The 72,089-nt window shown below is 38.8% G+C and overlaps 1 long non-coding RNA gene and 1 pseudogene across 1 annotated transcript; one reads left to right on the top strand and one right to left on the bottom strand.

The window, feature by feature from the left end:
• Window positions 1–41,867: 41,867 nt before the first annotated feature.
• On the bottom strand, window positions 41,868–65,118 carry LOC142169030 (protein trichome birefringence-like 19; annotated as a pseudogene).
• Window positions 43,935–47,286, top strand: LOC142168760 (uncharacterized). Its single transcript, XR_012698733.1, has 2 exons — window positions 43,935–43,982; window positions 46,876–47,286. It is a non-coding gene; the product is annotated as an uncharacterized LOC142168760 (long non-coding RNA).
• Window positions 65,119–72,089: the final 6,971 nt, after the last annotated feature.

Here is a 72,089-nt window from a genome sequence, read left to right as displayed (position 1 = left end):
TGGTTTCAGTAGTGCCTCATCTGGAGGCCAGTCCTACTATAGCAGAGGTTGTTCTTCTAGACCCGTCAGATAGATCGCCATGTTCCTCGTGGTTCTTTAGTTAGCCACAGTTCCTACACTGCACTCCCAGCTCAGTCATCATTCAGTGCGTTGCCAGCACAGAGTTCTTGCCATGCATCATCTGCCTAAGTTTTCACAGGTTATTAAGGTCAGCAGCCTGTCAGGGGGATTACTATGAGTACGTAGACTGGAGTCATCTCAAGAGAGATTTCCCCAGACTATTGAGTCGGGTTCCACAGCAGAGATCTCAGCCTATAATTCTAGCACCAGTAGCTACACCACCTGCACAGCCAGCTCGGGGTGGGGCCCAGTCAGCTCGAGATTGCCCTAGATGAGAAGGTCGATTAGGTGGGGGGCCAGGCCTATTGCTACACCTTTCCAACTAGGCCAGAGGCAGTCGCCTCCGATGCCGTGATCACATGTATTATTTTAATATGTCACATGGATGCTTCGGTATTATTTGATCCTGGTTCTGCTTATTCATATGTATCATCATACTTTGCTTGTTATTTGGATATTCCCCATGATTCCTTAGTTATGTCTGTTCATGTATCAATACCAGTGGGTGATTCTATTATTGTGGACCGTGTGTATGGATCGTGTGTGGTGACTATTAGAGGAATTGAGACGAGAGTTGATCTTTTACTGCTTAGCATGGTTGATTTTGACATGATTTTAGGCATGGATTGGTTGTCACCATGTCACACTGTTATGGATTCTCACGATAAGACTGTGACGTTGGCGATGCCGGGATTTCCTAGGGTTGAGTGGAGAGGTTCTCTGGACTATGATCCTAGTAGAGTGATTTCATATCTGAAGTCCCAACGGATGGTTAGGACGGGATGTTTGGTATATTTGGCCTTAGTGAGGGATTGGTGTTGATACTCCTACCATTGAGTCTGTTTTGGTATTTCCAAGTGTGTTTCATGTAGACCTATTAGCAATGCCACCCTACAGAGACATTGATTTTGGTATTGATCTGGTGCCGGGCACTCAGCCCATCTCTACTCCACCGTATCGTATAGCACCAGTAGAGTTGAAGGAATTGAAAGAACAACTTCAAGAGCTACTTGATAAGGGATTCATTAGGCTTAGTGTGTCACCTTGGGGTGAACCAATTCTATTGGTGAAGAAGAAGGATGGTACTATGCGGATGTGCATTGATTATAGAAAGTTGAACAAAGTTACAATTAAGAACAAGTACCCATTACCGCACATTGATGACTTATTTGACCAGATTCATGGTGCTAGACTGTTATCTAATATTGATTTGAGGTTTGAGTATCACCAGTTGAAGATTCGGCATTCTGTTATTATGAAGACGACATTTAGGACCGCTATGGTCACTACTAATTTCTTGTGATGTCTTTTGGGCTGACCAACGCCCTAGCAGCCTTTATGAATCTGATGAACAATGTATTCCAGTCATATCTTGATTCTTTTGTCATAGTATTAATTGATGATATACTGGTGTACTCACGCCGCCAAGTGGTTCATGAGTAACATATGAGGATTGTACTCCAGACGTTGAGGGAGAGGAAGTTATATGCTATATTCTCCAAGTGTCAGTTTTGGCTCAATTCTGTGGCGTTCTTGGGGCACGTGGTGTACAGTGAAGGGATCAAGGTGGATCCGAAGAAGATTGAGGTAGTTCAGAGTTGGCCTATCAATTACTAAGATTCAGAGTTTTCTCGGTTTGGCCGGATATTATCACCGTATTATAAAGGGTTTCTCGTCCATTGCTGCACCTTTGACTTGATTGATCCAGAAGGGTGCCCCTTTCAGGTGGTCAGATGAGTGTGAGGAGAGCTTTCAGAAGCTCAAGATTGCTTTGACCACAACTCCAGCTGAAACTTTGCCTTCAGCATCAGGTTCTTATACGGTAATCTGTGATGTTTTACGGATTGGTATTGGGTGTGTCTTGATGCAGGAGGGTAGGATGATTTGTTATGCTTCACGCTAGTTGAAGCCCCATAAGAAGAACTACCCCGTTCATGATATAGAGTTGGAAGTCATGGTCCATGCATTTACGATTTGGAGGCATTATCTCTATGGCATGTATTGTGAGGTATTTACAGATCATCAAAGTCTACAACACTTGTTTAAGCAGAAAGATCTGAATTTTAGGCATTAGAGGTGGTTAGAGCTGTTAAAAGACTATGATACCACCATTTTGTATCATCCCGAGAAGGCCAATGTGGTGGCCGATGCCTTGAGTAGAAAGGCGGAGAGTATGGGTAGCCTTGCATATATTCCAGTTGGTGAGAGACCTCTAGCATTGGATGTTCAGGCCTTGGCCAATCAGTTTATGAGGTTAGATGTTTCGGAGCCTAGCCGGGTTGTTGCTTGTGTGGTTTTCGGTCTTCATTGTATGAGCGCATCAAATAGTGTCAGTATGATGACCCCCATTTGCTTTTACTTAAGGAAACGGTGCAACATGGTGATGCCAAGGAGGTTTCTATTGGAGATAATGGGGTATTGTGGATGCGAGGTCGGATTTGTGTGCCCAATATGGATGGGTTACATGAGTTGATTCTTGAGGAGGCCCACAGTTTGCAGTATTCCATTCATCCGGGTGTCTCTTAGATGTATCAATATTTGAGGCCGCACTATTGGTGGAGGAGAATGAAGAAAGATATAGTAGAGTATATGGCTCAGTGCTTGAACTGTCAGTAGGTGAAGCACGAGCATTAGAGGTCGGGCGGGTTACTTCTGAGACTTGAGATTCCCGAGTGGAAAGGGGAGCGGGTTACCATGCATTTTGTTGTTGGGCTCCCATGGACTTTGAAGAAATTTGATGCAGTTTGGGTGATTGTGCACCAGTTGACTAAGTTTGCAAATTTCATTCTGGTGGTGACTACCTATTCTTCAGAGCGGCTAGCTCAAATCTATATCTGTGAGATTGTTCGACTTCATTATGTGCCGGTGTCCATTATTTCTGATCGAGGCACGTAGTTCACATCGCAGTTCTGAAGAGCAGTGCGGCGAGAGTTAGGCTATCACTACCCAAACTGAAGGTCCGCGATAGGCACCCGGTGCCTAACTCAATCGAGTACCACCATAACATATATCTTTTATCATATTATCATGGGTAAATGAGCCGGAAAGATCGTCATAAGATAACCGAAATAAAGCATAAGAGAATACTTGACATAGGATGACCCATGATGGTATACAACCTTATATATGTGACATACGGGCCTATAAGACCAAAATGATCACTTGTATACTCAAAACATAGACTGACAAGGCCATAAAATCATTCATATGCATGACATCTCTCTACAAGCCTCTAAGAGTACATAAATATCATAAAGGTCAGGCTAGGGCCCCGCAATACCAATCGATACATGTCCAAAGCATACTAACCAAATAGGCAACTCCGGAGCAAGTGGAGTGCACCAACACCTTCCGTTGAGCTGATAGCCTACTAGGAGGACTGTCAACCTGTCTATCGGGACATGCGGGCAAGAAATACAGCGTCCCAAGGCAAAAGGAACATCAGTACGAATAAAGTACTGAGTATGTAAGGCATAAAAAAGTAGTATATAAAAGACAAGAAAGAAACATGGAGTAAAGGACTCAACCTGTAAGTGTGAATAGCTCTGTGAATCACGAAACATTTATACTATTATGCATATGCGTATAAATGTCATATCATGCATAGGTATATTCGTACATAACATCATCAAGCCTCTAAGTGCATCCCATCATATCATCTCGGCCTTAGTGGGCGAAATCATCATCGTATACCAACTGATCAGGTAGTGGTGCATATATAATGCCTTAACCTTTCCCTATACCCCATATACATATAATATACGCGGATATAACTTCTGGTCATGGGTTGATGTACATGTATAAATGAATGCAATGCATAAGAAGTAAGTCAATAAGATCTCTCGGGATGTCATAAGATCAATATGCCTTCGGTTAATATCATGAAATAATCTTTATCAACTTACTTATTTTCTGAGACCCACAAACAGACGATATAATAATAGGACACATGGGGAATCAAGAATATAGGCACCCCTAGTACTTCTAAGAATAGAGTCGTTTGTGAAAGTTACGCGTTTGCTCATTTCGTTTGTATCATAGGGATCATGCCAAAAGGAAAGAAGGATAGCCTTAACATACCTTATAGAAATTTGTCAAATAACAATGCTAAACTCAGCTCACTGCGCCTTAATCTACAACAACGACAATGAAGCTATTGTCAAGCTACGAATGACTCTCTCATTTATATAACGAAAGTAACTTAATATGTAATAAAACGAGCAGAATTTTCCCTGATTTTACTTCTTCCTCAAGCCTACTATAGGTGAGACAACAACACAATACAAACAACAACTCAAAAATAAACTAACTACAATTTGGGACCTTTAATTCAAGAAAAGCCCAAATATACCATAACCCATCCAATAAACAAGTTATCAATTAACCTAAAATTGCAACGACGAGCGACCAGCCCACTATTATACCACATGTGGAGTTTCTCCACACTCTTTATCCTTCCAAACTCCATAAATCAGCAGCACAAGAGGCTAACACTAGTGGACTACAAAGTAGTCCACTACAAGTGGAATAAATCGAACTCACAGCTTCCGTTCACCGTCACGTGAGTTCTGACTATTAGAAAACAAATTTATCAACCTTTCTTGATATTTAAAAAGCTTAAATACAGAAATTAGGTATGTTCTTAACCATGAAGTACCTTCCAAAATACAAACTACAAAGAAAAAGAGAGGCGGTATAATGATACTTACGTTGTAGGGATCGTTCTAATGCTATCGCTTCTTGATTTCGTGAAAGGGGTGTTGATCTTGCTTGGAATTTCTTGGAACAGACTTGGACAGCTTGAGAGTGTTTTTGTGTAAGTACTCTCTGTATATTGATGAGATATAAGGGAAAAAGATCACTTATAAGCCCACCGCCTCAATTCTCCAGGCAGGTGGGTAACCTGCATGCTTGGCAGCTTGAGCGGTGAAACATCGGACGCTTATATCTCTCAACTCCGACATCATATTGACAAATGGTTTATAGCTTTGGAAACTAGACACATAGGGCTTAAATTTCGTATAAAGATTTCCCTGTAACTCTCAATATAATGGGAGAAAACTGCCTCGTAACCTGGCCTATAAACCTGCCAGTTTCTCCGAAGTGCGACGACGTGACTTGGCGACCCTACTTTAAAAATTCATATTTCTCTACCCCTATGTCGTATGAATAAATGGTTTGAACCGTTGGAAACTAGGTTCCAAGACCTTCATTGTTATATGAGATAGTCCCAAAATGACATCATAAAAGCTTGCGAATTTAATTTCTCAAAATGGCTCGTTACAAGGGAAATCTTAACTCGATTTTTCCGTAAGTTAAATCCGATTTTTCCCAAACTTTATATTTTATATCCAAATATCATATATAGTCATATGACTATACACTTATTTAATTTATTATTATCAAGTCTCATATTCATTATACGTCACCTTGGGACACACAGGATGTAACAATTATCTCATTTGTTTTTTCCCAAGTCTCATTTATCTTAACTTACTTAAGACTTCAATAAACCTTTCTTATCCTTGTAGAAGCATTTTATCCTTTTTAATCTTACATTATATAATCTTATAATGGCAGTGACGTCTAAAGTACAGGGTGTAACATATGCACACGGTTTGAGTTGAGTACAGAATTCCATCCACAGATGCACGGACAGTCCAAGCACACCATTTAGAATTTGGAGGATATGCTATGCGTTTGTGTTATGGATTTCGGGGGCTCTTGGGATCATTTTCTACCGCTTGTTGAGTTTGACTACAACAACAACTACTAATCGTGTATTCAGATGGCTCCTTATGATGTCTTATATAGGAAGTGGTATCGTTGTCCGGTTGGTTGGTTTAAGCCGGGAGATGTTAGGTTGTTGTGTACTAATATGGTTACAGATGCCTTGGAGAAGATCAAGTTGATTCAGGATCAGCTTTGTACAGCACAGTCTAGATAGAAGAGTTACGCTGATCGGAAGGTTCGTGATGTTGCATATATGGTGGGAGAGCAGGTATTGTTTAGAGTTTATCCCATGAAGGGTGTGATTAGTTTCGGAAAGAAGGGAAAATTGAACCCTCGGTATATTGGCCCTTTTGAGGTGCTTAAGAGGAATGGAGAGGTGGCATACAAGCTTGTAGTGCCACCTAGTCTATCGGGTATACACCCAGTGTTTCATGTTTCTATACTCCAGAAGTATTATGGTGATCCGTCTTAAGTTTAGCTCTTTAGCACAGTACAACTATATGGAGACCTAACTTATGATGTGGAGTCGGTGGCCATTTTGGATCGGCAGGTTCAAAAGTTAAGATCAAAGAATATATCTTCAGTGAAAGTTCTGTGGAGAAGTCAGCCAGTCGAGGAGGCTACTTGGGAGACCGAGTGGGAGATGCAGAGCATATATCCACACTTATTTGAGACTCTAGGTATGATTCTAGACCCATTCGAGGATGAACATTTGTTTAAGAGGGGGAGAATGTGACGGCCCAGCCGGTTGTCTTATGTATTGTAGCCTCGTTCCCCTATTTATTGCTTATCCTATATTTATTTGTGGTTACGTGACTTTTCGGGGTGGTTGGTTTGGTTCCGGAGATGTTTCAGAGTGAATTGGGACACTTAATCTCGAGGTTTGGAAGGTTGAGAAGTTTGACCAAGAGTAGACTTTGTTGATACCGGGCTTGGATTTTGGTACCGGAAGTTGGAGTTGGTCCGTTGTGTTATTTATGACGTGTGTGCAAATTTTGAGGTCAATCGGAGTTGGTGTGGTATGATTCGGCATTAGTTTTAGAAGTTGGAAGTTCATTAGTTCATTAGGCTTGAATTGATGTGTGATTCATGATTTTGATGTTGTTAGATGTTATTTGAGGCTTCAAATAAGTTCGTATCGCCTTTTAGGACCTGTTGGTATGTTTGGGTGGGGCCTCGAGTGTGTTTCAGATCAAGTTCGGACTCATTTTGGACTTGGAGGAGTTTCTGATTTCTGGGCATCTGGTTTCCTCTTTCGCGATAGCGAGGAGAGGGTCGCAATCGTGAAGGGGTAAATTCTAGCTGGTGGGCTTTTGTTCAATGCGTTCATAAGTAGAAGGATGATATCACGGAGCTCTGATTGTTTGTGCAATGCGAACGCGAGTGAGGGGATGCGTTCGCGAAGAAGGAAAGGCAGGTCTTGGAAGTTCATGCGTTTGTTCATCGCGATCGTGTGTGTTGGTCCGCGATCACGTAGGTGTTGGTAACTGGGTACGTGTTCGCGACTTGGTCATTGCATTCGCTTAGAAGGATTTTGATACTGGAGACTTTTGTTCTTCGCGATCGTGAAGGGTAATAACTGGGAAGAAGGTTTAAAATCCCACTTCTAGGGTTAGAGTTATTGTTTCATATTTTGATTTTTAGAGCTCAGTTTTGGGCGATTTTGGGCGAGGATTCTCACGTCTTGGATCAGGGTAAGTGTTTTTGACTCAGATTTATCATTATTTTATGATTCCATTTTTGTTTTATCATTTAATTAGTGAATTAAAAGTGAAGAAATGAGGGATTTTGTGGAAACTTTTCAAAAATGAAAAATAGAGATTTGAAGGTCAAGTTGAGGTCGGAATTGGATGATTTTGGTAATGTTGGACTCGTAATCGAATGGGTGTTCGAAATTTATGAATTTTGTGGGGTTCGGAGGCGCGAGCCCAGGGTTGATTTTTTATTTTGGATAAACATCTTAGCTTTATGATTTGGAAGCAATTCCTATGGCTTTTATTGATAGTATTACGTTATTTTGGCTAGATTCGAGCCTTCCAGAGTTTGATACATGCGGGAAGAATTTGTTAGAGGTGTAATTTTGCTTGTTTGAGGTAAGTATCTTATCTAAACTTGGTTGAGGCACTAGTTTCCTGAATTATTTGTGATAGCTACGTGCTATGGGTGCGCACATGTGCAGGGTTTTCAACCCATGTGCTAACACAGGGGTATTTTTCCATGCTCGGGTTATGCTTAGGCTATGGTATGCCTAAAATTGACTGTTAATCTTTAAACTATGATATTTCTCATATTTGTATCATTGTTGTGAACTATTTGAGCCATGTTTGAGGTTACTTAGAGGTGAAATCACTGAATGAACTTGATAATTGTTATCTCTGTGATGAAATATCCGATTTAAGCTATGATATCACACTATGAACAAGCCTACACTTTAGCATGTCACTTATACCAGTCCAGGAGCATGAGATCTATTATTCATTCATCCTATACATGTATTCTTATATATTTGCTTTTGTGTGATATGATTTGGACTGGATGCATGTGACCACGCCGGGCGGATTGTGTTGTTATGCATGTGAACACGCCGGGCGAAGTATGTTATTATGCTTGTGAACATGCCGGGCGTATTATACTGTTATGCCCATGACCACGCCGGGCGGATTGTGAGATTGAGCTTGTGACCACGCCGGGCTGGTAGCACGTTGAATTGGCCATGATTGCATATGGATATGGTTCCATCCCGCTAGGGTCACCCTGTTATGTTTCTCTCTTGATGGTGTACATGTGGATATTGAGGAAAACTGATCAGTGGTTTGGTACGAATATGGAAAGGTTGAGGAAATCTAGCCAATGTTTTGTTTGGATTTTGTATATCATATTTACTTGTAATTTGTGTGGTTAATTACTTGATTTAACTGCATATCATCTCTATCTGTTGAATATTGATGGAACAGAGTATTTGGGTAACTGTACACATACACACACATGTGATTCTTCCTATTATTCATGACTTGATTTCATTATTGTTCCGTACTTGTTAAAATGATGAGACTGTTGAGGTTATAGCTAGTATCATCTATAATTCGGGCTTCTTTTACCTCCCCAAGGTTAGTTACGATACTTATAAGTATATTGGGTCTGTTGTACTCATACTACAATCTGCACCTAATTGTGTAGATCCAGGTGTGGGGACCAATTATCAGCAGTAGACTTGCTTGTTCGACCAATCATCGAGAGGCGAGGTAGAGCTGCATCCTTGGCCGCGGATTGATTTGTCTTTTTCTTATGTACTGTTGTTTCAGTTCAAATAGTATTATTATTTAGTTTTTTAGACTTGTATTTCGTAGTAGAGCTCGTGACTCTGTATTTACCAATTTTTGGGGGATTTACCTTGTATTAGCAGTACTTTATTACCTTTAGGATTCAGACTTATGTTATTTCTCTAATTTATGTTATTCTGGTTCTTTATTGTTATGTTTCTTCTTGCCTAGCCGGTGTGCTAGGCGCCATCACGACGGGTTGGAATTTTGGTCACAGTCAACGTTCTTGATAAATGACCTGGGATCGGTATTTTGATGATTCTGGTGGGTTTGTATGATATGTTTTGACTTGTACGTATGTTTGGCTGGGGTCCCGGTTGAAAATTGGCGCATTATGTGAAAATTGGCAAAAGTTGAGTTTCAAATTGAAGAATTTGTGTTTTGATGACTGATTCTTGATAATTGATGTTATTTTGATGATTTGAGTTTGCGTGTGAATTTATATGATGTTATTACACTTGTGTGCATGTTCAGATTAAAGCTCGGGGGGCTCGGGTGAGTTTTGAATGTGTTTTGGAAGGATATGAACTGTTGATGTAATATCTGGTGCAGCTGGGCTGCAAGTCTCGCAAATGCGAAGACCTGCTCTCAAATACGATCTTCGCTTTTACGAAGTCAGGCTCGCATTTGCAGAGTTAGATTGGGGATTGAGGACTTCACATTTGCAAAGGAGACATCGCATTTACGACTGGTGGACGCATCGCATTCGCGAAAGAGGGGTTGCATTTGCGACCCTTCAGAATCTGGGGTGTTTCGCTTTTGCAAAGCCTGTATCCGCAATTGCGAACAGGGGTCTTCAAAATGTAAAGAGAATGTCGCATTCTGGACTACTGTATTGCTGGGAAACTGATCGCATTTGCGATCGGTGGTTCACTTTTGCGATGGTCGTAATTGCGAACAAAAGTTTGCAATTGCAACATTTGCAACTAGGTGAAAAGTGGGAAATTTCGGGACTTAGCTCATTTTATACTATTTTTCAACCCTAAACCCCATAGAGGTGATTTGTGAAAAGGAATTTCTTCCCAAATTCATTGGTAAGCATCTATAACTAGTTTTTATTCAATTTCAACTATATTTTCATGAATTTCAACATCAAATCTATGAATTTCAAGGTAAAAATTAGGGGTTTTGGGTAGAATTTAGGAATTTTGTAAAATTTAGATTTAGACATCAAATTGAGGTCGGATTTTAAAACATATCATATATTCGGGTTCGCGAGTGAATGGGTAATCGGGATTTGGTCCGAATCTCGAATTTTGACCACGTGGGTACGGGTTGACTTTTTGATGACCTTTTTAATTATTATCAAAATCGAATCTTTTTCATTTGTGGGTAGTTTCTTAAGCCTGTTTTGAATTGTTTGAATAATATGTGGTTAGATTCGATTGATTTCGAGGCTTGTTCTAAAGAAAGGCCGTGTTGGAATATTGATTGTGTTCCGGAAAGAGGTAAGTATTTTTCCTAGCTTTGTTGGGGAAATTTTTCCTGCTAAATGATATTATTTGCTACATGCGGGGGTAATACATATACGAGGTGACGAATGTATATGCATGTGCTAGGGTTTCCATGCGCGGGAGGGGGAATTATTTGCTTCTTTGTTCTTTGTTGAACTTGGTGATCCCTTGACTTATGCTTTATTTAATTCAATGACTAATAAACTTAATTATCTGTGTTAGAAATCATGATAGAATATATGATATCTTAAAAGGATTTAATGTGTTGCCTTCGAGACTATTTACGTACTTAATTGACCAAAGCATCATAAACACCCATTTATACATGTTATTGTCATGCTACATGAGCTTCTTTATCCGTAATAAGAGATGATGATTGAGGCCTTAAGGCTATGTTTGGAATGATGGTTATTTTCATGCGGTTGATAAGATGTTGGCACAATGAGTATTATCATGCGGTGTGAAATAAGATTGGCCGGTTGGTTGTTAACTTGTGAGAAGAATTGGATTTTCTTGTTATGATTACTCGTTCGTTAAAAACTTACATGCCCTCTACTTGGGTTCCTATTATTGTTTTTTGTTTTGTATGTTACTTTCATGTATGTGTTCTTTATGTAGTTATCTTCGTGTTTCCTATTTGGCCTGTTACTGTGATATCTATATTTTTACCTTGTCTGTTACAGTTACTCCTACGCTTTTACTTGATTTACTTCTGCTATATCTCCTCTCTGAATTCCTGCCTTTACTTGTTATTAGACCATAAATGTTACATGTATTTAATTGTTACGTGATTTACTTATTAGATGTCTTAACATGTTACATGCCTTTGCTTACTACATGCCTTCACTTGCGATATGCCCTTACTTGCTACATGCATCTACTTGTTACATGATGTCACTTATTACATACCACTACTTGATTCCTGTTTTTACTTGACATACAACTTTCCCCGCTTCATGTTCTACACTTCTTTGCTTAGCCGGATTGGGTGACTTTCAGATTAGTTGTGTATTTGTGCGTTGTGGAAGCCTTGTCTTTATATGTGAGAGACTAGATCTGGGGTGTTGTGTTGCTCACTTACTTTGTTGAATTTGTATTCCTAGTTGAATTCCGCGTGTTAGTTTTCTTGGTATTACGTTGCAAATTTTTTGTGCTTGGTTGTTGTAGTATTACGTATGAACTTATTATATATATATATATATATATATATATATATATATATATATATATATATATATATATATATATATATATATATATATATATACACACACACACACACACACACACACACACACACACATACTGAGTGACCGAATGGTATTGATATGAGATATGATATCAGGTTGCACGCCACAATGGAATTGATATCATATATGGGATCGGGTTGCACTCCGAAAGGGTATTAATATTATATATGGGATCGGGTTGCACGCCGCAACGGAGAAGATGTATTATTGTTATTCATATCTATTAATTTCTGTTATCGTGTTGTGTTGAGAGACTGAGAAGTGATGATATTCTAGGGCCCTCTGTCATTTTTATTCTTGTTTCATTTATTACGTGATTATTCGTATCTTTTTCTCGTATTGCTCTTTCTGCTTATCATCTGCACAGATAAAATATTGAGTGAGTATATTTTAACTTAAAATATCATCACCACTTCACTGAGGTTAGTCAAGATACTTACTGATTAAGTGGGGTCAGTTGTGCTCATACTATACTTCTGCACCTTGCGTGCAGATCTAGGAGATGTGTAGTTGTGGAAGATGAAGCCTAATATTGAAGACGTACCCACATTCTAGATTCAAGCTATCTTTTGTTCGTAGTAATTTAGGATTTTAATTCTATTTATGTAAACTTTAAACATATATTGTATTTATTCTTTATATGGGTTTGTAAATCTAAATCATAGTGGCTCATGACTTGTACTACCAGTCCTTGGGAAGTTGTATAATATTTAGCTATTTTTATTCTTGTTGTTATTGTATTTTCACTTGAGTTACATCATTCTATGTTTGGCTTACCTAGCACTATGGTTAGGTACCATCACGACTAGGTAGACTTTGGGTTGTGACAAGGAAAGGCAAGATGTCAATTCTTTTCTTTTGCTACACAATGCCAGAACTACTTATCAAAGGCTCGTTAATAAAATGTTCGAACAACAAATTGGTTGTCATGACCCGACGTTGTGACGGCACCTAGTCTCTACAACTAGGTAAGCCTATCATTTTGCGGAATATTGAAACAAAAATATAAATTTAACTAATTATTCAAAAATACACAATAAATCCAAAATCCGGAATATCGTAAATCACAAACTACAAAAGGAAAAATCTAGTGTCTCTATGCATCAGAATCTAACAAGAAAAAATACATAAGATAATAGACATGAGAAAGAGTAGAAGGGGACTCCAAGGTCTGCGGACACGGCAGATATACCTTGAAGTCTCCCAAACTATCCCGGATCACTGATAGTGCGGCTGATAAGGTGTACATGGATCTGCACACAAAAAACATGTGCAGAGAGTAGCATGAGTACACCATAATCGGTACCCAGTAAGTGTCAAGCCTAGCCTCGGTCGAGTAGTGACGAGGTTAGGTCAAGGGCCCACTGGTAAATATATAATAAAACAATATAGAGTATAATACCGCAATAAAATAAAGGGTAAAATTTAACGACAATGAAATCATAGAAAGTACCAGCTAACACAGAAACACAACAGGAGATCTCCCGAGATACCGTCTTGTAGTCCCAAACGTAAATGTGCAGGGGGATCTCCCGGAATACCGTTCCGTAGTCCCAAAGTAAATGTGCAGGGGGATCTCCCGGAATACCGTTTCGTAGTCCCAAAGTAAATATGCAAGACAGGGGGATCTCCCGGAATACAGTTCCGTAGTCCCAAAGTAAATATGCAGTATAGGGGGATCTCCCGGAATTCCGTTCCGTAATCCCAAAGTAAATATGCAGCGCGAATGATAGAAATACAACTACATTACGAAGTTCTTACAATTTAGACTAAGTACCAGTCAAGGAAGAAGCTGGAAATTCACTAAGCAGGTTGCACATAATTCACATAAAATAATTAAGACACGTAGACATGTTGTATTAGACTAAACATGATAGCTACACATATTGGAATAACTCAATTAAGAATAAAAATAGATTAGTACTCATTAAAATGGTACAACTCAAAATAACAGAAAAACATGTTGCTGCTCAGTAAGAAAATCGGGTTTTACCATAACTAGCCCGTGTACGTACACGTCACCTCACGTACACGACGCTCACATATCACAATAGTTCCAAATCTTAAGGGGATTTCCCCCACACAAAGCTAGGCAAGCCACTTACCTCGAACCAAGCTCAATCAATCGGTCACAATGCCTTTCCCATGAATAGCCGGCTCACTGTGGGGGGTACAAACTCCGGAGGGGCTCCTTCAGCCCAAGCGCTATAGTAAGACAATCGGGCCTGGTGCGGCATGCAGCCCGATCCCATAATAATAAAGTATATTGTCACGCCCTGACCTGAGGGAACGCGGCTGACGCTCAACAGAGTTACCTCGATTGAGCAAGCCTGCACAGTGTCGTCTACCCAACTCACCCACAAATGAAGAGAAGAATACAGTTCATTAATAAGTCAATAAGAAGTCATGTGAACAACACCTATTCATTTCCATTGGTTACGTCATTACCAAGCCTTCAAATCGTACATTGTACAATCATAGTTAAAGTGGAACATATGATACCATTACAACATTTTTAGTTTAACCTTCCCAAAAACAGATACAACTCACACTATGTCTACGGAGCCTCTAACAAGAACAGAAGAGTGCTATGAAAATGCAGGCAACAAGGCCCCGGCTATCAAAATGCTTTATACAAAGGATAGAAGATACATGACCCCGAAATGAAATGGAGCTCATCAAATCAGCTGAGGAGAGGGTGTGCTGCTATCACTGATCAATACCACCTGCTATGGAATCACCTGCATCCATTAAAGATGCAGCGCCCCCAGCAAAAGGGACGTTAGTACATATGGAATAGTACTAGTATGTAAAACTAAACACCCTGTCAATAGAACGAGCAACAGTAAACGGAGAATAAACATGATATCAATAAGAGACTCAAACGGTATCAAAGTGCCACATTAGGGGAAACGTAAATTTCATGTAGGTTTCGGTAATTTAAGTTGGGAGATCTTTAGCACCGATATACCACCGTATTTTAGCACGGAGTCCAATCTCAGCCCGACCGGCTAAGCCGTCTCACCCCGAGACATACACTCACAATACCACCATGTTCGCGGCATGGCGTCCGATTTCAGCCCGATCTACTAAGCCGTCTCACCACAATGTCGTGTGGGTCGACATTACATCACATCTAGCTAGCAATAATCTCATCCACCAACACCGCACGAAGATCGATGTGTGAAGCATCATAATATACCGTGTATAGCCCTGAACCTATGGGAAATGCTGTCACACCTCCTTTTTCCCGAACGGGGATATTAGGAGAGTTTTTCCAATTAAAGTGACAATATCTGAGATGGGATTATTTATTAAATTCAGAGTCGCCACTTGGAATAAGTTATGGTGTCCCAAGTTACCGATTTATTTTAAATCCCAAATCGAGGAAATTTAACTCTATTTATGGTCCGCGAACACAGAAGACCGGGTAAGGAATTCTGTTAACCCGGGAGAAGGTGTGAGGCACTCCCGAGTTCCGTGGTTTTAGCACGGTCGCTCAATTATTAATAATTGGCCTAATTATCTGATTTAATACATGTTTTAAAAGCCTATTATGTATTTTTTACTTTTTAACCGCTTTTAATTGTTTATGAAATTATTTCTGGAACAAGTCACGATGTCGTACAGTTGTCATTTTGGCACACGTCGCAAACCGCACCACATAAAATGTACCCGCGATTTACGACATGCTTATTTTTTATTATTGTTTGAAGTTGTGGTCGAGTCACGTGAAACGCACACTCGAATTGGGGTTGCGTATCATAACAATGCCATGGGAACCGTACCCATAGTCACGATAATTTATTTAATCGCGCCTAAAGCAAACTACGATGTTCATCAATTGCTATTTCTTAGAGTCTGGGATTATAAGAAATTTTTACTTTTGGTAGGCAAGAGCATGTAAAGTTCAAGTTAAAATTGCTGGCTCATACAGGCGAGTCCATAAAAGCCACAGACAGCATCTCTTCATTTGTTTCACAATTTAGCATTAGCTACAGTTTCCATCCAGAAAAGGATCAAATGCCTTTTTTACTAATTAAAGATGACTATTGCACATTTGTTGGAGTAATTTCTCAATCAACATCAGCTAACACAAGAGAAAACCTTTAAAAATGGAATATAAACATACACCATCTTAATTAATAACCAAAGTTTAATAACACGAAATCAGACTACCGAAATCAAACTCATAAAACACTTGAGTTACCGGTTCATACTATAAGAAATCAAGCCAATTGGTGTCCAGATCAATTCTCTACATGTTTTCACCCAATTCTCATCTTCTAAAACCACATTACTCAATGGAAAAACAAACAGATTTTAAAATCATTTTTCTGACATAACAAGTGAAGTAAACTTGAATTGCAATTCAACTAGTTTCAATACAGTAACCAAACAAGAGGTAGCATGGTGAATATCAACCAATTTGGCAGATTTGAAACAACACAAAGTATGAACAGATTTGCATGATTCTCATTCAAATAAATCAAAAGTTTATATCATTCGGTTAAAAATGATACCTGGCCACAACAAACAAATGGGAGAAATGAATCTCTAACTTTGAAGGAGAAGCAGTAACTAGAATTAGGAGCTCAGCTCTTAGCCAAACAAAGCAAAAGGAACAATTTCCAGTACAGAACCGCAACAAACAGCCATAAATTCGAGGTTCAACAGCCTTTTATAGATTCAGGGAAGAGTTCAAAAATTCAGCAATCAATTACTCCCCAAACCCTCTTCGAAATCCCAGTTTTCTTTTGGTTTTCGAGCTTTTATGATTTTCAGATCTTCATTTGGATTTAAGTAAAATTAGAACAAAAGTGACGCAAACTTTGGTAAGGAAACATACCAGGAAGAGGGATGAACCTACATATGAAGAATGAAGTAATTTCTGGGCATTACAGTGATGGCCATTTTGCAGTAATAACCCATTATAATATGCTAGTTCAGAAATGAACAGCATAAACACGTCGATAAGAGAAATCAAAATCTACGGCATGACTATTGAAAATAAACTCATCCATTCAAAGTTCAAAAACATTCAAGACATCATCATATACGCCAAGATACAGAAATAAGAGAAATTAAGCAAATAACGCCAACATTCATGACACAGAATCTGCAGAAAGGAAGAAGAATAGAGTTCAAAATGTGACCTCTTAAATGATAAGCAGAATTACAATGGAGAAAATGACGTCCAAACAAGAACTTCAGCAAAACCTTCTCGAGCAGCGGCAAACTCAACAACTTCTCAATCGAACTCCAGTTTTCAACTCAAAATCCAGATTGAAAAGAAGAGACGGAATATTTTTTTTTTCGAAAAGTTTTTAGACAATAATTGAAATAAAATGGAACAGAAGAACACTGAACATGTTTCTCTCTTCTTTTTTTTTTTGTATTTTTCTTGTTCTGAAACTAAACCAGAAAATCAAAAAATGGAGATCAACCACTGAGAAGAAAAAGAACGTTTTTTTTTACCCTAGCTTTCCTTTCCGATTTTTTTCTCTGAAATTTTGTTCCCAAAAGAAGACCTCCCTCAGAAATCTCTTAACCTCCCTATATATACCCAAAACAGAAATTTTCATACCTTTTTCTCCAAGTCATGCCCTAAGATTCCTTTTTTCCATCCGAAAAATCCGCAAAAATCCGATTCCCTTTCTTGTGAACCAAATCGGACAAATGGAGGTCTAGGATCTTGAATCCCTCAGATCCTACGACCACCATTCATCCAAAATCGTTATCAATACCAAGAGCGCGTGAAGCCTAAGGGAGGGTGAAGGAATCACGTGCGTGAGTTGGAGGGGGGGTGAACTCGCTTGAGTTCAAGCAAGTTTGGCGGAGGAAGAGAAGGGGGGAGGGCCGCTTGGGTTCTGGAATTAGGTTTAGGGTTTTGGGGGAGGGAACGTATAATGGGCTTTTTATATGGGTGTGAGAGTGGACTGCGTCCGTTGGATGGAGATGGATTGAAGGGTCGAGATCGATTCAGCAAAAACGACGTCGTTCGCATTAGTCGCTAAACTGGACCGGGTGAGGGGGTTGGGCTTGGCGGATTTGGGGGTGATTGTTTGGGCCAGAAATTATTTTGGCCCAAATTCGAGACCAGAAAGGAATTTCTTTCTTTTCTTTTCTTTTTCTTGATTTTAAATCCTAATTAATTAAAACCTAAATTAAGTCTTAAATCAATCTAATTTATAGAAATAAACCTAGTTATCTATTTTACCATAATTAATTAATTTAGACTAATGAAGGAAGAATTATTAATTTGCAATTTAAAGCTAAGAATATAAAAATGACTCATATATATATTTTTTTGATTTTCGTTTAATAATGCAATTAACTCATGCAATTAAATACTAAATGCAAATAGACCTAAAATGTTATGCACGAAATACTTTAGACATTTTGGTATTTTTCTTATGATTTTAGAATGTTAAATATGCAACTAGATGCAAGCAACAATTAACCAAATTTCCTACAAATTCTATAAAACTAAAAACAATTAAGAAAAAATCTATTTGTGAATATCTATAGGAATATTTTAGTCGGGCGAAAATCACGTGCTCACAACTGCCCCTCTTTGCTTGGAAACACGAAGAGTTTTCGGGAAAAGATACATTGAGCAAATACGAGCGATTTTTTGCCCGTTTAGATATTCCATGGGAAGCATCTTAAAAAAAATGTTTGACCGAACCTTGCTTCCGAGGTTGCCTACATATCCTCGGCTATGGAGAAATCAGGTCAGTGTAGTTCTGAAAGTTTTGGTAGCTGGGACTACCGAGAAGCTGTGATTTCACTGTTGATGCTGCTGTTTACTGCTTGCTGAGCTCCTTATTACACCAAAGTCAAAATGAAAAAGACTAACTAAGCCTATTAGCTACGAGTTACAAGATTCCTATCTATGAGTCTTTTGAAGTTTGATCTTGAGTTTTGACTGGTTCTTCATGCAGACTCTGATCTAAACCTCGATGTTTGCTAGCTGCAGGTGGTAGTTCGTTCTTCTTCGGCTTTTCCGATCAAGATGGGACATGCAAAGCTTGCGACTTCAATCATGTCTTGAGCAACCCATATCTTTTCATCTACTTCTGCATTTGGATTCACTTCTCTTTTATTCTTTTTATTCTGGATTGAGACTTCTTCCTTTGGTCATCTCAGACTGTCAGCTCGCATTCTTGAGGCGAGCTTCTGCTACTTCTAACTTGAATTGAATCCTTAAATGACTTCCCTCGTTCTCCAGGTGGGCGCCTGCTGACTTAAAAACTTGAAATACATTCCCTCATTCTCCAGGTGGGCGCCTGCTGACTTAAAACCTGAAATTAATTCCCTCATTCTCCAGGTGGGCGCCTGTGTTGACTTAAAACTTGAAATGAATTCCCTCGTTTTCCAGGTGGGCGCCTGATTACTTAAAACTGAAATGAATTCCCTCGTTCTCCAGGTGGGCGCCTGCTGTTGACTTAAAACTTGCAATAAATTCCCTCATTCTCCAGGTGGGTGCCTGATGTTGAATTAACACTTGAAATAAATTCCCTCATTCTCCAGGTGGGTGCTTGCTAACATAAAAGCTGAAATGAATTCCCTCGTTTTCCAGGTGGGTGCCTGATTACTTAAAAACTTGAAATAAATTCCCTCATTCTCCAGGTGGGCGCCTGTGCTGACTTAAAATAGAAATGAATTCCCTCATTCTCCAGGTGGGCGCCTGATGACTGACTTGAACTTAAAATAAATTTCCTCATTCTCCAGGTGGGTGCCTGCTTACTTAAAAACTAAAATGAATTCCCTCGTTCTCCAGGTGGGCGCCTGCAATCATGACAACACAAACAAAATAGAGAAAATTTTCTGCCCCAGTTTGTACCAGGAACATTCATTGATTGTTAGTTGCATCCCATTATCCAGGAGGGTCCTGAAAAATTAAAACTAGATCCCATTATCCAGGAGGGTCCTGAAAACTTAAGACTGAACTCATCTGGAACATACCTTCCTCATGGGGGATTCCTAGCAAAGCAAACAAGATTTCTTTCCCCTGCTTAAAACAAAGAAAATTTTGTCAGTTTGAAACTGTGGCGGTTAGTTCGTGGCATCCTTGCTGAAGGTGTCTACTTCTGCCACTATCCCGCTTCATTCTGATTAGCTTCTTCGGGCTACGAAGAATTGTTTGACCTTTCAATCGGACCTCGAACACAAAACCTCTCAATGACTTGAATCACTTACACTCAACTCGTCGTATAACACTTTCATTCTGACAACTGTGGAACCTTTGCAATTCCTACAAATTCATGAATCACTTGACCACCTGAACTTCAGTTACCATCGCATTGCTCATTCTAAACCATGTCACTTGGAATGTGCCTGGCCAAATTTTGCTTGGTGCAAATAAAAAGTCGGTAATGAGCTTTGAAGTCCTTTCTTGCTTGCTTCACAAAAGACTAATTTGACAGAGACTTAGAAAAATAGACCCAAAAGAAAACGAAGCGAAGTGACTTCGAGAATTAGGAATAAAAAAGAACAACTGAGATGACTATTTGAAAAAAAATTGAAAAGAGACTTATCTGAATGAATCAGCTGGCTCTAATGATCATGACATGTATTTCGGATTGATCAGCCTAATCCATCCAACTAATCATATTTCTGTTATGTCATGTCTTCGTGCTTCAAAACCCGGGCTTTCAACAATTCAACTTTTCCGTAAAGTCACCAACCTCTTTTGACTTGTAGTGCCCCGAAGGGTTTTCACCAACAAGCCTCTCTCATTTGTTCATCTCTCAACTCACCGCCGCCTTACGGCGCCCGTGAGGGTTTTCATCAATAAGACTCTCTCATTTTAAATTTTTTCTCAGCTCACCATCGCCTTATGGTGCCGTGAGGGTTTTCACCAATAAGACTCTCTCATTTATTGACTTTTCCTCGTGCCCATGAACAAAGGTGCTACCCATGATGTAAATAACACCTCCATCTCACTTGACTCGGCATCCTCAAAGTTGATCAGAAGGTCTTTCTTTGGACTGTAGTGTAGGTTTTGGACAGGGTTAGAAAGAAAGGGTGGCATGCAGGCTCAAAATAATTTAAAATGAAGGGGTTCAAAATTACAACTTTTGGAATCAGATCTTTTTACAAAACTAAAACTTCCGCCCCAGTTTCTTCGAATTTGGGGAAATTTTGATTTTTATTTTGATGGGACCGAACCGTGTAAGGCTGCCTACGTATCCTCAAAAAGAATCAGGTCGAACGTAGTTCAAACTAGTAAAAGTTGTTTTGTTTTGTTTTTTTTTTGCTTCTATTTTTCTTTTTCTCCTTTCTTTTCTCTTTTCTTTCTTTTGTTTTTCTCTTTTCCTTCTCTTTTTTCTTTTGCTTCTATCTTTTCCTTCTTTTTTCTTTTCTTTTATATTTCTAATTCTGCTTCTGTCATGAAAGAGGGGTATGAAAGAAAATAAATATGGCTCAAAAAAGAGGTAACAAATGATAAAAGTGTTTGGGATAGCAGAATAAAATGTCTTCGTCATTCCAACTTTGAACATGCCCAGTACAAAATGCGATTGAAGATAAGCAAAGAAATCATACATAATATCTCTTGACTGCATCGGAATTGATGGCCATATCCACACATTTACCTTCTATGTCTGTTAAATACAAAGCACCATTGGGAAACACCTTCATCACAATGAAAGGCCCCTTCCAGTTTGGGGCGAACTTGCCTTTAGCTTCAGCCTGATGTGGAAGGATGCATTTCAATACCAGCTGACCCAACTCAAATTTTCGGGGATGCACCTTCTTATTGTATACTCTTGCCATTCTTCTCTGATACAATTGACCATGGCATACTGCCGCCAATCTTTTTTCATCAATCAAACTCAATTGCTCTAGCCGGGTTTTGACCCACTCATCATCATCAATTTCAGCTTCAACAACGATCCGCAGGGATGGAATCTCAACTTCCGCAGGTATAACTACCACGGTTCCATATACCAGCAAATAGGGAGTTGCGCCTATTGAAGTGCGAACAGTAGTGCGATAACCCAGTAAAGCAAAAGGTAACTTTTCATGCCATTGCCTAGAACCTTGCACCATCTTACGAAGTATCTTCTTTATGTTCTTGTTAGCAGCCTCAACAGCTCCGTTTTCCTTAGGACGATACGGAGTGGAGTTTTGATGCATGATCTTGAACTATTGGCATACCTCTTTCATCAAATGACTGTTGAGGTTAGCAGCATTATCTGTGATGATTACTTTGGGAATTCCGAACCGGCAAATGATGTTTGAATGAACAAAATCTACCACTGCCTTCTTGGTCACGGACTTGAAAGTTACAGCTTCGACCCACTTGGTAAAATAATCAATGGCCACAAGAATAAACCTATGCCCGTTTGACGCTGCCGGCTCAATCGGTCCAATGACATCCATGCCCCAAGCAACAAAGGGCCAAGGTGCCGACATTGTGTGCAGCTCAGATGGCGGGGAATGAATCAAATCACCGTGCACCTGGCATTGATGACATTTGCGAACAAAGCTGATGCAATCACGTTCCATGGTGAGCCAATAATAACCTGCTCGAAGAATCTTCTTCGCCAAGACATACCCACTCATATGTGGCCCGCAAACCCCGGAATGCACTTCGGCCATGATAGTCGAGGCTTGTTTAGCATCTATACACCTTAGTAATCCTAGATCTGGAGTTCTCTTGTACAATATTCCCCCACTTAAGAAAAATCCGCTAGCCAGACGTCGAATGGTTCTCTTTTGATCGTCTGTGGCATGTACCGGATATACCCTCGATTTGATGTATTCCTTGACATCATGGAACCAAGGCTCACCATCAAGTTCCTCCTCAACCACATTGCAATAGGCGTGCTGATCACGGATTTGGATATGCAGAGGGTCGACATAAGTCTTATCCGGATGGTGTAACATTGACTCCAGAGTAGCCAAGGCGTCGGCAATCTCATTATGAATCCTAGGAATATGCCTGAATTCTATCGACCTGAATCATTGACAAAGATCATGCAGACATTGTCGATACGGTATGAGCTTCAAATCACGAGTCTCCCATTCTCCCTGAATCTGGTGAACCAACATATCTGAATCTCCCAAAACTAATATTTCTTGAACTCCTGTGTCTATAGCTAGCCTCAAACCCAGAATGCATGCCTCGTATTCAGCCATGTTATTAGTGCAATAAAATCGAAGTTGAGCTGTTACGGGGTAGTGATGCCTTGTTTCAGAAATGAGTACAACCCCTATTCCGACACCTTTCATGTTAGCAGCTCCAGCAAAGAAGAGTTTCTAACCTGGCTTTTCATCATGATCAGCCTCGTCAACATACATCACTTCTTCATCAGGAAAATAAGTCTTCAGTGGCTCATATACTTCATCCACCGAATTCTCGGCCAAGTGATCGGGTAGGGCTTGGGCTTTCATCGCGGTCTGAGTCACATAGATGATGTCAAATTTTGTGAGTAAAATCTGCCACTTTGCCAACCTCCCAGTGGGCATAGGCTTCTGAAAGATATACCTTAGAGGATCCATGCGAGAAATGAGGTAAGTAGTGTAGGATGGCAGATAATGCTTCAACTTTTGCGCCACCCAAGTCAGGGCGCAACATGTCCTTTCAAGAAGAGTATACTTAACCTCATAAGGAGTGAACTTCTTGCTGAGATAATAAATGGCTCGCTCTTTCTTTCCTGTGATGTCGTGTTGACCCAACACACAACTGAAAGAATTATCCAATACCGTCAAATAGAGAATTAAAGGTCTCCCAGGTTCTGGCGGGATCAGCACAGGTGGGTTTGACAGGTAACTCTTGATCTTATCAAATGCTTCCTGACATCATCAGTCCACTTAACCGCAACATTCTTCTTCAGCAACTTAAAGATGGGCTCACAAGTTGTCGTGAGTTGAGTAATAAACCTGTTGATGTAGTTTAACCTTCCGAGAAGGCTCATTACCTCGGTTTTGTTCTTTGGCGGTGGTAATTCTTGGATGGCTTTGATCTTTGATGGGTCCAACTCAATACCATGTCGACTGACTATGAATCCTAACAGTTTCCCAAACGGGACACCAAATGCACATTTTGCCGGATTGAGCTTGAGGTTGTACCTGCGGAGCCTTTGGAAAAACTTTCTCAAGTCTCCAACATGGTCGGACTGCTTTTTTGACTTTATGATCACATCATCTACATAAACCTCAATTTCCTTGTGTATCATATCATGAAATATCATAGTCATTGCCCTCATGTAAGTTGCCCCAGCATTCTTCAAACCAAATGGCATTACCCGGTAGCAGTATGTCCCCCATGGTGTGATGAATGCTGTCTTTTCTGCATCTTCCTCATCCATCAGGATCTGGTGATATCCTGCGTAGCAATCCACGAAAGACCCGATCTCATGCTTGGCGCAATTATCAATCAGAATGTGGATGTTCGGCAATGGAAAGTTATCCTTTGGACTTGCCTTGTTGAGATCACGATAATCAACACACACCCTCGTCTTACCATCCTTCTTTGGTACTGGCACCACATTAGCTAACCAAGTGGGATACTAAGTGACCCGAATGACTTTTGCCTCCAGTTGCTTTGTGATTTCTTCTTTAATCTTCACACTCATGTCACTCTTGAACTTTCTTAACTTTTGCTTGACAGGAGGGAATGTAGGGTCAGTTGGCAATTTATGTGCTACCAAATCAATGCTCAAACCCGGCATGTCGTCATACGACCATGCAAAGACATCTTTGTATGCAAACAGTGTTTTGATTATTTCTTCCTTGATTTGCGGTTCCAGATGCACACTTATCTTGGTTTCCCTGACATTATTTTGATCTCCTAAATTGATTGCTTTGGTTTCACTCAAATTAGGCTTGGGTTTTTCTTCAAAGTGTTTTAGTTCTCTACTGACTTCCTCAAATGTCGCTTCTTCATCATATTCCGTTGCATCATCACCCTCTACTTCTTGGATCGTTATTTTAGAATTAGATCGGCTTTTAAGATTTGGCTGAAAATTCCTCATGCGTGTCATGTCATTGAAACCAGCATAAAAAGAACTGTACAGAGAGAAAAAGCAGAAAACAAAAATGAAACGCTATCAGGACTAATTGGAAAATAGGAAATTGTATTTCATTGAAAATAAGAGGATAGAAGGGTTTGTACATCGAAACAAGCAAAAACTAAGAAAAATCTGGATTACAACCCTGGAATAACCCAGATAAAAGAAAAGAAAACAAAGCAAACTACCAAAACTCCTTCCGGATGGGGAGAGGAGTAGCTTTCCAATTGCTAAGCTTCACATTTGGCCCAACAAGCTGCACATCGGCATTACTGGAACCTTCCCCGATTTCAACCATATTAACATCATCGAATAGACTCTGGAACCTCTTGATTAGCTCTTCATCAAAGTCGACCACAGGTTTTGGGACCACTGATATTGGGCGTTTGGAGACCCCTGACTTGACGAAAGACTTGGAGATATGTGGAACATGTTTAGGGAGTGACCATGCCTTTCCTTTCAAACTCTTAGCCCTTTTCACATCCTTCCCTGTGAGTGTGAATCCCAAACCAAATGTACCAAAACTTTCGCGTGGACACACCGGATGCACAATACCCTGCAGAGATGAACCTAGTCCTTTGCCCGGCAGAAAACCATTCTTCAACATTTCATTTGCTACCATGACGGGCGCGTATGGTATCTTCGGACCTGGAGTGCATTCTCCTTTGGGAATTTTCTCGACAGACACTGTTTCGAACATTTGGTAAACCCAAGGCCGTTTATCATCTTTAACTTCAATAAATGGAATGATTGTGTCATTGTAAGCAGATAAGTTCTCATCACCGTGCTCAACTATTTCCTACCTATCCCATTCGAACTTTACCATTTGATGCAGAGAAGACGGGATTGCCTTGGCAGCATGGATCCAGGGCCTGCCCAACAACAGGTTATAGGAGACAACCACATCTAGCACTTGGAACTCCATAGTGAACTCTACTGGCCCTATTGACAACCTGAGCATTATATCACCAATAGAATCTTTCCCTCCTCCATCGAAGCCTCGAACGCATACATTATTAATGTGGATCCTTTCAGTGCCAATCTTCAACTTTTGCAAAGTGGACAGAGGGCAAATATTTGCACTAGAACCGTTATCCACCAGTACCCTTGAGACAGCAGAATCCTCGCACTTCACTGTGAGATAAAGAGCTCGATTGTGTTCTGTACCCTCTATAGGAAGTTCATCATCTGAGAAAGTGATCCTGTTTGCTTCGAAAATCTTGTTAGCAATCTTTTCCAAGTGGTTCACCGTGATCTTATCAGGAACATGGGCCTCATTCAAAATCTTTATCAGGGCTTTGCGGTGTTCATCTGAATGTATCAGCAAAGACAAAAGAGAGATCTGAGCTGGTGTTTTCCTCAACTGTTCTACAATGGAATAGTCTTGCATTTTCATCTTTTTCAGGAATTCCTCTGCCTCTTCTTCGGTGACCGGCTTTTTTACTGGGATGTGGCCGTCCTTGAATGGCTTGGTTTTCCTCAGTTCTTCTGGGGTAAAACATCTCCCAGAACGAGTCAGTCCTCCGGTTCCATTGACTTCTTCCTCTACTTCTTTCCCTTTGTATGTTACTATCACCTGTTTGTAATTCCACGGGACGGCCTTTGTGTCAACCATTGGTAACTGGGTCACTGGCTTAATAATAACGGGGGTAACACGAGCCCCTTCCACGATTATGACAGGCTTGCCCGGGACCCCTGGCATGACCATTTTTTGCTTTTACTGGTTCGCTTCAACATCAACCGGAGGACCTTTCACAACCAATACAGATGGCTTCACGTTGAGCGTGCTTGGCTTCTCCGACACCCCTTTAACTGTCAAGGACATTGCTTTTGCAGAATCTAGAGCTTTGATTGGATTACTTTCCCTAGCCCGGATCATCATGACAGACTTGGAAGAGTTTTTGGGCTCCCCACCGGAGACAAACATAGCGACATCTTCTTTCTTCTTTTTGCCTAACAGGCTTCCAGCGCCACTTTGAATTGCTTGTGTGGTTGCTTTTATGGCAGAGTAGCTCATGATCTTGCTTGACTTGAGTCCCTCTTCCACCATTCCTCCCATCTTTACCACATCGTTGAAGAACTTACCTATGGCTGAGATCAAATGGCCAAAGTAAGTGGGCTCTAGGGCTTGAAGAAAGTACTCGACCATCTCATCTTCTTCCATCGGATGGTAGACTCATGCAGCTTGTTCTCTCTATCTGAAACCATATTCCCTAAAGCTTTCATTGGGCCTCTTCTCTACCATGGTCAAATATAGGCGATCCGGGACAATGTCTAAATTGTACTAAAAGTGCCGAGCAAAGGCCTGAGCCAAGTCATCCCATGTGTACCACTTACTAGTGTCTTGGCGGGTGTACCATTCTAAAGCTGCCCCACTCAGACTCTGACTGAAATACGCCAGTAATAATTCATCTTTCCCACCGGTGCCTCTCATATTGCTGCAAAAGCCTCTCAAATGGGCCACGGGATCTCCATGTCCATCGTATAGGTCAAACTTGGGCATCTTGAACCCAGCGGGCAGTTAGACATCCGGAAATAAGCATAAATCCTTGTAAGCCACACTTACTTGGCTTCCTATCCCTTGCATGTTCTTCAAAGATTGCTCTAGACTCTTCACTTTCCTGAACATCTCATCCTGCTCCACATTCCGGGATGGTTTCTCAGTTTCGATAGGAGGTTCAAAGTGAGGGGCATGGGAATAAGGATCCGCGACTTTGAAAGTTGGTTCCGGAACATAATATTGGGTATCTGGAGCTTGGAACGCGGGTTCACTAGAAGATCTGTGAAGGGTAGCTCGCGGAGGGGCTACGAAAATAGGAGCGGATGTCGGAGCAGGGTATGCGGTTGTTTTGGCTGGTGGAGCATGAAAGGTTTGGGACGAGGTGCCAAGGTAGTGGTGATAAAGGGTAAAGCCTGGTGCGTGCTGAGGGGAAAGGTCAATGGTAATGGGATCTTGGGCTTGTGACAGTGGTGGGATGAAAGCGGGATTTTCTGGGTAGTTGGCGGGGAATGAAGGTGGAGGATGCCCCCTGACCCAGGCTTGATACATTTCTGCCGTTTGATGCTTCAACCTGTAGACCTCCTCTTTCAATTCAGACTCCGATTCTACAATCTCCCTTGGCGGGTCGACAACACCCGTGTCCGATTCTTTGCTAGTCATGACTGCCTTGCACTTTGATCTGGTGTTATAGGGGTGACTTGCCAGGATGCCAACAAACTAACCACCTAAAACAGAACCTGTTCTCTTGCACACACAACAACTTGGTCAGTTTTAAAGCAATCTACAGATAGGTAACCGCACATTGGGGATGCAATGCACCTGAGCGGTTAAACGTTTCTAAATGCTTTCCGACGGCTCGTATGTTTCATCCCGGCTTTTCCAAATTCTCCAATCCTGACTTTTCCATCTCTCCTTCTGCTGTGTTTCGCTCTTTTAATTCTTATTCTTTTTCTTTAGTTTGGCCTCTCTTTTCTTTCTTCCCTCATTTTCTCTCTTTTTCTATTTTCTTTTAAGATTATGATTGAATCCTATGGGGATTGCCTATGTATCATGACACCGCATGAATCAGATCATTACATAGTTCAGAGAAATAGATACGAAATAATTTATTTCTTCAATAAAAGACATCTTTTTGGATTTTCTATTACAAGGACTAAAAGTAGCGATGACTGCAAAAGGAAAAATCTACAGACTCGAAATAAAGTAATAGACAACCTTGACAAAGACGAACAAGACTCGGAGAAAGTAAAATACAGATTATTAAAGGAAATCAAAAATACATAAGAGCCTCCACTGGTACTCCAGAGGCTTGCGGGACATCAGCCGTTCTCCGTACAGGCCTGCGGGCAATATCTTCTTGAAGGCGGTCTAGGTCAACCATCACCTGGCGAACAAATATCATCACAGAAGCAAAAAATATAGACCTGGTCATGTATTCACATTCATGGAATTTCATTACAACATAATCAGCTATCTCTTTAATCCTCATTCTGATGACACCTTTTTCTTGAAGCAAACGTCCAATCTGCTGGGCCCGAGCCTCCAACACTTGTGCATTTGTGTTATTTTGGTCTTGTAACTGCTGCATGCTTTCTTGTAATTGATAAATCAATGTGTAGCAATGCTCTCTTTCTGCCTTGAAATCCTTTGTTTGCTTGACCATTTCATTCTCAAGGGCAACCATCCTTTTCTGTAAAATTGCTGCTTCTTTGTCATATTTCTGCTTCAACTGGTGGACTAATCTAGCTTGCTCTTCCGCACCTTTGACCAACTTTGATTGAGCATTTAATAAGTCTCTTTCGGCCTTTGTCAAGTCAGCCGCATAGTCATGCACCTTCATCCTTAGGTTGCCGATGAGTTTTTCATCTCTCTCGCTCCTTACAGGCATTTCAGCGGCCATCCTCATGTCCCGGAGTTGGGCTCGGAGCGCCTCATTTTCCCAAACCAATCTCTTCTTTTCTCCTTCATCCTCGGCAGCTTGCAAACTACTATCAAATTTGATTTTTCCGATATGTTGTTCTAATTTGCTTATGGTAGTCCGGTATTCTTTTTCTTTGGCTAACCAAGCCCACTGCTCCTGCGATGCGTCAACAAATTCTTGGATATGAGGTCTTTAAGTTGGCCGTTCAAATTCACCATTCGTCGCGACTCTCTTTCCATACCAGGCAACATAACTAGGTAAGACCTCACCCCTAGACAAATCACGTACTCGGGTGTTTGCCCCCAAATACTGGCATTCGCTCCAAATTTGGCGAACCGCTTCTTCGGGAAATTGGGCATCAGAGCGGATTTCGACCACATAAGTGCTAAGATCTTCATCTCTAGGAACTGTCTGGCATCTTCCAAGTTGTCTCAAAACCTGGTACGGAGCATAGGGTTGGATGCTTCGGAGACCCATTAGCAAGAAGTAGGGACAAGTGGCGGGCATATAAACAATCTCATCAATGGGAAGCCAACCTAGTGTCCACTCTATCTGATCTGCGGTCGTAGATCGAAGGCGGGTAATCCAATCTTTGACCCCTTTCGCCATTTCGAATCCTGTTACTCGTGTACCAAACTCTTCAATGCAGTTTTTCCCCGTAGATCCATAGTTCATGTATCGAGGACGATGGCAAAGGTGTTCGATCATCCACATTTGCAACAGCAGGTTGAATCCCTCGAAAAAACTGACTCCGGCCTTACAGAATGTGAGGGCTCGAAATATATCTGATACGATCATGGTTGCAAGAGTACTCTTGGCCTGAGTAGTCAAAACGTGGACAACCCCGGCTACCCATAAATCAATATACCCATCTTCCCTTGGAAACACCAAAAGGCCTAAAAACGCCACCATGAAGGCAAAACATCTATGGGTCTCCCATTTTGATCGGTTTCCTTTACTGCAGAGTCCATTTTCCGGGTCTTCGAATCCCTTTAAATGCCCGTGTCACTGATATAGAAAATTAAAAGTGGAAGTTCCCCCTGCTAGACTTCCAGTCTTGATTTGTCTGCTTATCTTTAGTAAGTCCAGAAACTTGTGGGGAGTAACAGTCCTTGGAGATACCGGGTACTTGTGTCTCAATCCCTCCGTGCTCCCAGTATAACCCGCCATTTCTTCCAAAGTAGGCGTAAGCTCAAAATCTGAGAAGTGCAAAACATTATGAGCGGGGTCCCAGAATGCCACTAATGCCTCTATCAGGTCCCTTCTAGGTTGAATTTTCAATAGTCCAGTGAGCGCCCCCGGGTATTGGTTGACTATGTCTCGTCCTTGTTTTCCCAAATCCTCCCACCACATGTGGAGTGCTAGTGGAATCTGATCTATAACCTTCACAGGTAAGTTTTGAACGGTGCTCATTCTGCACATTTTTAAATTAGGGTGACCAAATTAAAATTTTGTACAAAACTGACCATGAAAAGATTATTTTTTGCAAAAGTGGGACCGGACCCGATGAGGGTTGCCTACGTATCCCACACCTGGTGGGAATCAAACCCGCGTAGTTCGGTGAGTTTTGACTCGTGGAAAAATAGGACTCATTTTTTTTTCAAAGACTATCCTTTTCTTTTCTCTTTTTTTTTAAAAATATTCGGCAGAGTTTCAGGATATTTTGAACACTGGTATTTTCCGGATGTTTCTCTATCCTACCTCACTTCTTGATTTTGCTTGATTTTCTTTCCTTATTCTAAAAGCCGATCAACATACAAGCTGAAACCGATAAATGCACAAGTAGCATGTAAAAAATGCATCAGAATGGTCTTTTAAATTGGGGACACCTGTCCTAGACAGACCCAACCCCTGTGTTGAGTCTCCAAAGTCAAATGCATGTTATACAAACAAACGTACCTACTAGGGATCCGGCATGAGGCTGTGTTATTCTAAGTTTAAATCCTGGGTGTATTGTTCTAGACCTGGCTTACCCGAGCGGACAACTCGAGCCGAGGGGGGCAACGTACCGGTAACCAAAAGGCCATCCGGCTTTGTAACTGATCCGATCCTCGTTCTAAATTAGGATATGACATTAACAGAAAAGATGTCACGCCAGCGTGCACTTCCCAGAAGATTTAGAAGACTCAGAGAGAAGAAGGGTTTCGTGACAATTTAAATACAGTCCAAACAATATCAAAGCGGTAAAAAGAGGCATTTAACACATTAGGCTCAAACACGTAAAAATCAGATAATAAGAAAAAGCCAAGTATAACAGTCATCTAAGCTCGAATTCTGAACCCTGAACCAGAGATTCTGGGTTCGATCCCTAGCAGAGTCGCCAGAGCTGTCACACCTCCTTTTTCCCGAACGGGGATATTAGGGGAGTTTTTCCAATTAAAGTGACAATATCCGAGATGGGATTATTTATTAAATTCAGAGTCGCCACTTGGAATAAGTTATGGTATCCCAAGTCACCGGTTTATTTTAAATCCCAAATCGAGGAAATTTGGCTCTATTTATGGTCCACGAACACAGAAGACCGGGTAAGGAATTCTGTTAACTCGGGAGAAGGTGTGAGGCACTCCCGAGTTCCGTGGTTTTAGCACGGTCGCTCAACTATTAATAATTGGCCTAATTATCTGATTTAATACATGTTTTAAAAGCCTATTGTGTATTTTTTACTTTTTAACCGCATTTAATTATTTATGGAATTATTTCTGGAACAAGTCACGATGTCGTACACTTGTCATTTTGGCACACGTCGCAAACCGCACCACATGAAATGTACCCGTGATTTACGACATGCTTATTTTTTATTATTGTTTGAAGTTTTGGTCTAGTCACATGAAATGCACACTCGAATTAGGGTTGTGTATCATAACTATGCCACGAGAACCATACCCATAGTCACGATAATTTATTTAATCGCGCCTAAAGCAAACTACGATGTTCATCAATTGCTATTTCTTAGAGTCTGGGATTATAAGGAATTTTTACTTTTGGTAGGCAAGAGCATGTAAAGTTCAAGTTAAAATTGCTGGCTCATACAGGCGAGTCCATAAAAGCCACAGACAGCATCTCTTCATTTGTTTCACAATTTAGCATTAGCTACAATTTCCATCCAGAAAAGGATCAAATGCCTTTTTTACTAATTAAAGATGACTATTGCATATTTGTTGGAGTAATTTCTCAATCAACATCAGCTAACACAAGAGAAAACCTTTAAAAATGGAATATAAACATACACCATCTTAATTAATAACCAAAGTTTAACAACACGAAATCAGGCTACCGGAATCAAACTCATAAAACACTTGAGTTACCGGTTCATACTATAAGAAATCAAGCCAATTGGTGTCCAGATCAATTCTCCACATGTTTTCACCCAATTCTCATCTTCTAAAACCACATTACTCAATGGAAAAACAAACAGATTTTAAAATCATTTTTCTGACATAACAAGTGCAGTAAACTTGAATTGCAATTCAACTAGTTTCAATACAGTAACCAAACAAGAGGTAGCATGGTGAATATCAACCAATTTGGCAGATTTGAAACAACACAAAGTATGAACAGATTTGCATTATTCTCATTCAAATAAATCAAAGGTTTATATCATTCGGTTAAAAATGATACCTGGCCACAACAAACAAATGGGAGAAATGAATCTCTAACTTTGAAGGAGAAGCAGTAACTAGAATGAGGAGCTCAGCTCTTAGCCAAACAAAGCAAAAGGAACAATTTCCATTATAGAACCGCAACAAACAGCCATAAATTCGAGGTTCAACAGCCTTTTATAGATTCAGGGAAGAGTTCAAAAATTCAGTAATCAATTACTCCCCAAACCCTCTTCAAAATCCCAGTTTTCTTTTGGTTTTCGAGCTTTTGTGATTTTCAGAACTTCATTTGGATTTAAGTAAAATCAGAACAAAAGTGACGCAAACTTTGGTAAGGAAACATAACAGGAAGAGGGATGAACCTTCATGTGAAGAATGAAATCATTTTTGGGCATTACAGTGATGGCCATTTTGCAGTAATAACCTATTATAATATGCTAGTTCAGAAATGAACAGCATAAACACGTCGATAAGAGAAATCAAAATCTACGGCATGACTATTGAAAATAAACTCATCCATTCAAAGTTCAAAAACATTCAAGACATCATCATATACGCCAAGATACAGAAATAAGAGAAATTAAGCAAATAACGCCAACATTCATGACACAGAATCTGCAGAAAGGAAGAAGAATAGAGTTCAAAATGTGACCTCTTAAATGATAAGCAGAATTACAATGGAGAAAATGACGTCCAAACAAGAACTTCAGCAAAACCTTCTCGAGCAGCGGCAAACTCAACAACTTCTCAATCGAACTCCAGTTTTCAACTCAAAATCCAGATTGAAAAGAAGAGACGGAATATTTTTTTTAAAAAAAATTTCTAGACAATAATTGAAATAAAATGGAACAGAAGAACACTGAACATGTTTCTCTTTTTTTGTTTTGTATTTTTCTTGTTCTGAAACTAAACCAGAAAATCAAAAAATGGAGATCAACCACTGAGAAGAAAAAGAACATTTTTTTTTACCCTAGCTTTCCTTTCCGATTTTTTTCTCTGAAATTTTGTTCCCAAAAGAAGACCTCCCTCAGAAATCTCTTAACTTCCCTATATATACACAAAACAGAAATTTTCATACCTTTTTCTCCAAGTCATTCCCTAAGATTCCTTTTTTTCCATCCGTAAAATCCGCAAAAATTCGATTCCCTTTCTTGTGAACCAAATCGGACAAATGGAGGTCTAGGATCTTGAATCCCTCAGATCCTACGACCACCATTCATCCGAAATTATTCTCAATACCAAGAGCGCGTGAAGCCTAAGGGAGAAAAAAAAATTTTCTGTCAGAGGTCGTTACAAGACAGGTGACATGGAGGAGGGAGGGTGAAGGAATCACGTGCGTGAGTTGGAGGGGGGGTGAACTCGCTTGAGTTCAAGCGAGTTTGGCGGAGGAAGAGAAAGGGGGGGGGCGCTGCTTGGGTTATGGAATTAGGTTTAGGGTTCTGGGGGAGGAAACGTATAATGGGCTTTTTATATGGGGCGTGAGAGTGGACTGCGTCCGTTGGATGGAGATGGATTGAAGGGTCGAGATCAATTCAGCAAAAACGACGTCGTTCGCATTAGTCGCTAGACTGGACCGGGTGAGGGGGTTGGGCTTGGCAGATTTGGGGGTGATTGTCTGGGCCAGAAATTATTTTGGTCCAAATTCGAGACCAAAACGGAATTTCTTTCTTTTCTTTTCTTTTTCTTGATTTTAAATCCTAATTAATTAAAACCTAAATTAAGTCTTAAATTAATCTAATTTGTAGAAATAAACCTAGTTATCTATTTTACCATAATTAATTAATTTAGACTAATGAAGGAAGAATTATTAATTTGTAATTTAAAGCTAAGAATATAAAAATGACTCATATATATATTTCTTTTGATTTTCGTTTAATAATGCAATTAACTCATGAAATTAAATCCTAAATGCAAATAGACCTAAAATTTTATGCACGAAATACTTTAGACATTTTGGTATTTTTCTTATGATTTTAGAATGTTAAATATGCAACTAGATGCAAGCAACAATTAACCAAATTTCCTACAAATTCTATAAAACTAAAAACAATTAAGAAAAAATCTATTTGTGAATTTCTATAGGAATATTTTAGTCGGGCAAAAATCACGTGCTCACAAATGCTGAAATGTAGTCAAACAACTGTATAGGGAGGAGGCAGCCCCACATGCAGGGAAAAACATCTTGCACCACATCTATAGTATCACCACGACTCATCGGTGCCCAACTGATATCGAGCGCCTGACATCGTGTATAAATGAGTAGGAAGGAACTGAAGATATAAGCTTCAACCGAAATCAAGTCGCATGATAAAGAATCAAGAAAGGGAAGTTCTCCTATCAGCCTTGTAGCCTCTTGAAGATAAGTAAAGACATCTCTGTACCGATCCGCAAGACTCTACTAGACTTGCTCATGACTCGTAAGATCTGCGCAACCTAGTGCTCTAATACCAAGATGTCACGACCCAAATCCCACCATGAGTTATGATGGAACCTAATGTCGGTGCTAGGCAAGCTAACGACTATACACCATAATGAATAGTCCACAACACTTCTTAAAAATAGTTTGAGAATCAAAATAATCCAAAAATGTTCTCAACTATACGGGGGATTTTAGGTATCATAAAAGGAAGTTCGTACATGGTCCAAATACAAGCCAGATGTTAAATCAACTAATACAAAAAAATACGACCAAGTGGTCCACAATCCCAAAACCTGGTGTCACAAGTGTATGAGAATCTATTAGAATATACAGTACCACTACTACAACTGTCTCGAATAGAAAATAGACAGATACAGTAAATGAATAAGAAGGGGTCTCCGTGTGCTGTGGATCGTTATATAGAGAGCAGCTCACCACAAAATCTTCTCAGCAGCTGCGCCTACGCACTTGTATGATCACCATATATACCTGTCTCAATACCTGCACAATTAGTACAGAAGTATAGTAAGAGTACATAAATTAACACATACCCAGTAAGTATCTAGTCTAAACTCGAAGAAGTAATAACAAGCAGTTAATATTGACACTTACTAGTGATCCAATAATCAATATACAATAAAAGTAGACAGGTACGAAGCATGGCAAGTAGTAACAACGCAGATAAATATGTACCACATGTGTTTCAATAAAATAATCAGGTACAAATCCGTCAAGATACTAAGATACGCACAGACTACCTATCATGATGTTTCACATAACCCTACCGAGGCAACGATCCCATAGGAACAGTACACAGGTATATCATAAGAGTGTTGCTGAGGCAAACAGCCTGAGCCCATAAGAGTGGTTTACACAATCCTGCCGAGGCCAACTACCCGATTCCATAAGACTGGTATTACATAATCTTGCGAAGGCGATTGGTCCCATTCGAGTGGTATTATACAATCCTACCGAGGCGAATGGCCAGACCTCATAAGAGTGGTGTTACATAATCCTGCCGTGCCGAACGACCCGATCCCATAAGAGTGATGTTACATAATCCTGCCGAGGCGAACGACCCGATCCCATAAGAGTGATGTTACATAATCATGTCGAGGCGAACGGCCCGATCCTATAGGAATGTGAAACTTTCAATGGGTTACTAGCCCAACTCGCGAAGATATGTACGACACATCGGTAAATCCGTAAGAGAAGGTATAATTTCTGCGATCAATCAAGTGACGTGCCAAGTCTTTAAAATATCAGACCTCGATAATCTATGCAAGTCTAGTCTCAGGCTAAAACATAAATTAAAGCATTTAAAACATGCAAAACAACTCCAATAGTATAATTAAAGCATGGTGTGAGCCTAAGTTTACCCGGGCATATCAGGAATCTAGAATATGCATCTATGCTCGTCACATTGTATGTATGTATACCCCATAACATGTAACATGTAGAAAATACATTACCTACAAGGATGAGTTTCCTCTTACAAGATTAGGCAAGAGACTTACCTTGCTCCAAAATCTGATTATCGGCTTCACCACCTCTCTAATACCTTAAATCAATGCCAAATGATCCAAAACTAACCTACGAATGTGATAACCACTTAAAATATATCCAAAAACGCGTAAGTTGACATTTAGAAACAATTCTCAATCCCATACAAAAAGTCGACAAAAGTAATCCCCGAGCCCATCCGCGCAGATTCCAAGAATTCTAGAAACTTAATATTACCCATACCCAAAAACTCATATATATATATATATATATATATATATATATATATATATATATATATATATATATATATATATATATATATATATATATTCTATTTTACACTTCGTGGTCAAATTTTTATTTTTACCAAATTTTAGGTTTCTACCAAAATCCCATAAAGTTTCAACAAATTTCATGAATTTCTTGGTCCAAAAGCTTTTATAATCCAAGTATTAAGCTCAAAATCAAGTTAGAATTACTTACCTTATGTTAGATGATGAAAATGGTCTTCACAAATTGCCCAAATCTCGATTTTGTGCAAGCAAGAGAGTGAAGAATGAGCTGAAGGTCGAGCTCACTAATTTAATAACACTGTCAGGGCCTTCTTCGTGTTCCCAGTCCTCTGGTCGCGTTCGTGGAGGCTTCCAGTTCCCAAAGCTTCGCATTCCTGGAAGAAACATCGCGTTCACAATAGCCAAATCTTACCAGCCCTGACCCCCTTCCTCGTGTTCACGGTCACCCAACCACGTTCGTGAAGAGCAACCTGCCCAGTTGCCTCCTCCTTACATTCACGATCATTTTGTTGTGTTCGCGTAAAACAAGACTCCCCCGGCCCCCAATTCCTTCTCCACGTTTGCGACCCTCTTGTCGCATTCGCGAAGAAAAAAATCTCTCCTGCCAGTCCCCTTCTTCACAGTCACGAGACTTGTTTCACGATCGCGAAGCATACCAGCACCAACAAGAATCTGAACTACCAAGCATGCTCCGGTGGTCCGAAATTCACCGAAGCCACCTGGGATCCAGTCCAATCATACCAACAAGTCCAGAAATATAAACCTGACCCATTCAAGGTCTCAAAATACACAAAATATTATCACAACCAAGAATCGCACTCGCAATCAAACTAAACAACTTTTCAAACTTCTAACTTCCTTCAACAAACTCCGAACACAACAAATCATATTTAGACAACTCGGAATGGAACCAAATTTCACATAGAAGTCCAAAATGACAACACGAACCTGTCCCCATGATCGAAATGCCAATCATAATTCAAAATCACCGAAGTCAACTATCGGTCAAACTTAAAAACTCTCTAAACCTTCAAATTACCAATTTTTGGCAAATATATTCAAAACCTTCTAGGAACATCAAAATTCAAATTCGAACATACGCCCAAGTCAAAAATCACCATAATAATCCATTGGAACCTTCAAATCTCGATTCCCAGGTCGTTTACTCAAAAGTCAAACTTTGGTTAACTCTTCTAACTTAAAACTTCCAAATTGAGAATCACTCTTCCAAATAAATCCCGAATCTCTCGAACATCAATACCAATCCTATACGCAAATCATAATACATCATATAAACCTACTCAAAGTCTTAAACCGAAATCAATTTGATAAAGATTAAAATGACCGGTCGGGTCATTACAATAGGCCCTCTACCCTAAGGTTTAGCAGATCGAGGTTTCACTTGGTGACCATTTGGAACATTCCCAGACTCTTTCTTAAAGCTAGACCTAGTCCTCTTCCTGGGAAAACTAATCAAATCACTTACAAGGATAGAACTTGATGAACTCTTTTTCTTCCACTTTAATGCGGACTATTATCGAATTATATCCTGAGCAACATTATTAGTTTTTCGGGAGGTCAATCAAAACCCGAATGGTAGTCTTCCTCGGCACAATGTGTATAGCCAAAGAAGGAACGTAAGATCATGAAGCTCAATAAAAAATAATTAGTTTTTAAACAAACTATGATTCCTACCCCTCAATCCGGAAACATCAGAAATATGTCTCCAAGACATATCAGTTATGGGGGAAGAAGACAACACTTTCTCAATCCACTCCTTAATATTGGGAATTTCACCAAGAGTATCCAGAATAGCTGAAATCTAGAGGTTGAAAAATCACAAAATGAAGAATGAGCAAAATCCTAGAGAAAAGGTAACATGCTTACGGTTATCGTTCCACCTTTTTTGGAACGGTTGATTTCCAGACTGAATCAATTCTCGGGATCAATATGATAATGAAATTTTATTGTCATACCATCCTCTTTCATGGTCATCTTCAGTATTTACCGAGGCTCGTCTTGCTCGATTAAGAGCTAAGAAAACTCCACTCCAGAAAAGCTTCAGAGAATAGAGGTATAGAATCTATTGAAAGGAGAAATTGACCTTGGCCAAGTTCTTCAAAAATTAGAGACAGGCCACCAATCTCTAAACATCGGGGCTGACTTAGGCTAAACAAATATTGAAATATCGATAAAAATCTATGATCACTAAGTCGATCGGAGGACTAAAACCAAGGTTGAATAGGTAAGTATACGCAAAGAAAAAATTAGCCAGATAACTGGTAATCTTTTCCCGCTCCAAAGCTACTTGAACATCAATATGATCACGCCAACGATATTCCATCTAGACGAGGAGAATATATTCTGATCGATTAAGAGAAGAAAAGCTATCCACATAGGAGTACTATTTCCTAATTGCCCTGGTGGTTTATCCCATGAATTCTCATCCTCATCAAAATACAACTGTCGGGGAAGGATATCTTGAACGGTTAGTTCAACTTCATGCTTGGTCCTTTTGTCTTTAGATTTTCGGGGATTCATCCCTCTTTTGGTTTTCTAAGAAGTTCTCCTTATCAGAGATTTATGAAACGTGACTTAATGAAACTAGAGTTCCATTCACTGCTAAGTTAAGATTTTGGGAATCCATGACCTTGGGAAGATTACAAGAACAAACGATGAACTCAAAGGGGGTTGCAAAGGTTATAAAAAACATGTTGAAAAGGTTAAAAGTAGAAAAGGAGAAATCTCTCATATATAGGTAGACGACTGGAAACTGACAATATAGAGCTATCGATCCAAATAAATCAATCAGAGATGCACTCATCATTTTCTTAAAATTATTGCCAAGAGAAACACCAATCAAGGTCCTACATGTTGCTTGAACCTTAAGGGTAGGTGGCATAAATCACTTTAATCACAACTCCTGTCACTTCAATTTTGAAATGGAGGATTAGATGAGATTTTTCTCACACCAATTAAGGGTACCAATCACAGTTACCTTCCCACTGAAAATCTTCCACTTCTCAGAAATTTCACAAAAAATATCCAGAAAGTGAGCAGACTATTTGCATTGGTAAAAATAGACTTAATGCGTGTACCATTCAGAAAAGGGATGTGGCAAAAATTTACCAATCATCTTACAGGTCAGTCAGATCATAAATTGGGAAGTTAGGAAATCGGAGATAGACGGAAGACTCCTTGGAAGATCAACTAGAATACTCGGAAAGAAAGTCAAATGTCCGGAGAATTCATAATGATTGAAGAGTTCATATATAAGAAGGGTAGCAGATCAACAAGCGTCAGAGTATCCGAGATTCATCATTAATTCTATAGTTACGAGATCTAGTATTAAAGCATCTATTACAAATTATTGAAATTAACATAATAAATGAGAGTAACAACAGCACAACTCTAGGAAACAACAATCCAGACTCATCACTATAAAAGCTAACCTTTTGTTCATTTTAGGAATAATCGGCACTCACCACAATCACTGTTTACATTAGAAACTTTATCATTTGACAATCTTACAAATTTTCTGTAATCAAGCTTCGGGCACTCAAGTCTCAATGATCATCGAACAACATCTCTCTTATCTTTATCTATTTTACAATTCTTTGTTTTATCTTGCAATTTGTCTTAACTATCTAGTTATTATTTAGATTGAATATGTTGCTTTTAGACCTCAATTATAAATTCAGTTATTTTATCCTTAAACCACTTTTTGGGTTAAACATATTTATATTTTGTCCCATTTAAGGAAGTTTTGTAAATATAACCTTAGCGCTACAAACCCAAAAGATTGAATAAAATATGCTTATTCAATTTTTCACATGTTTTGTTGGGTGTGGCAAAATATGTTAAGTTCTTTTTATTCTACCTATTTTGTTAAATTATTCATAAATTTTGCCGGATGACCAAATCTTGCCTTGTTAATAGATTTTATGCGCGGGTCATGACTTTGATACTATCTTCATTTTATTTATCTGTTTAATTATTCAACTAGTTTTGCCGACTGAGTAAATTTTTCTTGTGTTATTCAATTATTCATAAGTCTTTCCTGTAGCACCCCAGAAATCTCGAAGTACTTAAAGGCCATTAACAAGTTTGACACGTACTAACTACATTAATTTATGTGCGAATGAGGATTAACAATAGCAGGATATTAGTTGGATATGATAACAAGTTGGCTAGGTGTAACATGAGTGATTTAGGGCCAAGAAAAGTTGAAAACTATGTAAGAGGCTAAAGTATCAAACGAGCATGCAGAAGTCGTAAATTTAAACAATTACTACTCCCAATGTATAATGGGTTACACTCTAGATAAGGTATCAAACTAAATTCCTGTTAATCTAGTTTCTAAATCTTCAAATTGTTTGTCATTATATGTTCCTACTGAAAGTTATTGCCTTCTTGCTACAGGTTGGTTCTAGAAAAGATGATAAGTACTATTATGCTGCAAATGATTTAACTACATGAGATTGTAAAATTCTTTATATTCTACTTATTGATAACTTAAATCCTATAAATCGATTACATTGCATTAAACTTCAAGCCAATCTTAACAATGTGTAACATATCTTGTAAGATCATTAACATTTTATTATTTTAAGAATAACATCATAATTATATTTTTTTTTGATATTAAATAATTGAACTATGTGTAAATTAAATTATTCAAAAATACAAATGACTGGAAGGTCAAATTTCTAGTGTCGATCTTTGCCTCAAAGAATCAATTGTTCTATCTTCAACATATGAAGCAAGAAGTCATTCCAAGAATCAATAGGACCAGGCAAACACCAATGCACACAATCATTATACAACACAACATTCTCATTTGGCCAATGCCCATATCTACTTGGATGACCATCTGGTCTCAGCAACATGGCTTGTGTTGTATCCAACAATTTAAAATTCTTCCCCTTTATCTTCCCTTTCTTCTCAGCAACCCAAAACTCTTCTACTTGTGACTTATAAAACTCCAAATTTAAACCTTCCAAAACTATTTCATTTCTGGTAAATGGCCTTTTTCTCAAGCAATTCCCACCTGTATTCCATTCTCCACCTTCAAAATGAGAAGGTGCAAAAGTCCTAACAAAAATTGTACCCTTAAAGTTTTCTAAGATATTGATGACTTTCAAAGGTGTTTTAAATACCCTTTTGTACCCATAATAATTTGGGAGTTCGGTAATAATTGGTTGTCCACAGCGCCAACAACCAACTACTTGATTTTTCTCATAGTAAACACTTAATCGACTAAACCAATGGCCAGAGTTAAGAATGACATATATAGCTGAACTCATTGATTTGGCTTGACCATTTTTTATCAGGTTCATCAAGATAAATGTTGAAAACTCCATCATGCCTAGGACCATCAGAGTCTGCTTCTTCCATTTTGACCAAGAATGGTGACCAATATGTTAGGAGGGTAAAGAATGTTGTGTATTTCCACCTCGTGAAATTGAAATCTGGAGTGGAAGAGATATCGATTGGATGTTCTACCTGCAAAAAGGAAAAGGATTTAAGTTATATAACTGATATTATAGTTTTTTTAATATTATCATTATAATTTACCAATTGTAGCAAGTCATTACTATATCTTTTAGGATATCATGTTATTCATGTCATATTTGGTATGAAGAGTTATTTGTTGCTGTGGGTTAACAATTTGATGTAAAAATTCTATATATTATCGTGGAAAAAACTTAAACTCAAACGGAAAAAATCAAGAAAAGAAAAGGAAAATTGTGAGTTAGTAATTATTTTCATTTGGGGTTGTTATAATCACTCACTATGTCCTGAAAAATGATCTAATTAATTAAAAATTTTAAATATATTGTTGTTCAATTAAAAGTATTTCATTTTTGGTTAGGCAAATTTATTGTAGCACTTGTGGTGTTAGTAGCCCTGCATTAAAGCTAAAATAGAAAGAAAACCACCAATTTTATGTCATGATGTAAAATACATCAACCTATTAGTTACTACTGGATTATTCTCAGGATTTGTACTTTAGTACTAAGAATTATTATGTAGAGGGAATAGTGATAAGGAGTAAGGACCATGGTATTGGATTCTTGTTGTCAACGATTTAGTCAACAAATCTCTGCAAGGGGACAGGATCGGATGTTCTTTTTTCTTTAATATCTATACTTATTCTACTTATTTAGAAATGGGAGTTGAGGTGCTTTTCGTCGTCCTCAGGGTTATTTTGGGAATTCGGAATGGTTCTGCTGAAGAATAATAACAGCTGCATTGGAGTTGGCAAGCTGTTTGTTATGCCCTTAGGGGTAGTTTGGTAGGGTGTATAAGAATAGTGTAGAATATAGTGTATTAGTATTGCACGGATTAATAATGCATGGGTTAGTAATGCATGGGTTAGTTATGCAGATATTATTTCCTATAAATAGTTTGGTGTGATGTATTAAAAATTATAATGCATTGCATAAATTTTTAAAAAAATAGTTGTTTACAAAATTGCCTTCCATATTCTCTAGCTTTAAGGGACTTTAAGGATAATTTTGTCTTTAACCATACTAATGCATGCATTAATAATTTTGGTATTACTAATATCAGTTTTCTATGCATTACTTATATATATAGGCTAATACCAAGTATTTTGTATAACTAATGTAAGTATAGTTATACATAGGTTAAAAAAATATACGAAACAAGGTATTAGTAAAATTAGACTGCGACAGTTCAATGGGACCCACAACATTTACGCAACCAGACACCTGTCATCATTTTTGATAATACGAAAGCGTAACAAAATCCTAGGCTTTCAGTCTTTTCTCTCATCTCCTCCGCCTGAAGCTCTCTTTCTCCGGTGGAATCTACATGTGAGTTCACTCTTTCCCTCTCACTAGAGCTCTCTGTTTATTAGGTCTGTGGTTGATTAGGAATGCTTGGACTGCAAATTTGAGTATTTTAATCTTTCTTTGGGTATCTTTTTGGTTTGTTTATTTCCTTTAGAAAAAGTTTGTGTTTGTTTCGATATTTCATTTTTTAGCATCGGGAACAACTACAGTTCCCAGGTTTCTCGTCGAATTAAAGTGTTTACTTTGGATTTCTTCTCGGCTTCTCGTTATAGGAACTGTGTGGTCACATAAAATTCAATTAGTGCATATGAGCCATTAGAATGAGTGTTACCACTCGCTTTGCATGGTGGAGTGTGGAACCTAAAATTTATTTAATAGCGCCCCATTCAATAAAACTTAACAGAGAGCATGTAAATTTTAAATATCTATTTGGGTTAGGAAGAGTAATAAGGCCTAAATAAGTGACATATTTGACGTGTCTATCCATTATTTTTAGTTGTTATTTTGTTTGAAGCTTGGTCAAGGAGCTGTTTTAGCTGGTCATTAGAGTATTTTGAAGAAGAAATAATGCTTCGTAATCTATTTTTAGCATTTCCAGGGGTTCAGGTCATATCCTCAACTGGAATAGAAGTTTATGTTTCCTTCACTCTGACTTCAATGAACAATCTGAAGGCAACTTTTATCGTATTTTGGCTTCGGTTTTTACTCTGCGTTGTAGTGATTACGTACTTAGGTGTGGCTATATATGGTTTTGAAAGCTGTTGCCAAAAGAACTGACAATAGAGCACAATAGGGAGGCATAATGAAGCCTAGCAATGCTTTATTTCTTTTAAAGAAACTAACAACACGAATTAGCTAAGTAATGGTCTATGCTTCAGAGGAAATAATATAGAAACATCATGGTACACTGTAAGCAAAAAGATTCAAAAGGATGTAAATAATAAACCAAAATTATAGTGAAAAAAGAAAAGCAAACGTAAATGAAAATTAGACCTATTCAATCGCATGAAAATTAGAACTAGGATGAAGAATGTATTTTCTCATATCCAGTTGACTTGTAAAAGCAAAGGAAGTTAAGCATTCACTAATCTAATTGATAAAGAGGATAAACGATATTATCTTTGTTCTAGCGGTTGTACTGATGTTGCTAATAGGAGGTTGTCGTGGTTAAAATTCCGAGAAATTTGTGCATTTCTTATTTTTTGAAATTCAGAACTTGGTAGTTAAACGGTTGACACGGATATGAGAGGGAGCAGAGCACAATTTCCTTCTTTATCCATCTGCAACAACAACAACAACAACTCAGTATAATTCCACTAGTGGGGTCTGGGGAGAGTAGTGTGTACGCAGACCTTACCCCTACCCTGGGGTAGAGAGGCTGTTTCCGATAGACCCCCGGCTCCCTCCCTCCAAGAACTCCCCACCTTGCTCTTGGTTATCCATCTGCAAGAACATAATAATACAACGAACCAGTCTTCAATTTTCTTAAACATGCTCTTGGTTAATTACAAGGAAGTTAGATTTGTCACGTTATTATGTTGTTAAGATTTGGCTGAGGGTTTCACAAACAATTAGTTTTGTCCATTAACTATGGTCCTGCAGTTGCCACCTTATATCTATAGATAGAACGCTGGTTGTAACATAGATGACTGCACTTCATAATGATCAATAATTTCAGCAACTACACGCATCTACATTCTTACTAAAGCCTACAATGAATAGCTTTCTGGTTCAGAATTTGATTATAGAAAGGTATATCTAATAATTATAATTCCCTCATTTTCCATGGGATTACCTGGATGAGTGTGAGAATTGATTAGTGAACTATCAGTTTGTTATCAAAGAGGAGAATGTTGTAGTGACTTCATTCCCAAGCATTCAATGTCTGAAGGCAGCGGAGTTCTCTTTGATATGAAGGCTACAAAGTAATTAAACAAAGCAGTCTAAATGCAAGTAAAGATGCTTCCAAGAGACAATTTCTGTTAGGGGATAAATATATCAATATCAGTTCACCTTTAATTATGGTTGCATGTTTTTCTTATAGCAACTGGTACAATAATATCAATTGTTCTTTTTATTTTGTTGGTACTCTTTCTGGTAATATATATCGAATAAAGATGGATTGAATAATTCCTATTTCATGAATCATCTCCAGAACTATAATATTGTAATAGCTCATAGATTTTGAGAAGGCGTTACTTGAGGCAAATTGTTCTCATATATGATCCTCATCAATATAGTATGTGGTTCTAAGAGGGTTACACTGTGTAATAGCATCTTGTTTTTGAAAAGAATTCAGATATACTATAAAATAAACTTTCCCACTTGAGTATATTGTTGTCCATTGTTCAACTTAAAAAGTTTAAGGTGGATTTTGGACCATTATTGGAAAATAAATATTTGAGAAGTTATTTGCAAGAGTCTTTTAATGAATGTTCTTTAGTTCATTAGCAACCAATTGTTCATTAGCTTGGTACTTTTCATTCTTTGTTTATTCAGTGACAATATATATTTATGTGTTATGTATCTATGAAAGTCTCTAGGTATGCTGCACTTATAGTGAAACAAACCATATTGATGAAGATCACCCAATTACAATGCATGCATGTTATGGTAGCTAAGAAACAGTGCTACTCTGTTAAACTCTTAAAACACTAAAATAATTAGCTACAAAATTAAGCATGGCTAAGAAGCCAAAATGACCATGGTGAGTGCTTTTTGGCTTTACTTGTTTTCCAGTAAAGAGAGTTACATTTGTTAGACTGGTCTATAACATCTAGGATTTGTTTGTTTTTTAGTTGCAAATCCTGCTATTGATAGTCTTAAGAATGTCTTACATTAGTTAGCACACACTATCGTTCAGAGATAACTGGAGAAACACTATATTTGCTCCTCTCTTTTTTTCCCTGTGTAGTCTAAATGTGATATGTATGCACTGAGATGACTTGAAGCAGCTCTCTTGAAATATGTCACAAGCTTTGTCGATTCGGGATTCACAGGAGTGGAAAACATGTGCAGGAGAATTCGAAATTTGACTTACAAGAAGAAACATGTCTCTATGAATAATCCGTGATTGTAGTTTAAGTTTGCTTTGTAATTTCAGTTTGCTCCGATTGTTTTTGATGAGGGGAACTAAAAGGATATTTGGTGGGAATTTGATATGTAACATACATTATTCTTTTCGTTCAATCAAAAGTATTAGAAACAGCCTATCTATCCTCACAAGATAGGGGTAAGGTCTACGTAACCCTCCCCAGTGTGGAATAATACTAATACTGGATATGTTATTGTTGTTGTTGTATTCGATCAAAAGTATTACTTATCCACCTTCAGCTTGGGCCCGGGCTCATAACTAGTCTATTATATAGTAGAAAAGGGAAGATGGTAGGTCAAGGGTATTTTTGTCATTTAGCGCTATCATAAAAGTGCTTAATCCTTTTATTTTTTTCATAATTCTAGAAATATCAATTCTTTTATCTATCCTATTCCAATTTCCAAACAACAGACACACCAGGCATTCAAGAAACATCGATTCCTTCATCAATTTTCTTCAGGCTTCCAAGGATAGTTCTTTGAGCTCTCTTCATCTTCTCAGTTGAGTTTTGCAATTTTTGGTCAATTTTTCTCTCAATTTGTCGCCCTAATTTTTACCCGGTTCTCTTATAATTTTCCAACTTCATGGCTTAGAATCATGTTTATGTGGGTTACTATTCTTCTTTTTTTCGTCCTTATTCTGTTTTCATTTTGCCTTTCCATATATGGTCTTCGGTCGACATTTTCTGTCTACAGAGGAAAGGACATATTAGAATTTTGAGTTGAAAAAATACAGAGCAGAAATAATCAAATAAATGGAGAAGGATTTGTTATGTGTAAAATGTAGGAGTGTGTTTGGGAGTAGATAACCAGTGGCAGAGCCAGGATATTTATTAAGGGGAGTCAAAATATAAAGAAACAAACTCACCAAGAAGTCAAGGGTGTCATTATATAGTATATATACATATTTTTTTAAAAATTACCGACCAAAATAATGTAATTTTCCGACGAAGGGATGTGCATGACACCACTTGGGTGCATGTGGCTCTGCCGTCGTAGATAACAATAAAAAGCATATCATGGTAATAATTTCATTTGCGTTAGACTTTTTTCTGAATTTCAAAAACATCCCTTCAAATTCAGTTAAAGAAATAGAGTGATGATATTCGTTTCTTGATAGAGTAGCTTTATTTTTCAATCTGATATGACTCTTTGGGGCCAGAAATTGGAACTCTTCAACAATAAAAATGGTAGTCTTTTTGCTATGGGTTTGAAAGATTATTTTTCGGATTCCCAAGTGCTGAAAATTAGAACCAAATATAAACTTATAAACAGTAAAGATGTTAAAACCGCCTCAGGCTTTTCTTCTTTTTATATTTTCGTTAAATTTTTATTTCTTAATGGATTTTTCATATTTTTCAACAGATATTTATGGTTTTCGGTTTTGACTGTTTATCGCTTTTGAAATATTTTGGACTTTTCAAACTTTTCAAAACACTATTAATGGTTGTATCTAATTTTTTCTTGATCTTTTGCACTGTTTCATGTACCGTGTTACTTCATCTGTCGCAACAGCTCTTACAGCATGACAAATGAGTAACCAAAGGGATATAATATGCATTATTAGGTACTTTTCTCTGAGTTGGCATACTTTTTTACTCAATGAGTTGTACTTTCTTTGCTTCTTTTTTGAGTTCATAAATAAAAAGGACTAAATATTAATGTCTTTGGAATACGATGAGTCCACTATGGTGAAGTTGGTCATGTGACCAGGAGGTAACAGGTTCAAGCTATGGAAATAATCTCTTGCAAAAATGCAGGGTGTGTATAATAGACCTTTGTGGTCCGACCCTTCCTTAATTGACTTTTCAATTCGTGCAAACTTATAATTGGATTAAATGTCTATGGTAGTTATTGAGTAGAGACTAAAGATGATATCGGAGTAAAAAGTACCAGAGTGCTTATGCTTCTGTCTAAATATTGTAGGCACCAGATTCTAGGAGGTGAGAAGTAGCATATCGTACTAGCTGGTAGCAGCCATTGTGTATTTTCATACGTCACTCTTTTTTGACCAAGTTTTTGAATGATGAAGTTTAAATATTGTAGGCACCAGATTCTAGGAGGTGAGAAGTAACATATCGTACTAGCCGGTAGTAGCCATTGTGTATTTTCATACGTCACTCTTTTTGGACTAAATTTTTGAATGATAAAGTTTAACAGTGACAGTACAATTAACTATTTTGATGTTATTGCTGCAACTTCTGGCTTCCTGATAATATGTTTATGTTTTGGTTATATATTTAAGTCTTGAATTTCCAAAGGGAGTAATTAATCTCTTGATTTAGTCGAGTTTCTCTTAATTTATCATTTCCTTCTATTAATCGGACAATTCATCAAATCTATGTGGTTACATTCCACAGAAAAAATAGTAACTATTTTGTTTAGCAGTAAGATGGAGTCCAAATCTGCTATCTTTGTCAAGCTGTAAAGTTATCTTCTTTTTTTTTTTAAATAGAAAAGTCACTTAGTTATGCATATAGCACTCTGAAGGTCCCTCAACAGATTTTTCAAACTTTTGATTGTCAAATACGCTTTTTACCCTCTAAATTATCAACTTTTATCTTCTTCTTTTTAATATTATGATTTTTTTCTCTTTTAATGAATATTATGGACTTACGTATACAAAAAATAAATTTAAAAAATTATATTTCTAGCATATATAATGTCGGAATAATAATATAATTGAGCAAATTATCAAGAGTATATAATGTATATTATAAAAATACGTTTACTTTAAATAATTTTTTCTATGTATGTGCATGGAATATATATATATATATATATATATATATATATATATATATATATATATATATATATATATATATATTGAGTATATTTTAAAACTTTTATTTTCTTTCATTCTCAATTGTGTAAATAAATTTTTGAGTTTTTGTTAATATCAAAATTATTATTACGAAGAAATTGTTCTAGTTAAATTTCTACTATGCTAAATATTTTATTATTCCAACATTACATATGCTTAAATACTATTTTTATTTTTTTAATTTGTAAATAAAATTTATTTATTCTAAGGTAAGGCCATAATATAAATGAAAAAGAGAAAAAAACTATAATCTTAAAAATCTAAAAAATAAAAAGACGATAAAAGTTGATAATTTTGGAGGGTAAAATAGGTATTTTGCGATCAAAATTTTGAGAAATTTAGTTGAGTGACATTTTGAGTGCTATAGGCATAGTTAAATGATTTTGTTGTTACAAAGGAAAAAAAGATGACTTTAGTAGATAATTTTCGATAGTTGAGTGACCATCTGAGTAATGAACTCTTAGACATATTTATAAAGAGCATCAATGTTTAAGAGAGACAAGATTGAAATATACTCACACAAAAAAATCTAAGTGGTTGTGCCATTTAAAGGAAATCGTGTAGTGATCCTAAAAAGATTGGCTTAATAACCGAGACCTTTGTCTTCTACAAAGCATGGACTTACTATGGAAATTGACAGACTTTGGCACCTGCTTCAATGAGAGAATAACAAGTTTGTGAGACGGTGACCGATGAAATTAATGGAAATGGAAAGAAAAGAAAAAATATAATTTGTGGAATGAAGCAAGGTGAAAGGAAAGAATTGAAAATTTGTACTAGAAAATAAAGAGGAAATTTAAGGGGATTTTTGTGCAAGTAGCCGACTGAATTCATAGTTTATTATTTATAATCGGTATACATAGATTATATATTGATTATACATGATCATAGATATATGTATATACATAGATTATACATATATTATACATCTGCCTATAATTTTCAATTTAACCGGTTAAATGGTCTGGCGTCATTCAGATTTTTAAGAGAGAGCGTGTGTGTCAAAATAGTTGGGATAGATCATGATATATTACTCCATCCGTCTCATTTTATATGTAAAGGTTACTACTTAGGAAATTAAATTATGATTTTCTCAAAGAAAATTATATACGGTCAAACTAGATTTCGGCTTTCCTACGTTCGATCGAGATCGAGTGGTAAAAAACCGGAGTAGGATTTTGGGAGTAAGCTCCGAAGATGGTACAAACGAGCCTCGAATCCGAAGGCTGCTCGAGGAGTCGGCTCGATAATCTTATCGAGCCCGTGACCAAACCGATCCGCAAGGCATTACTTCGAGGTCGGAAATGCGTCACGCCCATCCCGAAGGTCGAACTCAAGACAAGACCGAAGGGCCGACCCAGTGACGAGTTCAGGCCAATATCGAGCTCACAGACAAGAGTCGTTACAACCGCACCAGGAGAGGGAATCTTGGCGGGAATCGAGGAAGAGACAAATCATCATGGGTCCTCCACTATATGCTTTATTTTATTGTTTTGTTATAGATAAAGTAAAGACCCTCTATTATAAAAGGGGATCCTTGTAAGCTATGGGGGACGGAATAGATTGGAACAAAAAAGATCTTTTCTTATATACAAAGATATCTCCTTGTGCTTGTTTTACTTCATCTTATTCATTCTTTGTGTTCATCATTCCCATTCTCATAGTCAAAATACTTGTATTGTTATTTTTGTATCAAAGGATATTACGTATCCTTAGAACCATATATAAATTTAACGTTATCCGATTTTTCGGGTAAACAGTTTGGCGCCCACCGTGGGGCTAAGGATAACAGTGATTGTTTGGTATAAATCTACAGTACACACCAGCTTACAACTTCAAATCAGCAATGGCTTTACCTATCGACCACGAAGCCGGCCTTCAGATGAAACCAACAACTTGGCACCCGGGGCCGGAAGGCCACTTGACGATGGCACTGAGGCTCAAATCGAAGTACCCGAAATTTGAGCCGAAGTACCATTGGATGTCAATTCACAAATAGCTCTGGAGGCGAATCAGCGTTCCGAATCGGAAAGAAGCATTCAGGGCGGTACTCGATCCGTAGCCCGAGACACCCATAACGCGGGGGAAATCGGGGCCAGCTTGCGTATGATCTTCGAGATGCCACAAGCCCAACAAGTAGCAATAGCTCAGTTACAGAGCCAAACTCATATACAAAGCAGGCCAGATTCCAATCCGCTTCGAGAAATCACCCCCAGAACGGAGCCCGCCATAGTGAAATCAAACGAGCAAGAATCGAGGACCACTCCCGAAATTACTAAATTGCTCGAGGAACTCACAAAACGAGTCAAAGCCAACGACAAGAGAGTGGAAACATACAATGCCAGGGTCGATCAAATCCCGGATGCTCCACCAATGATAAAAGGGCTTGATTCGAAAAAATTCATACAAAAGCCTTTTCCCTCGAGTGCGGCCCAAAAACCAATCCCCAAAAAATTCCATATTCCCGAAATTCCCAAATATAACGGTACGATCGATCCTAACGAACATGTCACCTCTTACACATGTGCCATCAAAGGTAACGATTTGGAGGACGATGAGATCGAATCTGTGTTGTTGAAAAAGTTTGGGGAGACCCTCTCGAAGGGAGCAATGATCTGGTATCACAATTTACCCCCAAATGCCATCGATTCTTTTGCCATGTTAGCAGATTCGTTCGTAAAGGCACATGTTAGTGCCATAAAGGTTGCAACAAGGAAGTCAGACCTCTTCAAAATAAAGAAAATGGGTAATGAAATGCTGAGGGAATTCGTATTCCGATTTCAAATGGAACGCATGGAATTGCCACCAGTCACAGACGATTGAGCCGTACAAGATTTCACTCAAGGGTTGAACGAGCTAAGTTCGACAGCATCACGTCGGCTGAAATAAAATTTGATCGAGTATCCAGTAATAACTTGGGCAGATATACACAACCGATATCAATCGAAAATTAGGGTTGAGGATGATCAGTTGGGAGCTCCGTATGGACCCGTGCATCAGAATAGGACAGCTACTAAAAACCAAAGGGAGATCGACAGAGAACAAAGGTCGAACAGAGACCGATATCAACCGTACGTCGCAGATCGGATGAACAACGGTTCAACACGAAATACAGTTCGGAACAATCGAAGGGTTGATCGAGGGCAAAATTCTTGGGGACTTATGAGCAAGAGCGGCTTTGATAAATATGCCGATCCTATAGAAGCACCTCGGTTATCAGAATATAACTTCAGCGTTGATGCATCCGCCATCGTGTCGGCTATCGGACGCATCAAAGACACTAAATGGCCTCGACCCATGCAGACCGATCCTGCCCAAAGGAATCCCAATCAAATGTGTGAATATCATGGCACCCATGACCACAGAACGGAAGATTGCAGGCAACTAAGAGAGGAAGTAGCCCGCTTATTTAACAAAGGGCACCTTCGGGAATTTATGAATGATAGAGCGAAGAACCATTTTAAAAACAGGGATTTTGACAAGCAAAACGAGCAAGAAGAACCGCAGCACGCCATTCACATGATCATAGGTGACGTCGATACCCCTCAGGGACCGGTGCTTAAACACACTAAAACATCGATTGCGAGGGAAAAGCGATCTCAGACTCAAGATTACGCACCCATAGGGACTTTGTCCTTCGATGATGAAGATGCAGGAGTCATCCAACCTCATAACGATGCACTGGTAATATCCGTACTCATGAATAAAACTAAAATTAAGCGTATGTTAATCGATCCAAGTAGCTCGGCCAACATCATCAGATTGAAGGTCGTAGAACATCTTGGCCTGCAGGACCAGATCGTACCCGCAACTCTGGTTCTAAACGGATTCAATATGGCATGTGAAACTACCAAAGGCGAGATAATCCTGCCAATAAATGTGGCCAGAACCATCCAGGAAATAAATTTTCACGTGATCGAAGGCGATATGAGATATAATGCCCTTTTCGCAAGGCCATGGATCCACAACATGAGAGTTGTACCTTCGACCCTACACCAGGTCCTCAAATTCCCAACATTGAGAGGTGTCAAAACAGTGTACGGAGAACAACCGACCGCAAAGGAAATGTTCGCCGTCGAGGAAGCAAAATCAATATCCTCGCCTTCGTCGATAAAGGGAACGGGCTCAAAAGGAGAACGGAACACCAAATAGCAATCACAGATGTCGGCTTCGACCCAGCCAGATAATCAGAAGATCGAAGAAGATGATGATCAAAGGATCCCTCGATCCTTGGTGATCCCCGATGATTCCGACGCCACCAAATCAACAATTGAGGAACTAGAGCAAGTCATACTAATCGAGCACTGACCCCAACTAAAGGTATACCTAGGAACGGGGTTGAGCCCCGAACTCAGGAAGAAACTTGTTCGATTTCTTATTGATAACATTGATTGTTTTGCCTGGTCCCATTTAGATATAACAGGGATCCCACCGGACATAACAACTCATCGGCTAAGCTTGGACTCTAGGTTCAGACTAGTGAAGCAAAAAAGAAGACCCAAGTTCGAGGAAAAGCACGCATTCATAAAGGACGAGGTAACCAAACTTCTCAAGATAGGGTCCATTCGGGAGGTAAAATATCCCGAATGGTTACCCAATGTGGTTGTAGTGCCTAAAAAGGAAACAAACTTAGAATGTGTGTGGACTATAAGGATTTGAACAAAGCATGCCCCAAAGATTCCTTTCCGCTGCCCAACATCGATCGCATGATCGATGCCATGGCCGGCCACGAGATCCTCACTTTTCTCGATGCCTATTCCGGGTATAATCAAATCCAGATGAACCCGGAGGACCATGAAAAGACTTCATTTGTCAACAAATATGGAACATATTGTTATAATGTGATGCCCTTCGGGCTAAAAAATGCGGGGGCTACTTACTAACGCCTAGTAAATAAAATGTTCGAAGAACAAATAGGTAAATCAATGGAAGTTTATATTGATGACATTCTAGTTAAGTCCCTACGCGCAGAGGACCATTTGGCCCATTTGCAGGAAACGTTCGAGATTTTGAGGAAATACAACATGAAGCTCAACCCCGAAAAATGTGCTTTCGGGGTCGGTTCGGGCAAGTTCCTCGGCTTCATGGTGTCAAATCGGGGAATCGAGATTAACCCCGACAACATCAAGGCCATCGAAAACATCACCGTCGTGGACAGCGTGAAAGCTGTACAAAGACTAACGGGACAGATTGCAGCCTTAGGCCGATTCATTTCGAGATCATCAGATCGAAGTCACAAATTTTTCTCTCTACTCAAAAAGAAGAACGATTTCACTTGGACACCGGAATGCCAACAAGCATTAGAGGAACTAAAACGATATCTATCGAGCCCACCACTACTTCACACTCCAAAAACAGACGAAAAACTTTGCTTGTACTTGGCAGTATCGGAAGTCGCCGTAAGCAGTGTCCTAGTTCGAGAAGAGCAAGGTACGCAATTTCCCGTTTATTATATAAGTCGGACCTTAGGAGAAGCGGAAACTAGGTATTCGCACCTAGAAAAATTGGCACTTGCACTGATAAGCGCCTTTAGAAAGTTAAGACCGTACTTTCAATGTCACCCCATATGCGTATTAACCACCTACCCACTTCGTAATATTTTGCACAAGCCCGAACTATCAAGTCGATTGGCCAAATGGGCCGTCGAACTTAGTGGGTACGATATCGAATATCAACCCCGTACGACCATCAAGTCTCAAATTTTAGCAGACTTTGTGGCCTATTTCACGCCAACCCTCGTACCCGAAGTCGAAAAAGAACTCCTGTTGAAATCGGGTACATCATCGGGGGTATGGATCCTTTTTACGGATGGGGCTTCGAACGTGAAGGGGTCCGGGCTAGGCATAGTTTTGAAACCACCCACGGGTAACAATATTAGGCAATCTATTAAAACTATCTGGTTGACTAACAACGAGGCCGAGTATGAAGCCATGATTGCAGGTCTCGAGCTAGCTAGAAACTTGGGAGCAGAAGTCATTGAAGCCAATTGTGACTCTTTGCTGGTGGTGAGTCAAGTAAACAAAACCTTCGAAGTTCGAGAAGGAAGAATGCAAAGGTATTTAGACAAACTGCTTGTCACTTTGCACCATTTCAAACAATGGACTTTACGGCATGTTCCACGAGAACAGAATAATGAGGCCGATGCGCTTGCGAATTTGGGATCGTCGGTCGAGGTAGATGACTTGACCTCGGGGACTGTTATTCAACTTTCGAGATCGATAATCGAAGAAGGTCACGCCGAGATAAATTCTACAAGCTTAACCTGGGATTGAAGAAATAAGTATATTGAATACTTAAAGAGCGGAAAGCTCCCATCAGACCCTAAAGATTCCAGGGCCCTACGGACTAAAGCTGCTCGATTCACGTTGGCCTCGGATGGAATGCTATATCGAAGGACATTCAATGGACCGTTGGCAGTATGCTTGGGTCCGGGAGATACCGATTACATCCTACGGGAAGTGCACGAGGGCACTTGCAGGAATCACTCCGGTGCCAATACATTAGTTCGAAACATAATCAGAGCAGGGTATTATTGGATCAATATGGGCAAAGATGCGAAAGAATTTGTTCGTAAATGTGACAAATGTCAAAGATTTGCACCAATGATCCATCAACCCGGAGAGCAACTTCACTCAGTCCTATCCCCATGGCCAATGAAATGGGGAATGGATATCGTTGGCCCTCTGCCATCGACCCCAGGTAAAGCCAAATTTATTTTATTTATGACTGACTATTTTTCTAAATGGGTTGAAGCACATGCGTTCGAGAAAATAAGAGAGAAAGAAGTTATAGACTTTATTTGGGATCATATCGTATGCCGATTTGGGATACCCGCCGAAATAGTATATGACAATGGGAAGCAATTCGTTGACAGCAAAGTAACAAAATTCTTCGAAGATCACAAAATAAGAAGGAAACTATCAACACCATACCACCCCAGTGGGAACGGACAGGCCAAATCAACGAACAAAACTATTCTTTAAAACCTGAAGAAGAGGTTGAACGACGCTAAAGGAAAATGGAGAGAAATCCTGCCCGAAGTCATTTGGGCATATCGGACAACGTCAAAATCCAGTACGGGGGAAACCCTATTCTCCTTAGTATATGGGTCCGAAGCATTGATACCAGTCGAAGTCGGTGAACCTAGTACCAGATTTCGATTCACGACAGAAGAATCAAATAACGAGGCTATGAATACTAGCCTTGAATTATCGGACGAAAGACGAGAAGCAACTCTCATCCAATTGGCCGCCCAAAAGCAACGAATCAAAAGATATTATAATCGAAGAACCAAGCTCCGCCATTTCAAGCCCGGGGACTTAGTGTTAAGAAAAGTCACCATCAATACCCGAAATCCGAACGAAGGAAAACTACGACCAAATTGGGAAGGACCATATCAAGTGCTTGAGAACATCGAAAAGGGATTGTACAGGCTTGGCATATTAAACGGCAAACAACTATCAAGCAGCTGGAATGTATCACATCTAAAACGGTACTACTGCTAAGGTATGACCCTTCCATTTTCATCTACATTTCAAAACTGACCTCTGCAGGAGTCCGAACAAGAGCTAAGATGGATCTTTCGCTTAAAAGCACGCGTTGCACTCTTTTTCCCTTAGACCGGTTTTATCCCAAATGGATTTTTTTGGTAAGGTTTTTAATGAGGCAACCATTGATCGTGCTGCACTTACAACGATATCCGAGGCCTCTTTACAATCAACCTCAAATACTGGGGGGGCATTAGGCCCTCAAATACATCGAGTTCAGATGCAAGAAAGTTATTTCACAACAACAGGGTTCCAATAGGAAAAATTGTAAGAGCCAAATGGTCGAAACGAACCATGCTCATGTAGATTGGCCCGAACCCAGGCGCGAAACATGAACACATGTGTAGTGACTTGTGAAGAAAGTTCTCCTCTTTACCGACATCTCATATCCAAGGAAAATTCCTTTATTTGGACATTTATTACGCAAACAGAATTGAGTTAAATTCGACCACTAAGCCTACGGGCTACTTTCATTTCGAGTGCCAACAAAACTCACTCGACCATCACGCCTACGGGCTACATTACTTCGAGTTCGAATCATTCACTCGACTAATAAGCCTATGTGCTACTTTCATTTCGAGTTTGAGCAAGCACTCACTCAACCATTACTCCTACAGCCTATATTTCTTTGAGTTCAGATCATCCTCTTGACGATTAAGCCTACGGGCTACTTTTATTTCGAGTTCGAATCATTTCACTTGATAACTAAATCTACGGGCTACTTTCATTTCGAGTGCCAACAAAACTCACACGACCATCATGCCTTTGGGCTACATTACTTCGAGTTCGAATCATTCACTCGACTAATAAGCCTATGGGCTACTTTCACTTTGAGTCCAAGCAAGCGCTCACTCAACCATTACGCCTACGGGCTATATTTCTTCGAGTTCGGATTATCCACTCGACGACTAAGCCTACGGGCTACTTTTATTTCGAGTTCGAATCATTTCACTCAACTACTAAGCCTACGAGCTACTTTCATTTCGAGTGCGAGCAAAACTCACTCGATCATCACGCCTACAGACTACATTATTTCGAGTTCGAATCATTCACTCGACTAATAAGCCTACGGGCTATATTCATTTCGAGTTCGAGAAAGCATTCACTCGACCATCATGCCTACGGGCTACATTATTTCGAGTTCGAATCATTCACTCGACTAATAAGCCTACGGGCTACTTTGATTTCGAGTTCGATCAAGCACTCACTCAGCCATTATGCCTACGGGCTTCATTACTTCGAGTTCGAATCATTCACTCGACTAATAAGCCTATGGGCTACTTTCATTTCGAGTTCGAGCAAGCACTCACTCAACCATTACACCTACGGGCTATACTACTTCGAGTTCAAATCATTCACTCGACTAATAAGCCTACGGGCTACTTTCATTTCGAGTTCGAGCAAGCACTCACTCAACCATTACGCCTACGGGCTTATTATTTCGAGTTCGAATCATTCACTCGACTAATAAGCCTACGTGCTACTTTCATTTCGAGTTCGATCAAGCACTCACTCAACCATTATGCCTATGGGATTCATTACTTCGAGTTCGAATCATTCACTCGACTAATAAGCCTACGGGCAACTTTCATTTCGAGTTCGAGCAACCACTCACTCAACCATTACGCCTACAGGCTATACTACTTCGAGTTCGAATCATTCACTTGACTAATAAGCCTACGGGCTACTTTTATTTCGAGTTCGAGCAAGCACTCACTCAACCATTACGCCTACGGGCTTATTATTTCGAGTTCGAATCATTCACTCAACTAATAAGCCTACGGGCTACTTTTATTTCGAGTTCGAGCAAGCACTCACTCAACCATTACGCCTACTGGCAATATTTCTTCGAGTTCGAATCATTGACTCAGCTAGTAAGCCTAAAGGCCACATCATAGAGACTACAAAGTCCAAATTTGACTATAGTTATTTAGATCCTTGTGAAAACATTCATAAAGATGTAAAAGTAGTAAAGGATAAAAGAAAGGGTTATTTATAGGCTCGCATCATGGCGGTTCAATATCAGAGGTGGCCGTCCACCGTCTGACAAGCATTAAAAACCTTGAAAGACTAAATCGATGGGACAGCTATCACATACGTCATAATCGATCCCTGTTAAAACATCGGCTTGTTACCCGATCGAACCGTCGAAAATGATATTGATTCTCACCGCATCCTTCATGAGAATCGAGGGGACTATCTGTATATGGTCAAACTAGATTTCGACTTTTCTACGTTCGATCGAGATCGAGTGGTAAGAAAATCGGAGTAGGATTTTGGGAGTAAGCTCCGAAGACGGTACAAACGAGCCTCGAATCTGAAGGCTGCTCGAGGAATCGGCTCGATAGTCTTATCGATCCCGTGACTAAACCGATCCGCAAGGCATTACTTCGAGGTTGGAAATGTGCCACGCCCATCCCGAAGGTCGAACTCAAGACAAGACCGAAGGGCCGACCCAGTGACGAGTTCGGGCCAGTATCGAGCTCACAGATAAGAGCCGTTACAACCGCACTAGGAGAGAAAATCTTGGCGGGAATCGAGGAAGAGACAAATCATCATGGGTCCTCCACTATATTCTTTATTTTATTGTTGTGTTATAGATAAAGTAAAGACCCTCTATTATAAAAGGGGGATCCTTGTAAGCTATGAGGGACGGAATAGATTAGAACAAAAAAGATCTTTTCTTATATACAAAGATATCTCCTTGTATTTGTTTTACTTCATCTTATTCATTCTTTGTGTTCATCATTCCCATTCTCATAGTCAAAATACTTGTATTGTTATCTTTGTATCAAAGGATATTACGTATCCTTAGAACCATACATAAATTTAACGTTATCCGATTTTTCGGGTAAACAAAAATAAATTTAAAACAACTCAAAAAAAACACACACACACACACACAACACCACAAAGCACCTGCATGCATGGTTTGACAGAATTTCTTGATTTCTGAGCTTAGCAGTTTCTTAAAGGAACTGAGAGACAAATGATTTAGATGAAGAAGAAAATGCATATTTTCTGTAAAAGTTTTGTTTTATATATTGACTATTCTTGATTATTGCTTAAGTAATTTAATTTATTTTTATTTTTATTTTTATTCTTTGGGCCTCAAGCAGTGGTGGAGCCGCATTGAACCAAGGGGTGTCACGAAAAATTATACTATATTGCAAGATACAATTTTTTATTTTATGTATATTTACAATACATTGACTTCTCTTGACTTTTTGATGTATCTAATTATTTATATTTTGACACATCTTAATAAAAATTCTGGCTCCGCACTGGCCTCAAGGCCAGCCAGGCCAGCCCTACTAAGGCTGCTAGCTAAGTGAGGCTGGGCTTAATAGCGGGAGAAATTAAAAAATAGCCAGATTTATAAGTGGTCATTTAAAAATAGTCACAGTTTCAAAAGTTATCGAAATTTAGCAACTTTTCATGTAAAGATAATTCTAAACAAAAATTACTGTTTAAAATCCGTAAAATACTCCAGCATAATATACTGAAATTTCAGTATAATATACTGGAACTCTAGTATATTATACTGGAGCTAGCAAAGTATACCGGTCCAGCATAATATACTGGAAGTTCATAGTGGCGCGTGTACACGGGCTAAATATGAAAAATTATATTTTTAAATTGTGTAGATCACTGTTGCATATTAATTAAATTATTTTATTTTGCTATATTCTTCATCATTGATCTGATCTTTTATACTTTAAATTTGCTTGACCTTTTCCTGCTAATTGTTTTACCTGTTTAGTTGAAACTTGTTTTCTTTTATTTTATGCATTATTTGAAGGTTGAATTTCTTTAAAGTAAATATTATTAAAAGTTAAGTATTTTACATTTAAAAAATTTGATGTTAAGTAAAGATGCTAAATTTGTGGAAGTATTATTTTTGCTAAATATTTTGTGAGACTTTGTACTTATTGTGATTGAGTCGTGAGCTCCTTATTGTGAAAAATATTCTTGTTGTTGATTTATTTTGGCAAGTTGAAATATTTGGGCACTTGAGGTGCAAATAGTGATATATTGTGATATTGATACACATGCGGTGGTATAAGGTGTAGGTGTTGAAACGCATGCGGTGATATAAGGATGGCTTGAAACGCGTGGCTAGTAGGGGAACTACTAAAAGCCATGCGGTGTGATAAGGGTGGCTAAAACGCGGGATGCTATTTCAGAAAAAATATTTTTCTTTAAAATTTAATGTGAATGCTCCCGCAGTGATATAAGAAAATGAGATATTGTGAAATTATTTATTAATTGGGACTACGAGGGGGTACCTCGGGAATGCCCTTGTTGATATTTATTTATGATTGCATTTGCCTTTGATTACTATCGTGATTTTTCTTAAAGTTGTAAATTTCTGTTTTCTTTCCACGAGGTATTATTTGTCCTTATTCTGTGCAATTTAATGGTGACATACTACTTACTTGATTCACTTTCATTGTCATTTATTATTATTATATTGTTAAACATGTCACCATATTTTTTATTATTCTAGTAGGGCCTGACCTGACCTCGTCACTACTCTACCGAGGTTAGGCTTGTCACTTACTGGATACCGCTGTGGTGTACTCATACTACGCTTATGCACATCTTTTTGTGCAGATCCAGGTACTTCCTATCAGACCAGGTATCAGTGAGCTAGCTGAACGCGGAGACTTCAAGGTATATCTGCCAGCGTCCGCAGACTTCTCAGTCCCCTTCTATCCTTATTATGTTGTTTTCCCTATTTACATTAGACTCTGATGTATAAAGATATTCGTACTACTTCTTTAGAGCTTGCGAGTTGTATTTCATCGAGTTTTGGGAATTTCTTTATGTACTGAGAGGTTGAGATTTTAAAAGTTTTTAATTGTTATTTTGATTATTCCGCATATTGATAGGCTTACCTAGTATTAGAGATTAGGTGCCACCACGACATCCTACCGAGGAAAATTTGGGATCGTGACACTTCAAAGCCTAAATACGTGTGCAGCTCACTGTTTCACAACAAATACCAACATTCCACATATATAGTCGTCACAACAAACACTAACATCTACCATAAAATTCAACAAACTTTCGAACAACACCATGCTTGCTTAGCATTTGAGTGATTTTCAATACCAAGTCGGTGGCAATTAAAGCCAGAGGATTAATTGGTAGTGTAAAGGTTAGTGAAGAACCATGGTTCGTTTAATCTAAGTTTCAAGCTACGTTCTTTTTCAGGTAACTATATTGAGCTTTATACAAAGAATTGTATGTTGTTATAGAGAGGTTATGCACAAACATAATTGTAGAAGTAAAAGTTCAAGTTATATATACTGACTATAAAATAATTATTTACCCGGGATAAGAGACATATCAAGGATTGCATTTGATTTCTTCCCACTGAATCTCCAACAAATACCAAGGACTTATTCCTCATCATATCCAAGAAATGATGTGAGTTGAAAATTGGCAGTTCACATCCTTTTGGTTTCCATCTCCATTTTAAGAAATCTGTATCAGGCCTTCCATATTTCATGCAATTTTGGTGCTCGTGGATATCCCCACATGTCGTGTTCGTGTAATATAGACCATCTCGATTCGGAATTCACTCTCCTCGGAAGATATCACATTTTGCATGGAGCAGATGATGGTTTAATATATATGAGACATAACAAGGGTGGTAAAGAGGGTATACCTTGAATGATTAACGTTAATGCTATAAGTATGAATAATCTTTGGGGGGGGGGGGGGGTTGAGCAGTATTAATGAAGTTTTTCCAGAAGGAAAGTTTCATGGCAGGATTAATTTCGCCTGTGGTCACTCAACTTTGTTTCAATTTCACAAAAGTCACTCAACTTCCGTTTAAAACTTAAAATTCATTTAACTTTGGCCACATCACTTAAAAGTCACACCTGATGGAATATGAATATATCATCACCGGAAAAATGACATGAAAATTTTTTTGTTATTTTTTATGCCACGTGAGCAACCACATAGGATACCATGTGGTATATTTGTGTTTTCTTTTGTTAAAGCTGCCCGCTTAGGCTGCATGTATTTGTGGGTATTCCTTATTAAAATATTGCTAGAATGATAATTTAAAAGAACTTTCTTATGACTTGCATTTGTAATCCATGTGATAAATAGCTTGTTTGTATCACGATCCAAAATTCAACTAGTCGTGATGGCACCTAACCAAACCCGTTAGGTAATCCAATTACCAACTATCCAATTCCAATAATAATTATTAAAGCAATTTAAGTAAATAAGGTCTTAATCTTATACAATCCCCAAGAACTGGTAATACAAATCATGAGCTTCTAAGAATAGAGTATACAAAGCTGGTATGAAATAATACATCATCTGTTTGAAAAGTACATAAACAGAGTTTTCATGAATCTAAGGCTACCATGAACAAGAGGCAGCAACAACCGAAATATAGGTAAATCTTCAAATCCCGCAACCATCGAGCACAGCAACAACAACAGCCAACATCTGCACGCAATGTGTAGAAGTGTAGTATCAGTACAACCGACTCCATGTACTGAGTAAGTAACAAACCTAACCTTAGGTTGAAAGTAGTGACGAGCTTCTACCAAGGTCGGGTCCAAAACTACTAGTTCACAGCAGTCCATAATAACATAAAGCAAATAATACCAGAATATCGATAGAAAAGTATCCGGCTCAAACCATCTAGAGTACTTTGTAATCCATTTTCACATAATCAAGCCCTTAGAACTAAATTTCTCTAACTCGACCAAGCCTCGTAGGTCGCCAAACCCAAGAATATTGCCACCAAAATATCTGCCAAGTCTTACCACATCGTAATTACCCAAAGGACCGATTCTAACATTACCATACTGGTCCATTCTACTACCGAGTTGTCCTATTTTTCTCCGAGTCCCTTCCGAATTTGTCTTCAGATTGATACTTCTCCTTGCTAAAACACCACGATCTTTAACCACAACTCACCCCATGAACCCTAGCATAGAACCACAACGCCCTAAGGCCCATAAGCCATTCTTCTTAAGCACCTCCATAAATACTACAACTGTAACATTCACTCTGAAAATATCTTATGTGAATTTGAAATTGTTCTTCTAACCTTTCTTATACAAAAAATGTAGAATCCATACGCAAGTCCGTAGAATTTCTCGAGAGTCACCCACTTTATTCAAATCCAAATTGCACCGCCCAAATAGGCCAAAAGACATGTGCCCCATTAGCACAACAACACTCAAAGAAGTAACTCTACTTTAATACCCCCAATCAAATTTATACTCCATGCGTACTACATATTTTGAAAATAACAACTCACTCATCCCCTGATTTTACTCATAAAGCGCAACATAACCCGTATTCAGAAATTTCCTTACTCGAGTCATCCTCGATCTCACCTTCTGCAAGTCATAACTATCCCATCAGTATGCCTCAGCCCAAAACTAAAATTTAACACATAATTATGAAATCAAATTGTCAATAGCAGGCTCCCCACTTGGCTCAAAGCCATAGATTAAAATACTCTATAATTTCACAATACACATACCCTATTACTATCATAATACCGTAGTTAGTGCCATAAAATTCTTCTCAAGATCATACAACACTAACCATAAAAATACCCCAAATCATCCGCTAAGCTCGCAATCATTCCCTTGACACTTAAGTCAACTTTCTCAGCCAGATTCAAATTCAAATCTCCACACATACGCCCCACTGGCAGAAAAAAAATCCTCCACTCACATTACAAGGAACACACCTACGTAGATTACTCTCCGGGAGATAACTCACCTCCCTAGCCTCCAATTGGCATCTTGTTATACCCTTTCGTAGTCACAATTACTACGCAATCACTTAATCTATCTGGTTCCAAACTCATTAACCAGACAAGAGAATTTAACTTGTCCCAAAATTTAACAATCATGAAAGATCCTTCAAATTATTCATACTCGAGACTGCACGTCGCATCAAATTGAAAAATCAAGCACCCAATGGCCCTTCCTTTACATTTTAAGAAAATACTTCTCGTCATATTCCAATCGTCTTAACACATCCCGTGGTCACATCACACCGCCATTATACCGCTCATCGAGCCACAAATGCCACTCGTAGGAACATTACCGAACATATGAATCCAAAAGCATAATTTACAATTGAAGCTACCGATCTTAAGCTGCGTTCAAAACCTGGCCTCAAGTCCTCCAGACTAGCCCATCTCCAAAACACATAATACACATCTCAAACCTCGTTCATAGAATCACAAGCCGGCGATGCACAACTGATACCGAGCGCTCATGTGCACATACGAATACGTGGAAGGAATTCAAAGAGTTTATATCTCAAGCTGAATCAATCTCGCACGATAAGGAAAGCAAGATGTGAAGTATATATCCTAAATGCCATGTAGCCTCTCGAAGATAAGTATGGACGTCATCATACCGATCCGCAAGACTCTACTAGACACTTGCTCATGACTTGTAGAACCTATGAACCTAGAGCTCTTATACCAACTTATCACGACCCAAAATCCAACTAGTCGTGATGGCACCTAACCAAACCCGTTAGGTAAGCCAATTACCAACTATCCAATAATAATAATAATTATTAAAGCAATTTAAATGAAATGATGTTGTCGGGATTATCTCAAATAAGGTAACGTGGAATCAACCGTGAGTATATGTGTAAAAGTAAAATCATCAATTTGGTAACCTCAGAATAATTCTTAGAACGTTCGAGGACGAACGTTTGTTTAAGAGGTGGAGAATGTAACGACCCGACTTGTCGTTTTAAGAAATTATGCCTCGTCTAGTGACTTAAGGTCTCGAGAAGCTTCACAATATGTATTATGACCCGCGTGTGTGGTCGAGTTTGGTTTTCGGAAGATTCAAAATTTAATTTAAAGAAAAATTCTCATTTTGAAGCTTAAATGGAAAGAGTTGACTGGGGAGTTGACTTTTGAGCAAACGACCCCGGGATGGAATTTCGATGATGGAAATAGTTTCGTATGATGATTTCAAACTTAGGCATATGTTCGGATTTGGATTTGAAAGTCCGTAGGACAATTCGACACATTTTGGTGAAAGTTAGAAAATAGAAGATATTGGAAAAAAATCCTACCGACGGATGAATTTTTGATAACTAGGTCAAATTTTGATTCCGGAAATGGGAATAGCTCCCTTACATCAATTATAATTTGAGTGAAAAATTTGAAGTCATTCCGTATTGATTTGATACGTTTCGGTGTAAAATATAGAAGTTGGAAGAATTGAAAAACTTATAATTCGATTCGATGCGCGATTCGTAATTTTGGCATTGTTTGACGTGGTTTGAAGCCTCGACTAAGTTCGTATTATATTTTGGAACATATTGGTATAATTGTTTGAGGTCTTGGGGGCCTCGGACGAGTTTCGGATGGTTAAACGGACCAAAATTGGACTTGAAGGTCTATTGGAAATCTGCCAATGGTTTCATCGCATATGTGATAAAATTGATCGCAGATGCGACATCGCAAATGCGAGATTTAAGTCACAAAAGCGAAGATGGCAGGGCATGGCGGTGCTCGCAGGTGCAAAGAAAATCCTGCACCTGCGGAAGCGGGCAGAGAACGCGCAGAAGCGGAGGGGCATCGCAGGTGCGCGTGAGGCATCGCAAAAGCGATTCCCGCAGAAGCAGAAAAGCTTCCGCAAATGCGATGGTTGACTGGGCAGTGGCCTTCGTAGAAGCGAGATTTCGCTCGCAAAATCGAGCACGTAGGTGCAAAAATTCGTCCGCAGGTGCGAAACTAGGCAAAATGTTAAGGACCAAAAATGGTCATTTCGCCATTTTTCGATTGAGATTTTGGAGCTCGGTTTGTGGGCGATTTTGGAGGAGTTCTTCAAGACTTTGACTTGGGTAAGTGTTATATATCTTAAAGTGATTATATTTCATGAATCTATGATCATATTCATCGTTTAGTTCGAATTTAAATGGAGGAAATCAAGATTTTGGTAAAATATTCCAAAAACGAAAATTTAAGATTTAGAAGTCGAGTTGTTATTGGAATTCAATAAAATTGGTATGGTTGAACTCGTATCGGAATGTGTGTTCGGATTTCATAAAAATTATGTCGGGTTCCGAGAGGCGGGTCCCGCATTGACTTTTGTTGACTTTTTGGAATAAAGTTTTTAGTCGACGTATTATTATCCGGAATTATTTCCGATGAATTTTAATAAAGTTATACAATTAATTTGGATAGATTTGAGCGGTCCGGAGGTCAATTCAAGCAAGAAGGCGATTTTGGAATATCGGCATAACTTCAAAGAGGTAAGTGTCTTGCTTAACTTCGAGTGGGAGAATTATCCCTTAGGCATTGAGTCTTATGTGCCATTTGTGAAATATGAAAAGCCGTGTACACGAGGTGACGAGTACGTACTCGGGCTTATACGTGCAAAAAATTCATTGAATTAAAGTCTTAGGCATTATTGTGTAGTAAATTGGGAAATTGTGAAAAATTATTAAATCATATGTTTGCCATGCCTAAATCCTTATTGTTGAATTTGTTTTTATATGATAATTTGATGTGATTATTACTTGAAATATTTATGAAATTTTGTGAGTATTGTTGGTTTAATATTTCTTGAAAATTTATTCCAATATGAATCTTCTTATGCAAATAATTAATTTAAGCGAGCTTAAGAATAAGTGTTAAAATAATTATCTAAATTGGCATTAATGAAGGTTTTGCTTTATGCTGAGTAATTTCTATCTCTATTGATTGTTTTTGGGTGTTATATATATTGTGCGGAACCTTGGGCTATTTGTTGTGAAATTAACTAATTTTGTTATATCTTTAGAATTTGGTTGTGGCCATTGGGAAAATTGTGGTATGAATTGATTTTATTATGTTGCCGTGTTAATTTTTTGTGTAAATTGTTGTGTTGTGTATGTTATTGTTTTGTGGAGATAAGGGTGGCATTTCACCGTTGATATTATGTGGGTATAAGGGTGGCATTTCACTGTTATTGTGTTTGTTGGAATATTGTCTGGGCGGAGCGATAAGGGTGGCTATAGGAGCGATAAGGGTGGCAATAGGAACGATAAGGGTGGCTATTGATATTGTCTGGGTGGAGCGATAAGGGTGGCTATAGGAATGATAAGGGTGGATATTATCAGGGACGATATGTGATGATGTACGGGTGTGATAATGATTTTTATGTGATGTTATGATTTTTTTTTTTGTTTATTTTTATGCCTTGTGCAATTGGTCCTGTTGATAATAAATTGATAACAATCTGTTTTATGTTGAAATTGAGAGCCTGTGGCTATTGTCAGGCGGATTATAAAATAAAATGTGGGCACGAGGTGTCGTGAGTAAATAATGAGGATATTTGGCATGTGAATTGTCCGTGCAGTTGTGATATGAAATGTGGGCACGAGGCGCTGTGATGAAACGATAATGATAATTGGCACGTGAATTGTCCGTACATCTGTGATATGAAATGAGGGAACGAGGTACCGGAGAAATATGATGTTTAATTATGGGCACGAAGTGCCGTGGAAATATGAAAATGGACTGAGACCCGTGTTTAAGAAAAATATGAAAATGGGCCGAGAACCGTAATTCTATGATTATGAAATGAGGTGTCACATGGTGACTTTTTAATTATATTCAAAATATTTATTTGGAAGGATTTTTACTTAGAAAATATTATATGAAAGAATTGTATTTGAAAGATATTTATTTGAGGAAATTATATTTGAAAAGATTTATTGAAAGAATTATATTTGAAAAATAATTATTTGAGAAAATTATATTTAAAAGAGAGTTATCTGGAAGAATTATATGTGAAAGACATTTATTTGAAGGACTTGATTTAATTAGGTGTAATTGTATTTATTAATTATTGAGTGATGTTAATGGTACTTGTTGTCTGTTGTGCATATAACCGGTTGTTTTATCCTGCCCTTATTATTATTATTTGTTTAATATTATTTTGTATATTATATTGCACATGTTATTAGACTAGTGAGTGTTTTGACTGTACCTCGTCTCTACTCCATTGAGGTTAGTCTTGATACTTACTGGGTACCAACCGTGGTGTACTCATACTACCCTTCTGCACATTTTTGTGCAGAGCCAGGTATTGGAGATATCAGACTTGAGCAGAGTTAAAGCGGGATTGTAAGGATTCAAGGTAGAGCTGCTTTGTCGTCGCAGTCCCTTGGAGTCTTTTCATTTCATTGTACTGTTAAATTTTAATCAAATAGTATTGTATATTCGGTCCTTGTGATCATTCCATGTATTCAGTTAGAGTTTGTGACTAAGTACTACCAGTCTTGGGAGGTTGTATATTCATATTTATTCCGCTGTTAGTTTTGGTTACTTATTTAAATTTTTTTTAAAAAGGCTTCAAAATGTAATAGAAATCGGCTTACCTAGTTTTAGAGACTAGGTGCTATCACGACACCTGTGGTGGGATTTTGGGTCGTGACAAGGCGGCAACAACCGGAACGCAGGTACATCTTCAAATCCCGCAACGATCGAGCACAGCAACAACAACATCCAACATCTCCACGCAATGTGCAGAAGTGTAGTATCAGTACAACCGACCACATGTACTAAGTAAGTAACAAACCTAGCTTTAGGTTGAAAGTAGTGACGAGCTTCTACCAAGGTCGGGTCCAAAACTACTAGTTCATAACAGTCCATAACAACATAAAGCAAATAATACAAGAAGTAACTCAGAGATAAAATGCTCAACCAAATCATGATTTCAAAAATAATAGTTCTTCCTTTCAAGTACATCAGTGAAAACCCAAATCGTTTGCCGAAGTTTCCAAAAATATGAATAGTTTGAAAACAATAAATTTTTTCCAAAATCTTTTCAATAATAAATAAGATGTTTCATTTTCCTTCCGGATAACCCGTGTAAAACAAATGCATCACTATGTCCATCTGTCAAAATGGGTGAGAAATCATGCATGATGTGATGTTGTTAGCATGAGAAAAATACATCTCTATGCCTGTATGTCATGTGTTCATGCCAATGCGATGCAATTCAGTGATAAAATCATAAACAGCCCCTCGGGCAGACCTCACAATCACTCATATATAGCCCCTCGGGCATACCTCACAATCACTCATGCCTCCCAGTCACTGATCACTCGGCACTCGCACTCAGTAGGTACCTGCGCTCACTGGGGGTGTGTACAGACTCCGGAGGGGCTCTTTCAGCCCAAGCACTATAATCTGCACGGACAACTCACGTGTTGCACGGACAACTCACGTGCTATAATAATAAAGTATATAAAGTATGCTACAGGCGGGCAGCCCCGATCCACAATAATTCTCACAATCAGGCCCTCGGCCTCACTCAGTCATCAATCTCTCCAGTCTCTCAGGCTCACAATGTCATGAAAAAGAGCCCAAAAAATGATGATATGACGTATCAATAAATAACAACAGAGACCGAAATATGATATGCAATGAAATGAATATGACTGAGTATGAATTTTCAGTTTAAGCAAATAATTCATAGCAATATGACCTCTGTGGGTCCCAATAATACTAGTACATAGCCTCAATATGATTTTTAATATACTTTTCAGCTCAATTTCTTTAACTCATAAAACCGCATGGAAAATGACAAGATCATTTAACTATAAAATTCCACATAAACAATTATGTCACAATTTCTATAGTGCACGCCCGTCACCTAGCAAGTGCGTCACCTCCCAATAATTCACATAATACATATATTCAGGGTTCATACCCTCAACTCCAAGATTAGAAGAGTTACTTACCTCGAACAAGCCAAATCCAATGTCGAGCAAGCAAAGCAATGCTCCAGCAATTCCACTCTACGCGTATTAACTTCCAAACGGCTCGAATCTAGTCACAATTAATTTGATTTAGCCCACAAAATTTGATGGAATTAATTCCATATCAAAATACTAATATTTTCACAAAATTCGAAATTACGCCCCAAAAATCACCCGTGAGGCCCACGTCTCGGAATCCGACAAAACTTACAAAATACGACAACCCATCCAATTATAAGCTCAACCATACTAATTTCACTCAAATCCGACTCCAAATCGGTATTCAAACTTGAAAAATTCGTTTTGTGATATTATAAAAATTTCCTTCTATTTCTCTTGAAGATTCAATAATCTTACACCAAAAATAAAGATTAATTCATGGAATATAATCACAAGGGGGTTAATAACACTTACCCCAAATTGTGTGAAAAATTTCCTCTCCAAAATCGCCCAACCCGAGCTCTAAAGTCCAAAAATGGGTGAAAATGTCGAACCCTCGAATTTAAGGTTCTGTCCCAGCGATTTTCGCATCTGTGGACAAAATTGCGCGCCTCCGGAAACACCCGACCTTCTCAAACCTCGCATCTGCGGCGCCTTCTCGCATATGTGGGCTCGCAGATGCGCATTCCCCTTCGCACTTGCGTTCGCCCCCACGCCAGCCCCAGTCCGCATCTGTGCCAACACCTTCGCACCTGCGGCCTCGCAGATGCGGCAAATTCCTCGCACCTGCGAGCACTGCCCAGTTCCACACTTGGCTGCTTCTGCGACTGATTTCGCGCACATGCGGCTTCGCACCAGCGATCAAAACTTCGCAGGTGCGATCATACCAGTAGGCAGTAGTTCCAGCATTTGCTTAAGTCCAAATTTGATCCGTTAACT

Source organism: Nicotiana tabacum, chromosome 14 (genome assembly GCF_000715075.1).
Source record: "Nicotiana tabacum cultivar K326 chromosome 14, ASM71507v2, whole genome shotgun sequence".
Classification (NCBI taxonomy): Eukaryota; Viridiplantae; Streptophyta; class Magnoliopsida; order Solanales; family Solanaceae; genus Nicotiana; species Nicotiana tabacum.
This window is presented reverse-complemented; position numbering and strand designations above follow the sequence as displayed.